Raw genomic sequence first — 68,941 nt, 5'->3', positions numbered from 1 at the left:
AGATCCTGGAAACATAACCCTTGTGTGCTACACCCCAGGGCCCACCCAGTGTGGTGCCAGGCCCCTAAAACGTCACGGGATAGTCACTGGCGTAGGCCCCACGTTACTGAAAATGTAGCAGCTCCACGGCAGCATGGCAATACGGGATCTGTGCCAAGAACCAGAGGTGCAACTGTCATTCTCCATCAGCACTTGGACATCTGGGCACAGCACGGATTCCGCATGCCCCTGTGCACCGGGGCGACAGGCAGGGAAGGGCCCTAGAAGAGAGCTGTCGACTCTGGAAACTCTTCGGAACTCGCCCACGTGTCAGGGCTGGTATTGAGGGACAGCTGTCCTACTGTGGATTTAGCAGAGATTCCCAAAGCTGCCCTAGCGGCGTTAGAGTCAGTCGTGGGGAACCTGTGACCCACAGGCCGCATGCAGCCTGTCAGGGTAATCTGCTGGAGGGCCATGAGACAATTTGTTTATGTTGACCGTCCACAGGCATGGTTTCCCGCAGCTCCCTGTGGTCGTTATTCACTGTTCCTGACCAATGGGATCTGAGTGAAGCAGCAACCAGCATGTCCCTGCAGCCTGTTCCATGTCCCACAGCTTCCATTGGCCGGGAGCGGTGAACTCCAGCCGCTAGGAGCTGTAGGAGGCTGTGCCGGCGGACAGCCAACATAAATGTTCTCCCAGCCCGCCAGTAGATTAGCCTTCTGGGCTGTGTGGAGGCTGCAGGTTGCCCACCCCAGAGTTAGACGCAGCAATCTAAATGCCCAAGGCAGCTCTGAAAAACTTAGGCCATGTCTTCACTAAACAGAAATGTCGCAATTGATCTTCTGGCATTCGATTTAGCAAGTCTAGTTAAGACTCTCTAAATCAAACTCAGAGGATGCTCCCCTACTCAGAGGTGAGGAGTAAGGGAAGCTGACGGGAGTGTTTGCTCCCATTGGCCTCCCACTGTGGACATGGCGGGGACACTCCAGACAAGGGATGTTGACTCCAGCTATGTAATTAACGTAGCTGGAGTTGTGTATCTTGATTCGACTTTCCCTTTTAGTGCAGACCTGGCCTCAGCCTTGGTGGCTAAAGTCCCCCTTTGTGGAGTCAATGAGACCACTCCCTTACTGGAAGGCAGACACGTGTCTAACTAGCTTTCTTTATAAATGCATCATTCCCTCAGAGCGTAAGTAGTGGGGTTTGGAGAGAGGTCAGGCAGACTGTGCCAGATCCCCTTCTTAGAAGGCCGAATAATGCCTTTTTATAGCCTACATCTTTGGCCAGTCAACAGGCCTGAAGATCAGAGCTGGGGAACATTTTTCATCCCTAATTTTTATTTTAGTGAAAAATGCACATTCAGTGACATCAAATACGTGCCAGGAATTTCTGTCGATTTCTCCCACCCGTTCCCGTCAAAACAAAACCACAACCAATCAATCGTCTGGAAATTCCCCAAATGGCAAGCCATTTTGATGTGTCGGTCTGAAATCTCCTTGAAAAGGTCAAACCTGAAGCAAAATGTTTTGTTTGATGAAAGGTTTCCCTGTGACAAAATCTGGGTTTGTTGTGGTTGTTTTGCCGTGTGGCTACATATGATTCCTTCCTCCCTGTGATGGGACATTCCATATGTGTTATAAAAATATGCTGATGAATATGAAAAGGACATAACTGAAATATGCTTAAATGCGCTCATGAAAGGTATCATTGGAAAACCTGTAATCTACTGAATATGATTATCCCATTTGTATGCATGTATCATTCCTGTATTTGGAGTTAGAAATATGGAGTGTAAACCTGTGTCATTAAAGCAGTCATGCTAAGTGAGGGCCATTAATGGTACTTCAGGGTGTTGATGGCCCATTGCCAAGAAAACAATGACTTGTAAATGGACTTGTTTTTCCTGTAAGCCTGGGATGAGAGGCTCTGGTTGATCCTACCATGTGGCCACTGGACAATGATGCTGGGACCCATCTTGGATGCTTTACTTAGGAATTACAATACATATGCAAATTCAATTCAATTAATTATGGACTTAATCAAGATATGGGGTGGTGGAACCTTTATCAATGAAGGTGCTAACTACTTTCTGAATCACTTTAAAGACTAACAAGATGGTTTATTAGGTGATGAGCTTTCGTGGGCCAGACCCACTTCCTTAGATCAAATAGTGGAAGAAAATAGTCACAACCAATAGTCACAACCATGTATATATGTGACTATTTTCTTTCACTATTTGATCTGAGGAAGCGGGTCTGGCCCACGAAAGCTCATCACCTAATAAACCATCTTGTTAGTCTTTAAAGTGCTACATAGTCTTGTATTTTGTTTCAGCTACACCAGACTAACACGGCTACATTTCTATTACATTCTGAATGGTATCCTTCCTGCCTTATCCAGCCATTGACTTTGATCTTTATCTACTCAGGTTTAGCACCCTTTCTCCTGATACTTTATGCATAGAGGTAGGAGGATGGGCGACAGAACATCTTTCTTTCCCCTGCCCCCTTCCTTTCTCCTATTTATTTCACGTTTCCTTATCCTCTAATCATAACTCTGGTCATCTGAAGAAGTGGGCTGTGCCCACAAAAGCTCATGATGCCATCTACATGTTTTGTTAGTCAATAAAGTGCTACCAGACCATTTGCTTGATGGTTTTTTTAGAATTCTAGGGCTGGAAGAGACCTCAGGAGTCATCGAGTCCAACTCCCTGCTCAAAGGACCAACCACAACTCAATCATCCTAGCCTGGTCTTGGTGAAGGTGGGTCGTAAAATCCTCCAGGGATAGAGATTGCACTGAAAATGAGGAAACGTTTAAACTGAACATAAAGGATTCCTGACTTTGGCAAAATCTATGTGAAAGTGGGAAGCCAAACAAAAATAGAGGCTACTAGAGGTAAGTGCTACATAGTCCTGTTTTTTTATTCAACTAGATGTAAGGACACCCTTGCTCACCACCCACGCAGTTAAGACTGAACAGGTGGAAGGATTGAGCCAGACTAGAAGGCTGGTCAGTCCATGAAAGAAGCTTACCAGAATAACAGAGGGTGAGCCATGTAACCAGTTTCTTGGTGTATTAAATGTAGCTTGAGTGTTTTGTTTTATTTTGTTTAGTAACCTGCACTGTTCTGGTTGCTATCTCGTATGACCACCTAAATCCTACTTTTTATCCTTTTGTTTATTAATAAATTTTTGTTACTGGAGCTATGGGGTGTGTGTGTTTTGAATCTGTTCATCTCTCTCTTTACCCTGAGAAAGAGGGTGAATATGAGCTAGCCCTGTATAAACTTTATACAGTATAAGAAGGATTTTTCTGGGTTCAGGTCCCATTGGTGCTGTGCATTTGGGGGCTAAGGCAGGTCCCTTTGGTTGAACCTTCCCAGAGCTGAGCTGATCTCAGTGTTAAATTATACTGCAGTGGGCTGCCGGTGACTCTCTGTGTGTCACTGCTGGAGGAAGCCAGAGGGCCTAGCCTGGCAGCACAGAATTGAGGGGGGGTCCAGGAGTGTTCACTGCAAGCTGAACACTTGGGCGGCCTCCCAGGAGAGATTCAAATGCCACCCAGCTGATTCGCAGAGCCCCCACAGCTGGCAGCATGTGTTTCTACTGCTAGTGTACATCCACACATGTCTTGGTGCATGTAACAACATTTATTCTGCACATGGATGGAAAAAATTAGAGGGAACACTGGTACCTGGGAGGGCAGAACAGTAGGTTCAGTGGTATATCAGGACATCAGGGGACAGTTTCAAGGGGGTCTCTGTGACTGAACCTGTCACCCTCCCTCCCTGCATTTTCTGGAATTGCCAGGGGACAAAACAAAACAAAAACCTGTTATTCACCCAGCATTGGTCAAGATCCCAACTTCCGTGCAGGATGGAGCTGCCTCAAGAGCTCTTCTCAGCCCATTGCTAATCACAGAGCACCCCGGCATTGTCTGAGATGAAGCTAAGATGCCACACGTGCCCTTTCGATCCTGCCTGTGGGTTATCCCGTGGGCATTCCACAGGGGACGCACACCCTGTGTGAACCCCACCAAGCACCGCAGTGCCATTAAACACGGGTTCTCCAGAGGGATTACAGGATGAACACCTGAGCAGCAGCTCTTCAACCCACTGCGCACACAGTGGAACGGCTGCGGTTGCTGGGGAGGGAACGCAGAAGAAGTGACTTTATGGAGCCACCTTCCAACCCCACAAATCTTCAAGGTGGCCTTGGCAATAAATGCCACGTTCCCCGCACCCCCGCAACCATCACCGCTGCTGGAAAATGTCTGCCCTGCGCCGCTATATGCAGCTCCACAGTAAGTCAAATGGCAATGATTAGGCAAATAAAATTTCCATCTGTTGAGGAATTTACGAGAGTTATTACTGGTAATAAAACGGGTGCGAGGCGAGTGATGTATCTGAGGGGTAAGTGCCTCCAATTATGAGTAAAAGTGACTTTTAAATAAGGTTACAGACTTCTTTATGAGCTCGGGCAAATCCACTTCCCTCCACCTCTGCACCAGGCCTTAGCTCGTGCCAGCGGGGAGCAGTCGTGGAAGGAAGCACTTTCGTTTCACGGCTTCCTCTCGTGGCTGTAAGCGCTCGGCACCGTGTGAAGTGCTGCTCCTTTCTGCAGTGCAGGCCAGGGGCTAGGGCCTACGACCGTCTCAGTATTACTTAGGCCTGCCTGGAGTGCAGGGACTGGACTAGGTGAACTACTGAGCTCTCTTCCTGTCCTCGGGCAAGTCGATACTACACAATTAAGTTGACCAAAGTTAGGTCAGTCTACAGCCACCACAGTAGTCACTGCTCTTTTTCACGTCTATACTTGGGTCCCTCTGTAGGGCTGTGTCTAGACTGGCCACTTTTTCCGGAAAATCAGCTGCTTTTCCGGAAAAACATGCCAGCTGTCTACACTGGCCGCGTGAATTTCCGCAAAAGCACTGACGATCTCATGTAAGATTGTCAGTGTTTTTGCGGAAATATTATGCTGCTCCCGTTCGGGCCAAAGTCTTTTCCCGAAAAACTTTTGCGCAAAAGGGCCAGCGTAGACAGCAGAGATTTGTTTTCCGCAAAAAAGCCCCGATCGCGAAAATGGCGGTCGGGGCTTTTTTGCGGAAAAGCGCATCTAGATTGGCCACGGACGCTTTTCTGCAAAAAGTGCTTTTGCGGAAAAGCGTCCGTGCCAATCTAGATGCTCTTTTCCGAAAATGCTTTTAATGGAAAACTTTTCCGTTAAAAGCATTTCTGGAAAATCGTGCCAGTCTAGACCCTGACCAGGAGCAGTTCTACTGTCTTAACTGTGTGGGGCCCTGACAGCTGGAGCCTGTCATGTGGGGAGGACCGTTTGAGCTGCCAGCCCTGGGTGATGCCAGGGGCTTGAGCTGTGAGACCCATGCAAGGCTCACAGGCAACAGGTGATGGAAGTAACGCAGTGTCCACACAGGCACTGCCTCGTCCTGCCAAGCGAAGCATGACGCCTCTCGCGGCGGCGGAGTTATTAGGTTGGTGAAATGGGCGACTGACATTGGCGAGAGCAATGCTGTAGTGTAGACACTTAGGCCACGTCTACACTACGCAGATCGACGCTGCAACGGTCAATCTTCCGAGATTCTATACTAGACCTGCTAAGTCGAACTCAGAGGGTGTCCCCACCGATACTCCTGCTCCTCACAAGGAGTAAGGGAAATTGACAGGAGCATTTGCTCCCAGCGACTTCCCTCTGTGGGGGTGTGTCTAGACTACAGAGTTTTGTTGACAAAAGTGGACTTTTGTCGACAAAACTATACCTGCGTCTACACTACCGCTGAGTTCTGTCGACATAACGTCGACAGAACTCAGCAGTTTTGTCGACGCTGGTAAACCTCATTTTACGAGGCATAACGCCTTCTGTCGACAGAGTTTCTGTCGACAGAAGGTGTTATTGCATGTAAACTGTCCTTTGCGTCTACACTACCGTGTCGACAAAGATGCTTGCTTTGTCGACAGAAGTTTTGTCGACAGTATCTGTCGACAAAACTTCTGCCGACAAAAGCCTGTAGTCTAGACGTACCCTGGATGACACAGAAACCTGATTTGAGATACGTTGACGCCATCTACGTAATTAACGTAGTGGAGTTGTGTATGTTAAGTCGACCTTTTGCTGTAGTGTAGATCAGGTCTTACAGAGATAATGTACCAAAAACTGCATTATATCATCCTAACTCTGGAGTGTAGGCCAGGCTTTATGCTGCTAGGATCCCATGACAGGGACTCCAGAGACCTGAGTTCTAAGCCACCCCCCAGCTCTGTGTAAATAGCTGATTGCTTCACATCCATTTGTGTCTACTTCCCCTCTCACCCTCTCTCTGTCTAACCCTTTAGGGTAGGAGCAGTCTTTCGCATTGCACATCCATGGTGCCTCATTAGCCATCGGATCCTCTGGATGGCCCTGTACCACAAATCGTGATCTTGATGATGATATTAAGAGGCTTTTAGAGACGCACGTTTAAGTTGTGCCACCAGGTCGACCTGCTGTAGAATCCTATGGGTTGACCTGGTGCCCTTGGCTAGACATCCAGTGGCTGGATGTTTCAGCTGCAACAACAGACAAATCCCTATAGAGAAATGGCTTGCACTGTCGTGTGGGAGAGCAGCATTGACACCTCGGAGGCCAGAGGAGGCGGGGGCTCTGTTTAGGTCGTGGAAGGACAGGAATAGCAGCGACACGCCTCCTCGGCGCCCAGGCGAAACAGCTGCCAGAGTTGCTATTAACATGATTAGCACTGGGCTTCAGGACGAATGCATCCTTGAGGGGCGCAGGGGCGGTTCACACTGCTCAGTGCTAGCAGGCTGCAGGCTCAGGTGGGCAGCACTGCACCAGGCATCGCACAAACCCAGTTTTCTTTGCAGCCTCGCTGGGGTAGAAGGTCAAGACTTAGATTCCCCCGGGCCCTGCCCCTGCTGTGGCTACACCAGTGAAACCCCACCAGTCAGGGCAAAGCTGCAGCAGAAGAGCAGCCTTTTCTATCCATTTTCCACCGGCACCAGCATAAACGACTGTCCAAGGGACAGCTTGGTTTCTACACCAGGGGCGGGCAATCATTTTGGGTGGGGGGACACTCCAAGAATTTGGAAAGTAGTCAAGGGCCACACTGAGGAGAGGGGCCTAGGATGGAGGCTGGGTGCAGAAGGGCGCACGGGGTAAGGGACTGGGGTGCAGGAGATGGTGCCAGGTCCGAGAGGGAGTTTGGGTGAAGGAGGGGGCTGTGACCTAGGTCTGGGGATTGGGGTGTAGGGTCAGGCAGGGAGTAGAGGTGCAGGAGAGGATTCTGGCCTGGGGAGAGATATGAAAGGGGGTACAGGGCGTGGGAGGGAATTGTGACCTAGGGCAGTGGGGGTGCAGAGGGTTTGGAAGGTGACATTGGGGTGCAGAAGGGGCTGGGGTGCCAGAGGCAGGCTTACCTAAGTATCTTACCTAAGTATCTCCCGGCCAGCAGCCCTATAGCACCCCCAAGGCAGGCCGGGCTCCCTGCCTGTTGCAGCCCCAGAGCACTGAAAAATGCAGCCTGCTGCGTCCACCTGGCTCTCTACTCTGGGAGAGGGGAGAGGCTTGCGTCTGTGTGTTCCTGTTGGATTCCCCCTTGTCACTGCTAATGGCTGGCAGAGATAAGGGCCTGGAGGAGAGCCATGCAGCTAAGCTCAAGCCAGCAAAGATGGAAGTAATGCTGATGCATTTTTAATAACTTGCAAAGTCAATATCCTTGTGCTAAGTTAAGGGCATTTGCAAGTCCCCTGTCAAAGCAGTTCATTATCTCAGGAGCCTGCTAGACTTCACGCTGCTCCTTCATTCCTGGTGCAGAGAAGGTAAATAAGCCTGACTGGTGCGGAGAAGGTAAATAAGGAAAAGTTATTTACTTGTTCCCATGATACAAGAACTGGAGGTCACCGAATGAAATGAATAGGCAGCAGGTTTAAAACAAATAAAAAAGAAGTTTTTCTTCTTGCAAGACAAAATTAACCTGTGGAACTCCTTGCCAGAGGATGTTGTGAAGATCAGGACTTTAACAGAGTTCAAAAAAGAGCCTAGATATATTCATGGAGGATTGGTCCATCCATGGCTATTAGCCAGGATCGGCAGGAATGGTGTCCTTAGCCTGTTTGTCTGTAAATGGGTGACAGGAGAGGGATCACATGAGGATTACCTGTTGTGTTCCCTCCCTCTGGGGCATCAGGTATTGGCCGCTGTCAGGACACAGGATACTGGGGTAGCTGGACCGTTGGTCTCACCCAGTCTGGCTGCTCTTACGTTTTTTATTTAAAATGCTTGGGCCCTTCACTACACGATGAGGGAGATCGTTTTCAGGGAGATCTTTCTCACTGCTATAGTAAGCTACGGTCGCAGGGGCTGGCTGTGAGGAAGACGGGATGGGGTTTCTGCTGGCCGGCAGTGTGCAGTGTAGCACCTTCCAATGAAACAGGATGGGACTTTCCTAGCCTGCACATGTATGTCGAGCTGTATTTTTAGGTGTGGACTTTTTGGCTCATTTAAGCAAGTTCTTCTTTCTTTTTTTTGGATCCATAAAAATATTTTCCTTCCTCCATCTTTCCTGGCTTTTATGTTTCGGGTACTCGCTCTGTCTTCCCGAGGCCCTGGCTCGTCCCCTCCTGCGTTCTAACATCCGTCTTCTCCCCGGCTGCTGAAAAGCCTCCCATGCACTCGGAGAAATGCGTGGGAAGGGGGAGCGAGTCCCTCCCTCTGCCTTTCTGGGGGCAGGTGGGGGAAACAGAACCGCTTCAGTTAGCGGCCTGCCAAGTGCAAATCAAGGTACAGGAAGGAGCTGTCTCCTGCTCTTTGGCCGACATTGCTCCTTTGGGGCTGGGGAGAGTCACAACGGGCAAGCCCCGCGTTGGGTCAACCACCGCAGGAACAACAACCGTCGGAGGTGGCTGTATCAGTTGGTAACTGATTTCCCGGCTAGGGTTTAATTACCCGCTGGAATGTCATCGGATCATAAGAACGGTCAGACTGGGTCAGACCACAGGTCCATCTAGCCCAGTATCCTGTCTGCCGACAGTGGCCAGTGCCGGATGACCCAGAGCAGTGGTCACCATCCACTCGACTGGGATCTACCGGTAGATCCTGGAGCCTCTGACAGGTGATCCTGACTGGCTTGGCCAGGAAGCTATCAAGTGCCGGCACTTCAGTTGCCCCTGCCCCCACTGCTTCTGCCCTTTGCTTGGAGCTGCCCCCCCGGGAGTCTCCCTGCTTGCTGTGCAGAGTGTGGGGGGGGGGGGAAAGGAGGGTGCTGATGTCAGGGTGTCCCTCCTCCCCCCACTTTAGTACCCTGTCTCCACACAGAGAGAAGGGGATGGAAGGAGTTTAGCAATGCAAATCTCTGCCACGCTCACACACTGTGGCTGTGTCTAGACTGGCAAGTTTTTCCGCAAAAGCAGCTGCTTTTGTGGAAAAACTTGCCAGCTGTCTACACTGGCCGCTTGAATTTCCGCAAGAACACTGACGATCTCATGTAAGAAATCAGTGCTTCTTGCGGAAATACTACGCTGCTCCCATTCAGGCAAAAGTCCTTTTGCGCAAAAGGGCCAGTGTAGACAGCTCAGATTTGTTTTGTGCAAAAAAGCCCCGATCGTGAAAATGGCGATTTTCTAGATTGGCACGGACGCTTTTCCACACAAAGTGCTTTTGCAGAAAAGCGTCCTGCCAATCTAGATGCTCTTTTCCGCAAATACTTTTAATGGAAAACTTTTCCGTTAAAAGCATTTGTGGAAAATCACACCAGTCTAGACGTAGCCTGTGTGTGTCTTTGTCATTCTCACACACACACACACACTGTCCTGCACTCCTCTCCTGCCCTAACACGTACGTGGGGGGTCGTTACTCCTTTTACTGCTTGCAAAGTGGGTTAGTTTGGGGGTTTGACTGGTCTGTGCATTTCATCGTGTTCATTTCTCTCTTACGCTTACATTCTCTTCTTCCACTATTTGATCTGAGGAAGTGGGTCTGGCCCACGAAAGCTCATCACCTAATAAACCATCTTGTTAGTCTTTAAAGTGCTACATTGTCCTGCATTTTGCTTACGCTTACATGTGATTTGTTGAGTAGTGAGTTCTAAAACGCCGAACCTGCCCTGGCTGGAGTCATTATCCCTGTGGGAATTGCTGCTCCAGGAAGTGGCGGGCATGTCCCTGCAGCCCCTGAGAGAGGCAGAGCAGGGGGGTCTCCACATACTGTCCTTGCCTGCAGACACTCTCCTGCAGCTCCTGTTGATCAATAACGGGGAACTGTGGCCAGTAGACGCTGTGGGCTCAGTGCCTGAAGACGTGGGCAGCACATGGTGCCCTGGAGCCATCGCTGTACACACCAGCTGCTTTCAGGCACGGTGCAGGGCAGGGCAGGAGTAAGCCTACCTGCCTTAACCCCACTGCTCCACCACCCGGAAGCTGCTTCAGTTAATCGGAGCCCAGCCAGAGCTTGCTCCCTGAACCTTTGTCCCAGCCCTGAACCTCCTCCTGCACCCAACCTCCTGCCCTAAACATGAGTCCTCCTGCCCCCGAACTTGCACCCTGAGCCCCTTCCTGGACCCCAATCCCCTGCCCTGGGCTAAGCCCAAAGCCCCTCCCTCACTCCAAACCCCTTGGCCCAAGACCAGAGCCTGCTCCCCAAACCCTACCGCAGCCTGGTGTAAGTGAGTGAGGATGGAAGAAGGGGGAGGGAGTGAGCAGGGGGAGGCCTTGGAGAAGGGGTGGAGCAGGGGCAGGGACTTAAAGAAGGGGGGGAAGGAAGCCGGCCGGGCACGGGTATCTGGGTTTGAGGTATTGCACTTAAATTGAAAAAGGGATCTAGTGGTTCAAAAGGTTGGAGACTCCTGCCCCAGAAGGAGGGAACCCAACAGGTAATTATCCCATGATCCCTCCCCTGTCTCCCATTTCCAGACAAAGAGAGGGTAGGGGCACCATTTCTACCCATCCTGGCCAATAGCCATTGATGGACCGAACCTCCATGAATCTATCTAGCTCTTTTTTGAACCCTGTAAAAGTTCTAGTCTTCACCACATCCTCTGGCAAGGAGTTCCACAGGTTGACTGTGCGCTGTGTGAAGAAAAGCTTCCTTTTGTTTGTTTTAAACCTGCTGCCTGTCTAGCATCCAAAGCAGCCTCCCTAGCCTTGGAAGATGAAAATGTGGGTTCAGGATCAGGCCTATATGCAGGAATTTCTGTGTGTGTGGGGGGGGTGAGTTGTGGGAGGGGCTAGTGGCTGCCCTGCCCCCACCCTTGTGGCCCAGCACTGCCCCTGGCCTCACTCCAGAGGGGAGGGGATATCAGCCCCAGCCTTCCCTCAGCCCACTGGAGAAAGAGAAGGGAAGCTGGGGCAATGCACCACCCCAGCCTCACGCTTACTTGGAGGACCTTGGGGGGGGGGGGGAGGCGTTTGCACCCCCCCTGCTTACAGGCCTCAGGATTATTATTTGAATTACGGTAACAGTGCGAGGCCCTGTTGTATGAGGGGCCACACACATGCGCAATGAAGCACAGCCCCTGCCCTGAGGAGCTCCCAAAAGGGCCTGAGGGCCACCGGAGCCAAGGAGCATCTCATCCATGGCTGTTCAGCCAGGCTGGGAGTGGAAGCCAAGTCTCCCGAGTACTATCCCTATCCACTAGGCCACACTGCTGCCTCACACATTCAGCAGAGTCTCTCTGCCCTAGAAGTAGATGCAACGGGGCTGGTGGTAGTCAAAGGGAAATGGGGTGCAGGGGCACTTTAAGAGAGAGGCGGGGCCCTCTTAGACTGCCCCTATAAAAGCAGGCCCCTGGGCTAGGACTGAGACTAGCCTTCCCTTCCTTGTGAGAGCACCTGGTCAGGTAAGGAGCAGGCTCTTTTTCAGGGAGCTGGCTGTGTGAGTCACTGCATGTTATTTATTAGCCTGTTGGATATGGTGGTGTCTGATCTACCTTCTGCACGGCAGATGTATGAGTTTCACCTTTCAGTGAGACTATGTGGGTGGGACTATTAATTAAGACTGATCTTGCCTTGTCTTGTGGGATAAGAATTGCCAGGAAACATTGTTCTCTTATTTTCTTTTGGCAATCTCTGCCTGAGGGGTGCCCAGTGTGTCTGGCTCGGAGGGCACGCTCCCCAGTGGTGTGGTGTGACTGTGTCCTTCTCCCTGATTGCTCCTGGCTTGTGTCTGTGATGTGCTCCTAGCTGCCTCCTGGGCTTTGGCTTGTGTGCGCTCCCTGTTGGCCCTACAGTGGCCTCTGCTAAGCAGATCCATGCCCCATTGAGGTACATGAACATAACAAAGTCCTCTGGTGAGATCTTCTACATGAGCTGCATGCTGAAGAAGGGCTGGGTGGGGTATATTCCCCTGCATCCAGCTGCTGCTGAAGGCTTTGGCAGGCAAAGAAAATCTTAAACCTGCTGGGGAAAGGCACGTCTCTCATTTTCCAGCTCCCTAATGATTCAAGGAGCTGGTGCCCTTCACCTGCTCGGATTGCTTGTTTAACTTGATTGAGCTGCAGAAGGGTGGGTTGCCCAAAACAAGGCAGAGGTTCATTTGAATCTCTTAATGATGGGCTGCAGGGTTAACCCCTTGCATGCTGTAGCTTTTTGGAGTAAGGCACTGCCCTGAAAGTGCAAGGAACTGAAAAGCAGCACCCTTTAAACTCCCCACCTCCCCCAACCTTGTTTCTAAATGATCTAATTCAGAGTGGTATCTGATTGCTCTAATGAGGGAGTTCTAAGCCTCCCCCCCCCCATAGAGAAGGCACCTGGCTAGCCCAGCTGTGGTCCATCTGACACTGATGTAACTCTAACTGCAGGATGAAATGGAGCCCTCTGGTTTTGCCCGTTAAGGTGATGGCTTTGCACATGATGGGCTAAAGGAGATTTGCCCTGCACTTCCTAGTCATGGTAGCTGGACTTGGGGACCACAAGTAGCTAGGAAACCTCTCCCCTTATTGGCTCTGTTAAAGCCACAATTTCTCCTCTCTGCATTGAAGTGTAGCACCAGTTTTCAGCTGGCCTGCTGTCAGACTTAGTCCCTTTTAAACCCTTAAGGAAAGTGCTGTACAATGAGATGACTGTGATGGGTACCTGTACTGGCCACATTCAGTCAACAGACTCTAACTAGAGCAGCTGCTCCATTTTCTCTGCAGCCTTTTTAAGGAAACATGGGCTGTGGTGATCCCCTGGAGGGGTGAGGGCCTGTATCTGGTGAAGGGCTTGTAAATGTGGAAGAGGCCACCCCGATAGGTTTTGGTTGGTTCTCTCATGTTCGTGGCCCGGTCTCCCAGCCAGGCTGAGCAGTAACCTCCAACCTAGTGTGTCAAGGGGGTGGAATCTCTTGGGCAGCCCCTGGTGGGTTTCATAAACTCAAAGCTAATGTGCCAATCCCTGATCTTGTGGCCAAGTGGCAGTGCGTCTCCTAGCAAAGCTGCCACCATAGTGTGGTGACTCTTGGCCTGCTTTGAGGGTGGGAAGGGAAAGGAACTGGGTGGAGTGATGGCGGGGGAGGGGGTAGCTGAGTTTTGGCAGGATGCGGCTACAGAGCCTGACCCGTGTATAGGAATAGACAGCTGGTCTCAACTGGTGACCAAGTCACTCCTGGCTTCTATGTCAAAACAAGTCAGTCCCTTCACCAAGACACTGACCTTCCTTGGGAGCTCCTGCATGCTGCAATCTGGCCTTGCAGGCTCCCTGTCGCAAGATCCTATGGCAGGGGGAGTGCTTGTACCCATAGCCCTTGGCGGTGGGCTCCATTTTTTTTCAGAGATATCCCAGATTGCTCCTGGTCTGGAAAAGCCTCCACAGCAACTGCTGGGAAGCTAGCGCCTGCTGGGGTTTTCAGAGGCTTAGTCTCTCCCCTTCAGGGAAAGCTGCCATGTCTGTGTCTAGAGCTGGCTGACAAGGGCCTGCAGAGAAGGAACTGTGAGCTGTTGCCTGTTTGGGAAAGGGCTTGCATAGACAGGAGCACAGCAGAGCACGGCTTGGAGGCAGAGGGCTCTGAACCAGGATTCTGCTTCTAGTGTGCACAAGCTGGCCCCAGCTTCAGAGGAGTTAGGCTGCTTGCTGCCTCTGCTCAAGGGAGACACAGCCCCGGCCCTGGCTCCGCTGCAGATGAAGCATCTGGACCTCTGGCATCCGAGGGGGAAGGTATGCTCAGGGCTGGGGTGAATGGTGGCAGTGTAAATACAGCAAGTGACACTTAACTGGCACACTCTTTACTCAGCTGTGCACTGGATTTCATGTCGAGTGATCGGTAACCTTGGTCTCTAACCCCCTTAAAACCCAAACGGGGTAAGTCTAATTGAAGTAAACTGTTCTGTTTGAGTTGGATCTCTGCTGCTGCTTTAGTATTGGAACCCTCCAGGGATAATGTATTCCCAGGCACACCATAGTGTCTACAGGGGCCAGCCAGGTGAGGCACCAGCTGTCTCTTGAATTCCTTTAGAGGTAAGGGAGTGCAGCAGCGAGGTGTCTAGAGGAGATGCACCTATCCAACATCACCACTGGGATACTCCAGCTCCTTCAATGCCATCAGGAGCAGGCACTACTTGCCTGTGTTCTTGAGTAAATGGGGAGGGGGAAGGAGGGATACTCAACGAGATTCTTTCCCTTTACACTGCAAATGTGGGGAGCTGCTAAACCAATAGCCAGGAATCTCCCTAGAGCAGGTAGAATTTGCCCAATACTGGGACAATAGGACTGTGTTCCCTCTAACTTTCCCATCTGTGTGCAGAATCCATTGTATGTGCATCAAAACATGTGTTGCTCTGCTACTCAGCATCTGAATGTCTCTTGGGTGGCTGTCCAAGCGCTCCAGTGACAGGGGACACCGGGGTCAGGGAATTGGATCTTAGGATACTACTCATCAGGCCTTCTCGACCAGGATGAATGGTGTCAGTTCCTAGGCAGGAGGCTGTTAATGATGCTGTTTCCATATTTGTGAAACCACCTCAGCTCAATGGGGCGATCGGAGCACTGGCTTGTCACACAGTAAGATGGTCTGGTCTCGGTCTCAAACGGTGGTAATGCCAGGCCAATGATGGGCAGTGTTTATACCTTGCATCCTAGCTGAGACAACCCTGTCATAGTCTGCCTTCCAGCGACCCAGTGCTGGAGCTGCCTGCTCCACTTTTGGAATGGTTGGCAAAGTAACTCTCTAATCCCAGAGGTTTCAAATGCATCCAGCTTGCTTCCGCTTCCACTGAACAAGCTGGATTTCAGCAGGGCGCTCCCAAGGATGACTTGCTCTAGAGCAGCTTAACAGAAGGGATCCTTAACCTTTCTGAGCACCCTGCTGGGGGGAGGGAAGCACCTGAATCTTCCAAGTGTGATTGACAATGAATTTGGCCCCCTCTAGGCCAACTTCCAGAAGCCTAGCAGAGATCAAGCCCTTAAGGTTTTCATAGAATCCCAGGCCTGGTGGAGACCTCAGGAGGTCAAATCCAGCTCCCTGCCCACAGCAGGGCCAGCCCCAACTAATCATTTCAGCCAGGGCTTCATCAAGCTGGGACTTAAACTCTAGGGATGGAGATTCCACCCCCTCCCTAGGGAACCCAGCCCAGCGCTTCCCCACCCTCCTAGGGAAAGTGTTTCCTGATAGCCAACCTGGACCACCCCCACTGCAACTTGAGACCATTGCGCCTTGTTCTGTCACCACTGAACAGCCTCTCTCCATCCTCTTTAGAACCTCCCTTCAAGGAGCAGATGGCTGCTGTCAAATCCCCCTCATGCTTCTCTTCTGAGCCTGCAGTATAGGCCTGGCATGTGGCCTGAAGATCCTGTTATGTCTGCTATAGCCGCTGTTGCAGTGTCCTGAGGCTAGAGTCTGGCTTAGGAAGGCTCTGGCATGGCCTGCCCTTTGAATGAGGGGTCTAGAAGGCTCCATCTCAGCAGTGCAGGCTGGAATGGCAGGAATTCATCTGAACTTGGCAGTATGTAAAACTGGGGCACCCCAGGACAGGCCTGCATCTCTTAGGCTTTGAGGTTCTCTTGGTGGGCTGCAGACCTGGGCTGGCAAGGTGCATGACAGGAAGTGATCTGAGTGGGATGAGACTAGATCCCTGCTCCTATGATCCCTGCTCCTACTGATGCTGGAAATCCACACCTGAAAGGGTGGCAAGGAGACCACGTGTGGAAGGGGGGCTCCCTGGGAACTTGCGGTCTATGGGGAAGTGATTTCATGAGGTGCCCACTGCTCAGCTCTTCTCCTCCCAGGAGGGGCGTGGGAAGGGAGAGCAGCCCTGTGGCTCTCTGGTGCTGCAGTGGGACGCTGGCTGTCTTTGGGGCAGTCATGCTGGCAGGTGAGGCCAGGTTCTCCAAAGCAAGGCTATTGCGGTGGGTGTATGATGACAGACTAGCTAGGGCTCTTGGGTTATGTCTACACTGGACACTTCTTGTGCCAGAAATATGCAAATGAGGCTAAGCATGGAATATTGCTGAGCCTCATTTGCATACCTAATGAGCTGCCATTTTTGCAGAACAGGCTCTTGCGCCAGAAGGAGCGCCTAAATTGCCCCTTCTTGCACAAGATGACCCCTCTCGTGCAATGCTGTTAATCCTGAAAATAATCGGCATAGTGCAAGAGGGGTTTTCTTGCACAAGGGGCAGTGTAGAAAGCTCCTTCTGGCACAAGAGCCTCTTCTGCAAAAATGGCAGCTCATTAGGTATGCAAATGAGGCTCAGCAATATTCCATGCTTAGCCTCATTTGCATATTTCTGGCACAGAAGTGGCCAGTGTAGACCTAGCCTTGCAGTGCACTGATGCTATTGCAGGCTGTCTCTATCGGTGGCAGCTAGACTTGGCTGAGCAGCAGGGTGTAGCTGGGGCTTAGTTTTTCCTCCTGAAACTGATTTGTCAACCTCAGTGCTGAGCTTCTAGCTCCTTGCAAAGAGCAGCACCTGGTTCTGTTGGCCCTAACCTGGCCCTGTGAAGAGCTTGGCCTGCGTCATGTTCAGCCTTTCAAGATGTTGCTAATGCGTGTTCCATGCTCCCTCAGAGTTAGTGTCTTCCCCACACCTAAACCTTCAGCCCCTTTTGAGATGCCAGTCAAGTTTTAAGATTGTTTTGGGGATACTTGGAGTCAAAGCAGCAGAAATAAAGCTTTTCATCTAAGCTGACACCTTACGCAGATACCGGCGTTCATCCCAAGGCCTCTAAGGGAACTAGCTGTACTCGAATCTTAAAAGGTTTTGCCTGCCTTTGTGGGCATAATTAAAACAACACAAATGCTTAACTTCAACTTTCAATGGCCACTTTAAAAACACTTGATAAAATGAAAGCAGATCTCCAAACAGGTTTCAGACAAATCAGTGTGACTACAATTTCTAGGCTTCTCTGTCAAAACCAGGCCAAAGCCTTCCTCTAACTCTGAAGTGGGTCTTGCTCATGATGCTATGGGTATATGTGTTACTCTACGGTGCCCACACTTGAGTGGTCACTAATTGTTTCTAATTCTTAAACAACTGTGCTGCTGAATCTGTTCTGGTTATTTTGCCCAAAAAACTGTGTTGGAGTCAGTCCCATCGTGACACTGGAGTAATAGGGCAAGGTTCATGGCATTTTCCAGTCCCAAGATATCCATCTACCCCAGGAAGGTACTAGTTGGCCTATACATGCCATGCTGAATGAGCTAGTGGCTGGAGATGCTGGTTTTTGGCCTTGGAAGGTCTGGGTTCATCTTCCATAGAACCGTGCTGCAAGCCCCCACACTCAGTGCCTCTGCCCTGGTCTGTAAAATGAGCTGCTTCCTTGTCTTGTCCCACTGGTGTCTGTAGCTCCCAATAGCACAATGGGAAACATCCTCCAATGCTGGCAGTGTTCTTGCAGCTCAAGCAAGTGCAACCTCTGTTACAAACCACTTCCTTCCATGCTATGGTGGTACTGCCAACAGGTCATGCCTGAACACTGACTTAATACAGCTTTGACACTTCACTAGGGAGAAAAGTGGTGCTGCTCTTTGTCCTCTTTGTACTTTTGTCTCTGCTGCCTTATTGTGTACACCTGGTTCCACGTGAGGGGTTGGACAGTTTTTAACACAGAGGTTTTATGGTAATTAAACACAGCTGCCTGTTGAATGGTATCTGAAACACTTCCTGGATTCAAGTAACTAGCACAAATGTGCTAAAGCACCAGACGTGTTATTTCCCTGTACTTTCCCGCTGTCTTGGCTTCTGCTCTGCAGTCAACGTAGCATGTTTTAATGGTGCTGCTTCCACTGCCTGTACTGCTGGCTCATGTAGGAAGAAGGATCTGAAAAACATAAGCCCATGTAGCATCAGAGCTGCAAGAGACCTCAGAAGGTCATCAAGTCCAGCCCCCTGCCCAAGGCAGGACCAATCCCAACTAAATCAACCCAGCCAGGGCTTGGTCAAGCTGAGACTTAAACACCTCTAGGGATGGAGATTCCACCACCTCACTAGATAACCCATTCCAGTGCTTCACCAACCACCTAGGGAAATAGTTTTTCCTAATATTCAACCTAGATTCCTCCCTCCCCCCAACTTGAGACCATTGCTGCTTGTTCTGCCATCCATCACCACTGAACAGCCTTTCTGCATCCTCTTTGGAACCCCCCTTCAGGAAGTTGAAGGCTGCTCTCAAATCCCCCCTCACTCTTCGCTTCTGCAGACTAAACAAACCCAAATCCCTCACTCTCTCCTCATAGGTCATGTGCTCCAGCCCCCTCATCATTTTGGCTGCCCTCTGCTGGACCCTCTCCAATGCGTCCACATCCTTTCTATAGTGGGGAGGGCAGAACTGTATCATGTATCACAGGCCTGAGACCAAAGAGCAATAAGACTTTGCTCCAAGCAAAACTAAGCTGTGAGCAGGAAGCAGGCTTGGCTAATAAGATGTAGTAGAAACAGGGTTACGGGTATAAAACACTAAAAGATGCCAGGTACAGGCCAACTTTTCGGGGGTGGGGGGAGGGTTGTAACAGAACACCTCATTAAACACCTTGTACCAATCTCCCTCCACAACAGGCAAACTGACCCAGGTTCAGGGTGGGGATCTAAACTGGCAGCATGACAGGTCAGAACCCCCTTCCCATAAGGGGTGGTAAATAAGCAACCAGAGATGGCAACGGACAATCAGGAGTGAGGTGTAATTTGACTGTACCTGTAAAGTGCACCCCAAAGAGCTGTCTTTGGCTGGCCTAGGAGGCAGCATTGAATTCCATGGCACTGACAGTCTATTGTAATAGGCTAGCACACGTATGCCCAACGGTAAACCCTTTTGGTTCTAGCTTCCCTGGACCAGCCTCACCTACAATTAACCTGGCCTGCTGCTTTCAGTCCTCTTATTTTGCAGCCTTGCAGGCTGAGTCTGCTGTGTTGACTAATTGCATTTGCTTCCCTTGCTGACTGTGCCCATGTGCATGAATGTATGCAGCCAAACATCCGTCCTAGATGAAGCAGGAGACCTGTCAGGATGCTACACCATTGATGCCTGGCTCCTAAAGTCAATTTACTCTGGCCAGCAGTGGGCCAAATGCACGTGTCAGTGGGCACAGTGGTGGGGTGACCTCAGGCAGTCACCCTGGGCTCTCCAGTGTAAACATGCCCCTGTCCGGGAGGGGAGGGTAGGAGGCAGGGCTCTGCTGCAGTTGGCAGCACGCTCTGACTCAGCAGGTGGGTACATGTGCTCCCCACTCTCCCTCCCTGGGTTAAGACTAGTAGGCTACGTCTACACTGGCCCCTCTTCCGAAAGGGGCATGCTAATTTTCAACTTCAGAATAGGGAAATCCGCATGGGGATTTAAATATCCCCCGTGGGATTTAAATAAAGATGTCCACCGCTTTTTTTCTGTCTTGGGGAAAAGCTGGAAAAAAGCATCTAGACTGGCCCGATCCTCTGGAATAAAGCCCTATTCCAGAGGATCTTATTCCTACTTCAAGACGCTTTTTTCCAGCTTTTCCCCAGATGGAAAAAAGCGGCGGACATCTTTATTTAAATCCCGTGGGGGATATTTAAATCCCCCGCGGATTTCCCTATTCTGATGTTGAAAATTAGCATGCCCCTTTCGGAAAAGGGGCCAGTGTAGACATAGCCGTAGTGTGGTAGCAAGAGACTGATGCAGTGAGGCATAACAACGAGCATAAAGAGACTGTCTGACTCACAGTTTCTTAAAATATCCACCCACCCAGCTTCCTGTCTTCCCTTGGCTGTCAGCCCCTCTCCCTCCTGCAAATGCTGCATCTCTTCAAGCAATTTTTCACACTTGTCTTTGGTACGCCAATGGCTCTGAACGTCTCCATTATCACCCCGTGACATTTCCAGTACCTGCCCTGAGCAAGTTCCCCTCTTCCAGAGCAATGGAGGGGTTCGTGTGTGTGTGTGGAGGGACTGGATTTTGATCACCCTCTTGAAAGCGTTCAAGACTTGCTTGCTTGCTTCCTGAAACCTGTTGTGGCCTCCTGGGACTTTAAATCCTTTAAACATGGAGCTGAAATTGCTGAAAATGGCCTAGCCCATGGATTTCTGACAGACACAAAGCAGCTTTGCACATCAGTCCCTGAACAGGAAACCTCTTGGCTGTGGCCCAGTCGAATGTCCCCTGTAACATCTGCCTACAAAGGATGGCAGAAGGCACCAATCCAGCTTTTCCTATTGTAGGAAGACCTGCAAGGGCCTTCTTGCTTAAGGTCTACTCCAGAGTTGGCTTGGAGGCTTTTGGACATGCAGGGCTTGTTAAGGGGCATTGCGTAAGGCAATGCAAACCTTAATCAAAGGACTGATTGCACTAAATCTCTAACACACTCCTCCCATAGCTGATCAGAAATGCCTTGCATTCCTGCTCATATCTGTTCTGTTCATAATCACTCTTGATTGCTTTGATGCAACATGACTAGACTCTATTAGAAGTTTGTCCCATCACATGCAGAGAACAGGGAAAGCCTGTTCATTCGTTCCTCCCTCCCGTCAAGGTGTGGCACCTTACAGCAGAGTGCCAACCTTCAGCACAAGATCACTTTCTGAATCTAAGTGAAAGCAAAGATCTGTCTCACCCAAATATCCTTGCCCTGCTCACTCCAGCCTCATTCCCTCCCTCACTTTCACTAGGGTGGGGTAGATCGCTGGTATGAGAACCCTTAGGGGTACTTGAAAGGAGTGTGTATGGATGGGGTAGATCAACACAACTGATTTAGAGAATTGAACTTAATTTTGTACTTTTATACCCCAAAATTTAATTGCCTGGCAGCTACTATTAAGTTTAAACAAAAATGTTGAAGGTAGGAAAATTGTCTGAACTGCAGGTACTGGGGATGTTTATTTTATTTGAAAAAGGGGTACTCTAAAGTTGACACTGGGGTAGAAGGTTGGGGTGCAGGCTCTGGTCTTGGGTTAAGGGATTTAATGTGAGGGGCTCAGTTGATCTTTGGGCAGACAGTTGGGGTGCAGGCTCTGGGAAGATGTTGGGTGCATGGGAGCGCAGGGCTAGGGCAGGCGCTTGGGGTGCAGGTGGAAGTGCATGACTTGGGCAGGGTTTCAGGACGTGGGCTCCAGCTGGGCCCTGTTTCTCAGGTGGCTCCTGGGTGTGGTGCAATGGGGCTAAGCCCTGCACCACTGCCAAAAGCAGCCAGCAAACTTTCTCTATCCTAGTCCTGTTGCCCCCTCTCTGCTCTGTGGAGATAGGACACACGGTAGGAGAAGGGGGCACCTTGACATCAGTGCCGTGCATAGCAAGCTGGAGTCTCCTGGGGAACCGCTCCAAGGCTAAGGGCCGGAGCTGCACAGTAGTGGGGGGAGGGAGGGGTAGCTGAAGTGCCGGCAGGGGTAGCCCATGATCCTAGGCGAGCTAGGCAGCTGCCTAGGGCACTGTTGGCCTGGGTGCCTGATGACAGCACAGCACTGCCCTGTCTAGGGCGCTAGCTGCTGCAGCCGGCCTCAGGCCACTCCTGAGTGCTGGCACTCGATAGCCATGTGTCCAAACAGGTCAATCACCTGTCAGGCTCCAGACCTACCAGTGGATCCTGATCTACTGGTTGGTGACCACTGTCTTGGAGCCTTAAGAAGCCAGAGGCACATGGGAGAAGGGGGCAGAGTTCACTTTCAAACATGAACTTGTAAGATTGATCCTAGTGTTAAATCTTTGTCTATTGTCTACCGGGCCCGTGGCTCAAAAGGCAAACATGCAGCGCCAAAGTGTGGGGAGTAGCATTTCACTAACATTAACCAATAAGCGCCAGCCTGTCGGGGTTTAACCAAATTGGGGTGGATTTTGCAGGACCCAGGGCTGCGCCGCAGGGCCCAGGAAGGCACAATTTTGCACATGTGCCTAGGCAGCAACTGACCAGACGTAGCATGTGCAGGGCCTATTGAAGCCGGGGGCAGCAGCCCCGCTTGCCCTGCCCTATAGCTGCTGCTGAACCAAATAACCAGTTCAAGGCTATGTCTACACAACAGTGTTTCCAAAAAAAGTCACTTATGTCCACACTGCAATTGCATTCTTTTGAGAAATTGAACAGAGTGGATTTTCCAACATTGGTAAACCTCTTTCTACAAGGAAGACTTTTCCAAAAGAGCTCTTCCAGAAAAGGGGGTGTGGATGGGGAAGAGGGAGTTCTTTCGAAAGAGGAAAAAGCCACTCCACCCACAGTAATCACAGCTTGCATGCAAGAGAGCATCCATTCAGTGCGGAAGCTATCTTTTGGGAAAACAGATGACTTTTTCCATGTGCTTTGGCAGTGTGGATGCTCTTTCAGCAGCTCTTTTCCACCAGAAGATTTCTTCCAAAGCCTGTGGTTTAGACATAGCCTAACATTTCCTCATGCTGGGCTTGCCCAAGCCTAAGCTGGGATGGCTTAGTTGGGGTTGGTCTTGCTTTGGTCAGGGGGGGTGGATTTGACCTCCTGAGGGCTCTTCCAGCTGTATGCTTCTATGCTGATTCTAGCAAAGACTTTGGTTCTTTATGCAAGTCTAATTCCCTTGGGGGGGGGGGGGGGAGAGAAGGGTGTGTCTAGCAACAGCAAGAATGAAGTCATGAGTTAACAGTTTGACTAGAACAAAATGCTTAGGGCTAAGCACATCTTAGGTGGCCTCAACTTTGGACAGGCATCCAACTCAAGACAAGGGCTCTGCCGCAAGACTAGTCTCCAACCCCCCTGCTCCCAACTACAAAAGTTGCTCATACTCAGGCTCCATGGTTGACTCAAACTGGTAAGACTAAGCTAACCTGACTCAACTACAGCTGAAATCCTGGCAAAACAGGGGACCCAACTAGTCACCCGTAGGGGTGTAGCAACATGCCCATGTAACTACTCCAAATGCTGAAGCCTCAAACTAGAATTTAACCCCTGCATTCTGTACAACATGAGGCACACAGGTGACCCTTCTGAGTGGTGCAGTAGGCTTGCTCCTGCATACGCTCCCCTCTAGGGACCAACCTGCCTGTAGTCTGGGGCTAGGACTACTGGTCTTTACAGGCCTCAATTGGTGGAGATTCCTGGATCATTTTTTCTAGTAGAAGCTGTTTGCTGTCCAGTGTGGCGAGCTGTTGGATATATTGTCTCCAGCCTTGGGTAAAATAACAAATTCTTAAACTCCAGGGTAGGGCTCTCCCTCTCCTTCGATCGACTCCATGCTGAAAAAGGCACGGAGAGCATTTTAAATGTGATTCTAACTGACAGTTAAAGATCTGGTTTTTATTACACTCCATAAATTTTGAGGTGCCTGACTGCAGAGAATAACTGCGCCACAGCTGCCATTATTTCATTTGTTCTTAATTTGATTAAGTGAGGTGATCAATCTAGAGTTCAGGATGGAATTAATTCATGCTGCCGAGACGCAGGGTGAGCCAGAGCAGCTGTCTTTCCCCAGCAACCAGGACTCTGAGGATGGTGTTCAACCAGGCCTGGGGATCTGAGCCTCTCCTCCTATAGCCTCACTGCTAGAGGCAGGAGTGTTATGTAGGTGGGAAGACTGCACCTTGGGCTAGATGGACTTTTGGGCTGACACCATAGGGTGGTACTTAGGTGAAATTTGAGCTTTCAGGACTACTTATACTATCAACAGCACATAACAAAATGGCTGATTCTCAACCAGATATGAGTAACTAGGTCAGACTGCTTTTTTTAGATGGGCAACTGCAAGTAGCTTGTTCCGTGACTGGCGAGCCTGGATGTGTTCCACTTCACAAAGACAGCAGAACAGGCTCCTGGCCTTACTAATGCCAAGGAAGGTGGGAGAATGATTAGCAAGACCTCTTGAGCTCCAGCCCAATTCACATTGGTCCTAGTGAAACGCACATCCTAGGACATTCAGGATTAGAACTCTAACTAAAATTTAGTAGCTGGGCTGATGGGCAGCTTGGCTTGGAGCATCTATTGTTGGTGATCAAGTCTTACCTTGAGATCAGACTCAATTGCTTCCCCATTTAGACAAGGTAGATTTAGTTGGGATTGGTCCTGCCTAGAGCAGGGGGCTGGACTTGATGGCCTTCTGAGGCCTCTTCCAGCTCTGTGGTTCTAGGCTGCCAAGCGGTCAAGCAGCCATGCCAATGCTAGCTCATGTGGAGACCCAGCTGTAGGACAATTGGGAAGCTGAAGTGATGGACTAGACTAGGGTTGGCTGGGCAGAGGGCAGCGATCTAGGGGAAGCATGGAGCACTAACAGTAGTCAGCTGTCGACAGCATTCTGTGGTCGGAACACTCAGCCTCAAACAATTAAGGCAGCACATGCTGTCATCCCACTAGCCACAACTACTCTGCCTACGCACTGCAGGCTTGTGCGCTCACCCTAAAACCACATCGTGTCCTGTCTAAATGGACACCTTGCTTAATGTGTTACTAATACTCCCCGCATTAAATTGTGCTCGGGTGTTTAATGTCTCACCCCTGGTGCTGTTCGGCTACTTGTTTCCTTGTCCGTGCTGACAAAACAAGACCAGGCTGCAGCCAGTCAATTTCATGCTCTGGTTCCTGTGCACTAGCACTAGGCTATTGTGCCTGGACTAGAAATGACTAGATGAGACTGATAGCCACAATGTGTCTGTAAAGCAAAGCAATTTCTCTGCCTGGGATCTAGGAAGGGCTAAATAGGATTGTCCTGTATTTGAGCATGCAGGTGCAAGCCCCCTTTCACTTGAACTCGGACTCAGTAAAGTAAGTAGCACAGTGAGACTAAACCTCTGGAGTAGTCCTGATGTGTTACCACCTCGCTGTAGGACAATTGCCAGTCTAACACTGGGGTAGCTGCCTGGCCTGTTAAGTAGTCTGCCCTGGGGAGAAAAGCAGCAGATCCCCTTGATGGGGCAATTGCTGGAAAGACACTTGAGCACAGCAAGTCTAGGACTGTGGCAACAAGGACCTATAGCAACATGGCATGTTTGAACCTCCCTATGCCCCAAGCCACATGTGGGGTAGAGGTACCTGTGCTTGGAGGGCCACACAGAAGGGCAAGGAGGGGGGCATACAGGCAGCTACTTAGCAACTTCAGCAGGAGCACAAGGGGGAGGTGCCCTCTCCCGAGTGCTGCTTTGTGTCCCCTATGGCTGGGTAAGCTGGCTCTCCACTACTAGCTCCATCTGGCAGTCAGTATTGAGGAAACACAAGAATGGCCCTACTGTCAGGCCAAAGGTCCATCTAGCCCGGTTTCCTGTTGGCCAATACCAGGTGCACCAGAGGAAGTGAACACAGCAGGTAATCATAACATGATCCCTCTCCTGTCATCCATTTCCAGACAGATAGGAATGGTCTCCCTAGACTATCCTGGCTAATAGATTCATGGAGGCTAGGTCCATCAATAGCTATCTAGTTATTTTTTTGAACTCTGTTAAAGTTCTAGCCTTCAACATCCCCTGGCAAGGAGTTCCAGAGGTTGACTGCACTGAGTGAAGAAATTTCCTTCTGTTTTTAAACCTGCTGCCTATTTCCTTTGACATCTAGTTCTTATATTGTGGAAACAAGTAAATTTTTCCTTATTCACTTTTTTCCACATGTCAGTTTATAGACCTCTATCATATCCCCCTTAGAAAAGACTAAGATGAAAAGTCCAAGTCTCTCCTTTCTCTTCATATGGGACCTGTTCCAGACCTGATCACTCGTGTTGCCCTTTCCAGAACCTTATCTCAACAAATACTTCCATTGGAAGAGGCAATCACATCTATATAGTACACAAGATGTGGGCGTCCCATGGTTTTAGAGGCAATAAGCTATTTTCAGTCTCCTTCTCTTTCCCTTTTTTGATTCCCAAATTCTATTTGCGTTACTGCCACTGCACACTGAACAATTTTTTCAGAGAATTGTCCACAATGACTCCAAGATCTATTGTGGCTGTAGTCAAATTAGTTGCTCATCCCCTCCCACCCTCTCCAATTTGGGGGAGGTCTAGGTTGGATATTAGGGAAAAACTATTTCATTAGGAGGGTGGTGAAGCACTAGGATGGGTTACCCAACAACTGGGGCGGGTGGTGGGAATCTCCATCCCTAGAGGCTTGACAAAGCCCTGGCTGGGTTGATTTAGTTGGGATTGGTGCTGCTTTGGGCAAGCTCTGGACTTGATGACCTCCTGAGGTCTCTTCCATGTCTATGATATTGTATGTATAGCTTGGGGGGGGGGGGGGGGGGAGATAATAAATGGAAGTAATGCACATGCAATTAAATTCCATTTGCAATTTTGTTGCCCAATTGCTTAGTGTGATCTTTTTTGAATGCCCTCTCATGGTGCCTGTCTAAGCAAATGGACACTAGTGCAGTCTAGCCACTGAAGCAGTTAGGACACTGAACACAAAGCGAGGGGGCACTATCTGGGCTTTGACTCTGCAGCCGAGCTGGTCTACAGGCCTGGGGGGAGGATCTCAGACAGAATTTTTCTGTTCAGCCAAGTGTGGCTCCACGTCCCACTCGGGTACCACACCCTAGTCAGCCTTCCTGCATAACTCCGGCTGCCCTGCGTCCATGTGAATCTGGCCTGCTTGCACATCTAGTCACATGTGCAATACTTTACATGACGCAAATCTTCCATTGATGTAACAAGTTACCTTTGCTGTTAACACTCTGCTGTATTGCACCTTAATAATCAGTGAAAACAGGCTCCACAAGAGTGTAAATACCACTAAATAGGACACAGGGCAAGATGTCTGGCTTGAGGTGCAAAATTCGCTGCTTCCTGCATGCTCTCAAGCTTCAACTGGCCTGGAAGAGCTTGTTTTGCTGCACAGGCGTATTAAGCAGCTGTTTTCATCCGGTTTCATTGTTTCTGAAAGTGGGCCTCTTGTGCACACCTGTGTTGCTCCTGGGAGGTACCAAGGGGTCTAATGTGCAGCCATTGCAAGCCACATGCAACCAAAACAAGACCCTCTCCTGCAAAGGTGTCTCCTCCAGGAGACAACCACACGAACAATCTCCCTCACCATTCTGAATGCACAGCTGTAGGTGCTCAGATACTCTAGTGATGAGCAGTATAAGTTACTAACTTAGAACCGGCTGAATGGGGTATTAGGGGAATGTTGCAGAGAATACTCAGCAACACCTGAACGGCAGGGGGAGAAACCTTCCCCAACAGATGCTGCTGAAATATTTAAGCAATGCAATCAATACCACCCCATCCCAAACCTTGCCCCGGGTGCACCTCTCATTAAAATAGCTCTCTGCTGCTGGGATGGAGTCATGACCCTAGAAGAGTTGGGAGCCAACCGCAGAAGCGGCTCCCCCACTGTTGCAGCTGGAAGGTGGTGAGGCAAGAGGAAGCAGCCAGTAGGCTGGAAAGCACATGGTAGAGACCTGTAAATAGAATTTTTTTATCAGGAATACTTAATTTCCATGCAAGAGCTGGATCCTTGCAGGGAGTCCAGCCTTCATACATTAGGCATGAACTAGAGGTTTTTTCCCCATTAGTTGTGGTTTGAAATCATGCCAGGCAGTAGCAGATGAAGCTGGGTCCCTGTTAGCAGGCTTCTAGAATCAAGCAATAAACACAAATTTCCCACCAGTTCTGTCTTCCAAAGCGCTGAAGACCTCCCCCCACCCTGAGCCAAACAGGCTCATGTCAAACTTAACCCACGTGTAAAATCCACCAGAGCGCTCTGCTGTGGGAGCCAGAGATCTGTGGCTTCTGTAGCTAATGAGGCTTGGTTAAGTGGCTCCCACTTCCCCGAGAGAGTTAAAAGATTGCCAAGAATTTATTAGTCTAATTACATTTTCCTAATGCAGTTGACCTCGGCTGCACTTATCAACGCTGCAATCTCCCAGCCATTATTGGAGTTTTAATAAGAGCCAATTTGGTTATTGTCACTCCGAGTTGGACATGGGGCGTGCCATTCCCAGACATTCCAGGGGGGAGGGAGAGCAGCTTTTAGAGTATTACATTAATAATGGGGATTAGGCTTGTGTCTGTCACTCCCACTGGGATGGCAAGTGGTGCAGCTTTTGCTGCCTGGCAGCCTCTTGACTTGTGGGAAGAGCTGGCCTGTGGCTCCTGGCAGAGCAGTGGGAGGACAAAGGAGATTTGGGGAGGCATATCCCAGGGAGCTGCAAACTCCATTCCATGTGCTCAGTAGCTTTGCAACGTGAGGCAGCCAGTAACGCTGCCCCTCCACGGTTGACCTCAAGCAGCTGGATTGGGTAATATTCCCAGCAGCCACTCACATGGCAAGAAGGTGACGGACTTGGGCCAGTGTGCTACCCCAGGCTATGACTCTACCTTTCCACAAGACCCCTGCGGAGCATGCCTGGCCCTTGCTCCTCCCACAGCATGCAGGAAGCCTGGGGGAGCCAGCCAATCGTGATGGGGGATGAGGCGCTGACCAGTGCAGAAAATCCACCATTTTTTCTCCCAGAGTTGATAGCAGGTATGAGCTCACATGCCTGCTGAGGCAAAAAGCTTAGAGTCCCAGGAAAGGGCTGGCCAGCTAGGACTCAGATTTTGTCTGTGCCCTGAACTCCAAGGCTACAGCTACACTGGCGGCTTCTTGCTCAAGAATGGTTTTGCAGAAGAGTTCTTGTGCAAAAACACATGCCAGTGTAGACATGCTCTTGTGGAAGACTTTTTTGCACAAGAGCATGTGCTTTTGTTCAAGAGCATCTATGGCAGTGTGGATGCTCTCTTGTGCAAGAAAGCTCTGATTATTTTAGCCATAGGTGTGTGTTGTGCAAGAAATTCATGTTGCCTGTCTACACTATAAGAGCTCTTGCACAAGAGGGCTTATTCCTCGTGGGGAGAGGAATAACTCTTCAAGAAGAAGCCCTGCTTTCTGGTGCTATACTGTAAATTTACTTGCACAAGAATGCATGTGCTGTGTAGACACCAGCAAGTTTTTGCACAAGAACAGTTCTTGTGCAAGAAGCAGCCAGTGTGGATGTAGCCCAAGGGACTAGATGCTTGGGTGGCAAACAGCAGTAACAGGACAGAGGCACAGAGCTGGTCTGAGCCTGCCTCATCTCATGTCTTGCTCATAACTCTTCACGGGTCTTCAAAGAAAGTGAGTGAAGAGTGTTATGAGCAAGACAGGAGACATCATTCTTCTGCTCTACTGTGCTGATCAAGCCTCAATTGGAGAACTGTCTCGTTCTGGGCACCATATTTTAAGAAAGTTTTGGAGAAGGCAACGAAGAGCAACAAGAATGATTAAGCTCTAGAGAACACGAGGGAAGAATTGGGCTTCCTTAGTCTGGAAAGGAGAATACTCAGGCTAGGGCTACAGTACCATGGCTTTTTTTTTGAAAAACCTATGCAAATTGCAAAGCATAACTTGCATAGCTTTTTCCAATTGCTTTTCCGGAAGAGGCTTTTCCACCATTTGGCCCTGTCTAGATGGGGCCAAATGTCAGAGCCAGAACCCTTACACCTCATAGAACAGGGTATACGGGGCTCCCTGAAAGTGTTTGGCCTTCTGCAAAAAGGAGCAAACATTTTCCCTGGTATCCTGGAAAACCCACGCAGTGTAGACATACCCTGAGAGGGCACGTGACAGCAGTTTAAGTATCTAAAAGGGGGTCACAACAAGGAGGGAGGAAAAATTGTTCTCCTCGGCCTCTGAGGATAGGACAAGAAGCAACGGGCTTAAATGCAGCAAGAGAGGTTTAGGCTGGACATTAGGGAAAAACTTCCTGTCAGGGTGGTTAAACACTGGAATAAATTGTAAGTGGGGGGGGGGAGGTGGAGAGTGAGGCTGTGGCATCGCCATCACTGGAAATATTTAAGAGCAGGTTAGATGATGCTTGGTCCTGCCATGAGGGCAGGGGACTGGACTCGCTTAACTTTCAAGATTCCCTCCTGGTTCTTGTAGTCTGATTCTTTTCTGCAGACTAAGCCCAAATCCCTCATGTGCTCCAGCCCCCTAATCATTTTGGTTGTTCTCTGCTGATTTCTCTCCCCACAAACATGCCACAGGACTCTTTGTTGCTTCAAACTCCTTTGCCAAAACTCATTCTTTATGGCTTTGGCCACACACCCTTCCTGTCACACACACTTTCCATAACTTTGTCCAAACCAATTCCTATTGGCTCTAAACTGGTTGGAAACATTCTACCAGCCCTATTGGGAAGAGTTCCCTGTAGTTCTGTAATAACCCAGCCTATGACAGGGCTTCATCAGGTACTGCTGGACCACTAGTCACTACTGCTCCTAGGCCACAGGAAGCTGGTAGATTTTTTTTTTTGAAGTCTACTATGGAGTGAGCAGAACCAAGTAACTCTAAGCAGCAGCAGTGCCACGTCTGGTCCAAAGAGCCTACGGTAAAGGCAGGAAGGCTCGAGATGGGGCACAGCTTCAGCTCCAACAGCAAAGTGCCTCCTAAGTCCCTTCTTGCACAGGGAAGATGGCTGCTTTGAACTGTCAACACCACTTCCCAAAGCCCTGAGGGCTTGATTCCAATTACTGACCTGACCTAACCCTGCTTAGCAGCTTTGAATCCCAAGGGGCTGTAGAACAGCTGCTGTCTGGTTACAGAATGATTGAAAATGCCCTCCCCTTACACTGCAAACTTCCTGCTCAGATGCTGCCAGGAGATGCATCTTGTCTTGGGCATGTTGGGTCTGTAGAACTTTACATGCCGCCTTCCAAAATCCATGCGGACCAATGCAGGGCTTTGACTTCCAGTCTGGCTCAGTTTGCACAGACATGAGGATGGAGCCTCCGACATGCTGAAATCGCTAACACAAGAAGAAAGGACCTTCGGGGCGGCACCTTGGCCTAACTGGTGCAGCAACAGGCCTCAAAGCAATGATCTGCCAGAACAGATTCTGGCTAAATGGTGTCTAGCATCTGAACTATTTATGCTCAAAACTTGTCCTGAGGTGCTGCCATGCCTCTCCCAAATGCAGCTGTGCTGCTGTCTAACAATGGGAGACTCTTGTCTGAAGAGAACGAGGCTGCCTTGAACCACTGGTCAGAAATTCTATCTTGTGGCTGGGTCCTGAGGTCTGAAATCACAGCTCGACCTCGGCAGAACCCCTGGAGGGAGTCAACATAACATAAGAATGGTCTGACCCAGCATTGCTGAAGGTCCATCTAGCCCAGTATCCTGTCTGCCAACTGGGGCATCGGGTATTGGCTGCTGAGGGAGGGAACATAATAGGTAACTACTACACTCGCTTGTCACCCATTTCCAGACAGAGGGTAGGGACACCATTCCTACCCATCCTGGCTTATAAATTCATGGAGGGTAGGTCCCTCAATGGCTATTTAGAAGACTCAAAAAAAAAAAAAAAGAGCTAAAGTTCTAGTCTTCACCACATCCTCTGGCAAGGAGTTCCACAGGTTGACTGAAGAAACTTCCTTTGTTTTTAAACCTGCTGCCTATTTCATTTGGTGATCCTAGTTCTTACGCAAGGGCACAGTGGGATACACCCAACATACAGGGAGTATTTTCTTTCTTCTGAGGCACTTAGCAATCTAAATAGGAGCACCATGGAGGCTAGTTCAGTCCGTCAGAGGAATAATCTTCTTTCAGCTGAGTCTTGCAATGACCCAGTGGCACTCTGTAAATCAAAGGAGAGATGTTGGAGGAAGTCTCAACAAATGTGCTGGCTTATAGCAAACGTTGGCTGACGCTCTAGATTCAGCCCGTGATGCTGTTGGGGGGCATGCTAGGGGAGTGGAAGGCAGAGCTTCCAGCTGCATTCCTCAACAGCTGTCTCTTCTGACAGCTGCCCCTTAACACAGATGGATGCTGTCTTGCAGCAAGTTGCTAGATGCTGGGGTGCTCATTCTCCCTCCCACCATGGAGGATAGAGGGCTAGTCTGATCAGCATGCAGGTGGCATGGGCCTCTTTCTCCTCCCTCAAATGAATTGGTAAACACTTCCTCCTTGTTGGCCTCAGATTAAGGCTGCTGCCTTGCAGAGCAAGCCTGGTATGGCATAATGCTGCTTTTGAAAGTGGCCTCTTAGCCACCCGATAAGCCCTGCTGGGTCTGGAAAGATCAGCTTTGGGGCAGACTCTGAAATGCTACTTTTGCTCCTGAGTGAATTTGCTTTTTCCCTGCATCTAAGCAAGTTGGCCTCTGTCCTTGAATTGGGATGTTTCTGCCTGGACAATAGACAGAAGCCACTTCACAAAAGGATGTGGTGGAGTGCACTGCAAGCATGAGAGAATTCCTATTACTCAGTGGCTTGACTCAGAGCCCCGGGACTCTGAGCAAAAGGCTTAGCATGGGGAGGAGAGGGAAATAGGTGTGCACCCTCAATGAGGTATTTTTATTTAATAGACCCAGATGCAGATCTTCAGTTATTCCAGCTTAATACTACACACCTGACCACTTGGGTCACCTGTATCCAAAACTGACTAGGGCTAGAAGGAAAGAATGAATGCAAATATACTCAAGCACTGGCAAGCAAATGCAAATACTCTCCAAACCTCACCCTAGAGCAGGCCAAAAATGCAAGGTCAGTCTTTCGAGCTTAGCGTCTGTCTCCAAACCCATTCCTCAAGGATTGGGGGAGGGGGGGGCAGTCAGTGTAGGTTTGCATGGTCAAAGCAAAAGCAACTCGGTGGCTTTGAGATTCAGAAGTCTGGTTTTTTGTTTTATTACTTTAAACAAGCTTCTGATCTCCAGCATAGGAACCTTTAAGCATGAAGCAAGTGCATCATTGCACCAAGGAGTCCTAAAAGAGCTGGCCAAGGGGATATGTAGTAGTGAAGACTAGAAGTTAACTACTACAGTAAGAGCATACAATCTGGGTTGGCCCTGAGGTTAGTGTGGGTGGAGTGTTAACAGTATTGGAATAAAATACAGGACTATGTAGCACTTTAAAGACTAACAAGATAGTTTATTAGATGATGAGCTTTCATGGGCCAGACCCACTTCCTCAGATCAAATAATGGAAGAAAATAGTCACAAATTGTATCCTTGGGTATATATGCTTTTAAAAAAATATGAAAAGGACAAATCAAATTTCAGAACAGAAGGGGGATGCGGGGGGGGGGGGTAAAAGTCTGTGAGCTAATGATATTAGAGGTAATAATTGAGGAAGCTATCTTTGTAATGGGTAAGATAACTAGAGTGTTTGAGACCCACCCATAAAGTGTCGAATTTTAGCATGAATGACAGTTCAGAGGATTCCCTTTCAAGTGCAGATTTAAAAGGCTTCTGAAGCAGGATGCAGGTAATTAAGTCGTTGAGACAGTGTCCTTTCTGGTTGAAATGGCAAACTGTTTTTTCTTTGTGATCCTGTCTATCTGTTTTGTGGGCATTGATCCTTTGGCGAAGTGTCTGAGACGTTTGTCCAATGTACATAGCAGACGGACACTTTCGGTACATGATAGCATAGATTATATTTCTTGATGCACAGGAATGTGTTCTTGATCTTATAACTCACTTGGTTAGGTTCAATAATGGTATCAGCAGAGTGAATATGTGGACAAAGCTGGCAACGGGGTTTGTTGCAAGGGAAGGTACCAGGGTTGGTATTAGTGTGGTATGTCCTGTGGTAGTTAAGAATCATCTTGAGGTTAGGTGGTTGTCTATAGGAGACTATGGGTCTGTCTCCCAGAGCCTCTTGGAGTTTAGTATCCTGAGGAAGTGGGTCTGGCCCACGAAAGCTCATCTAATAAACCATCTTGTTAGTCTTTAAAGTGCTACATAGTCCTGTAGTCTTCAGCTACACCAGACTAACACGGCTACATTTCTAACAGTATTGGACTAACTTCTGGTCATGAGGAAAAGCTTACAAAGCTCCTCAGGCCTGGGAAACTACCTCCAAGTGTCAAGGCTCCAACAGATGGCTTACCAAGGCTTGTGGAATTACCTCTCCAAGGCCTGCAATGTTGCATAGCTTCTCTTGGGCAGCGGTGCTCAACCTGTCTGGCCTACTGTACCCAACTTGTCTGGTGTATTCCAGTTTCACCTCTAACTTGCATTTAGTCTGATTTTTTTTGTAAGCATCCTAGCGCACACTTGCCAACTGGCTGTCTCCCTTAACCTGATTCTAGAATCATTTGGCATGTAGGTATTGTACTTGCATTTCGGTATATGGTACAGAGCCCTCTAAAGTCATAGTTTCATACAGACAAATTTCTGGCTGCTCTAGTGTTGAGGTAGCCCAGGGCTGGGCAAAATATGGATCACAGGCCAGATCCAACTTGCCACATCCAGCAGCGTGGCTTGCAGATGTAGCAGGAGCCTCAGCAAGGCACCCTGCCCCCACATGCTACTCAGGGCCCTGCAGCCTGCTTTTGTCTGGCTGAACAGCTGCAAGCCTGTGGGGGAAGGGGAGAAGGTTTGTGCACTGCCCCCCACCCCCCACACAACCTTGCAGCTCCCATTGGCCTGATACCAGCCTATGGGAGCTGCCTGTTTGAAGAACAGTCCTCATGCAAAGTACCCCTCCTTCCCTCCTCCCTGGCTCATGGCTGTTTAGGCACATGGCCACTCTAAGCAGCCTCCAGGGGCATGGAAGGCAGGGAACCAGCTGGGCTGCTGGCTGGAGTCACTGAAGCAAACATCTCCAGGCTAGAACCTGCCCCTAGCATCCCAGTAGCTCCCTTCTCTTGCCCCAGGTCACAATCCCCTCCTACACCCCAATCCCTTACCCTGAGCTCCTTCTGCCAGCCAACATCCATCCCGGATGCTCTACCTCCATGAATCTCATGGAAGAGTACAGCCTTTGACCACTGAACAAATTCTGGAGTGGCCCATTGAAATGGTCCACCCTGATGTAGCCTGTAGTACAGAGGTTTGGGGGGGAGGAGGGGTGTGGCCACATGGGACTTAGGGTTAGTCACTAGGGGTGGGAGGCACCAGCTAGGTGGTTCACCTGAATAGCCACAGGTATGATGGCTTGTGGTGGCCAGTCTGCCATTGCGGCCTGCACCACTTCCCATAGCTCCCACTGGCCGGGAATAGCAAACCAAGTGGCCATACTGACGGATCTTCTGGTAAATTGGTGGGGGGAGCAGGCCAGTAGCTAACACTGAGAAGCAGGGACACAGACTCCCCTACCCCTGCTGTAGTAGAACTAGGCAAGTATTTAGATTGCCTGCCCCTGGGTGCATCAAGCTGAGACTCTTTTCCAGCAGCTGCACAACTTTTTTCAGAACGCCGGCTCTAGGCCAGTCTCTTCCTTCCCACCATCCCGGCTCTTGCAGGCTGCTGCCCAAGCCTTCTCTTAGCAACCAGCTCTGGGGTTGCTGCCTCCCATGCTAAAGACTCCTACAGCCCTCCTGCCTTTACAGGGGACTTTATAGCCCTCCAGAATCAGCCACTTAACCATTGTGTTGGACTGCTTACACGGGGGGAGGCTGGAGCAACCCCCTCAGGCCGTCATGGCTGGGGGTTGCTCAGGCGGGAGCCACTGGGGCACTGCTCCATCCCCTGCTGGGTAACTATACCTGGTAAGGGAGACTGCACTAGTAACCATTCACAGCCCGCCCTCTCCAGGTCCCTGTTGGGCACCTTCGCTAGCCCAAAGACTTTCCACAAAGACCAGTGGCCTAGCTGCCCTCTTCCTGCCATCAAGTCCCCTAGGGATGGGGGCTGTGTAAAGAGGTGGCAGCACTAAGCAGGAATAGCAGCCTCTGGAGAAGATTCCTCTGCAGTTCTAGCCAAGGGGTGAGGAGATGTGCCAGCTATTCCCGTCTGTCTTTAATCTGCTGACTAGTTTCCAGGGGCTTAACATCCTGACGCGTCCTGGCTGGCTCGGTTTCAGGTTGCTTGACAGGCTATAATCTGCCCTTCTTGAAACAATTGACAATCTCCATTGAAACGGCACAGAACAGACATCTGCAATTTTCAGCATGTTGTCACAAGGAGACGAGCGTTTTGACAGCCCCGTGGCCTCCGTAGGGAAGGGACTCGAGCAAGCCAAGTAGCTTTGGCAGTGTGCTGTTGCCATCAAGAGGGGCTAGGTATGTGGCTTGGTGCTAGCTGGCTCTAGCATGGTGGGGAGGACCAGGTCACTGCCGAATCTGAAACTGCTGCAAAAAAGGGTGGTGCTCTGTAGGAGAGGGTCGCGGGTTCAATCCCACCTCCCCCAGGGTCCGGGACAGGACGGGATGGGTAGAGTTGGGATGGGCGGTCCTGGGGCAGGCGGGATAAAGCACCTCCCTGCGGTAAGGTGGTGGGGCAGGTTTCCAAGTGGCCTAGGGGATAGGGCACCTGCCTGTTTCTAGTCTGGCCTGGAGTGTGGCTGCTTGTGGAACTTGCATTCCCTTGGCACCAGTGAGTAACCCCACGGCTGGACACAGGAGCAGAGCTTCAGTCCGAGCTGCAGGAGGCGTGTAGAACAAAGCCCTTGACCATTTGTGGAAGTGCTGCTGAGCTGCTGTCTTGGCATCTGGCTCGAATGGTCAAGACCTGCAAATGCCAAGTCCTGCACCAGTAGTGCAGGGATCTCCGTGCTTGCCTCCACACTCGCAGCCCTACAGCTGCTGCACCACTGTACACACTCAGGACAATGTGACAATTCTATGATGTATTAAGCTCCGTCCCCAAGAGGCAGTAGCTAGGCTGGCAAGAGTCTTCTGCTGACCCTAACAGTTGAGTTTTAATATAAACTAGCCAAGTGGTGGGTTGAAACTGAAGCTGATGCAGCTACAGAGGATTGTTTTGAGTACCAGGTATTAGAAAAAAACATGGACCCTGGGGCTGGCCTGTCAGGAGGGTGTGGATTTCTCAGACTGACCCGCTACATTGCTCAGTGTAAACCTGCCCAGAGTCTCTGCTGAAAACAAACATTCCCCCTCCTTACACTTGCACAATATTGCTGGTGGCCGACTAAGGACGAGGCACCTCACTAGGAATCAGAATTCCCAGCCGGAGTGGAAGGGGGAAGTTAATCTAGACACCAGGTGAGAAATTGCTGGGCTTCCCCCAGACAAGCTGAGAGTGGCAAGTAGAACACGAGCTTCACAGGGGGAGCCGAGTTCCTCTAACAGGAAACACTTTAAAAACAAGAGACTAGCAGCACCTTAAAGACTAACAAGTAGATGGGATCATGCGCTTCTGTGGGCACAGCCCACTTCAGATGACACAACACTCAGCATAACAATCCCCTTAAGGCAAGCGCTGTTGAGAGAAACTTGGGGAACAAGGAGGGAAGGGAAGTGTAGAAAAGGTCCCTGGCTTGCCCATTCCTCAATACTGCACGCCTTTCTGGTTGTGCCACTTAAAAATATTGGAGCTGGGAAAGGCAGGAGGATGGCTCAGAAGGGTTACAGACCCTTAGTCCCCCTTCAACTCCCCCGGGCACCTTTTCTATGACCAAAAGCACTTCTAGTCACAACCTCAACACTACTCTAGTCTTGGTGCAAGGCCGACCTTGTGAGGGGTGGCTTAAATGTGGGTGTAAAAGTGGGAGTAACTTTCTTCATATGCAAGTCTGGGGAGGGGAGAAGCCTGTATTAAGAAATGGGACCAAGCTGCTGTCTCCGACCAGGCATCCTCAAAGTGGACTGCCAGTCAGTAGCTATTCTTTGCCCTCTGAGGTGGGCAGGAACAGATGGCTCCACGCTCTCGGCAAGCGGAACTGATCTCCGTAAGATGCCACATCTGCCCATGCTCCTGGCATGCCCTCTGACGAGAGGGTGACCCCAGCCCTCTTGGAAACCTTTCTTCTAGAGTATAAAAGTGAGGGGCAAAACCACCCCAGATCCTCTTGGCTAGAAGGAAGCAGCCCTTTGACTTGGAGATTCTGGCTCGATTCCTTCAGCTCCAAACATGGTGGGAGGAGGGTGGAATTTCTGCTATGGTGAGTTCCAGCTACTAAGAAGCACTGCGATTTTTTTTTTTTTTCTAATCTAGTACAGGCAGTCCCCGGGTTACATACAGATTCAACTTGGGGACTGTAGGTTTGTTCTTATCTTGTATGTAAGTCAGAACTGGTGTCCAGATTCAGCCGCTGCTGAAACTGATCAGCGGCTGATTCCAGGAAACCCGGGGCAGAGCAACTCTGCCTCGGGCTTCCTGTAGTCAGCACTGGTCAGTTTCAGCAGTGGCTGACTTGGGGATGCCTGGGGCAGAGCAGCTGGGGTGCTGCTGGGTTGGTCCAGTAGCACCCAGAGTGGTGCTGGGGGACCAACCGGCAGCACCCCAGCTGCTCTACCACAGGCGTCCGGAGAAAAGCCTGGTCTGCTGGGGGGGGGGGGAGGGAGGGAAGTGTACTAGCTGCACCCCCCCCCCCCAGCAGACCAGGGAGACGCAGGCAGGGGATGGAGACGCACCACGGTCCCGCCGCCCAGGTCCTCCGCGGCTTTGCTCCCTGTCTCCCTGGTCTGCTGGAGACCAGCAGACTGGGGAGACGGGGAGCAAAGCCTCTGAGGACATGGGCAGTGGGACAGCTGCAGCGCATCTGGGCTGTCTACTGCCCGCGTGCTCCGCAGTTTTGCTCCACATCTCCCCAGACCAGGGAGACGGGGAGCATGTGGGCAGTGGACAGCCTAGACACGCCGCGGCTGCCCGCGTGTTCCCCGGCTTTGCTCCCCGTCTCCCTGGTCTGGGGAGATGTGGAGCAAAACTGCGGAGCACGCGGGCAGTAGACAGCCCAGATGCGCTGCAGCTGTCCCGCTGCCCATGTCCTCAGAGGCTTTGCTCCAGCTTTGCTTCCCATCTTCCTAGTTTGCTGATCTCCAGCAGACCAGGGAGACGGGCAGCAAACCCCGTTCGTAACTGCGGATCTGACATTGTGGATCCGACATAAGTTGGATCTGAGTTTCTCGGACTGCCTGTACTCAATCTTCTGTAGCTGCATCAACTTCAGTTTCAACCCACCACTTGGCTAGTTTAAATTGGGGTTTCCTAACAGTTGAGTTTTAATATAAATGGAATATGGACCCTTGATTGGGGGCAACTGACCTTCTGCATTGCTCAGCCCTCTCCTGGGCAGCTGTACAGTCACCTGGCAAGTATAGCCAAGCTGGTGGAGGCTAGATTGACAGTCAGCTGCTGTAACAGGCCTGTGGCAACACCCATTCTAAGTATGACCTGCTGGCAGGCTTGGGTTGGAAGCTTCAACAAACTGAAGCCTCTAGGGCAGTAGGACAGTGCAGTGGTCTGATTGCACTCCAGAATCAGGGGTACAGGACCGAGGTCCTATGCTCATGAATGGGGGGTGTGTGTGTGGGGGGGGGCGGGAAATGAATTGGAGTGCTTGCCCATATTCCAGTTGAACCTCTACAATCTGGGACTCTCTGGTCCAGCAACAGCTGGCCAGGTTCACAATCCTAGCCCAGGCTGGGCTGGCAGCAAGGGGCACAGTCCCAGTTGGGGCTGGCACAGTGCAGGGGTTTGGTCACGGCTGGGGAGTTAGCTGGGCATGCTGCCCAGCTGGGTGCCATGGGGAGGGAGTTGGAGGCACAGCCACTGCCATGGCTGGAGGCAGCCAGGTCTGCCCCTGTCTGGGGTTGGTGTGGTGGGGGTTGCAGCCCTAGCCTGGTATGGTGGGGAGCTGGAGGTGATGGTAGGAAGTACAGCCCCACCCGGCGGCAGAACCTGCAGCCAGGGAGGGAGCCTTGATCTCTCCTGGCCCAGCAAACGCCATTGTTCAGGACCACTGAGGGTGCCAGACAAGGGAGGTCCAACCTGTACAAGAACCAGGGTGGGCAGAGCCTAAACTGCAAAGATGTACCTCTTCGCACAATGTACAGGCAACCTGTGGAACTTCTTGCCAGGGGATATTGCAAACAATTCTAATAGGATTGAACAGAATTGACCCATCCTCCAGTTACTTGGTCATTCAGTGGCTAGAAGTCAAAACTGTCCCAGATGCAACCCTATGCTCTGGATATCCCTACCCTGTTACCCAGCCCTAGTTTCTAATAATCAGTGGATCACTTGATTGCCCTGTTCTGCTCCTCCCTTTGCAGCACCTTGCCCCAGCTGCTGGTGAAGACCAGGATCTGGGTTAAATGGATCATTGGTCTGATGCAGTATGGCTGTTATGTGCTGACACGTCTCTTCTTCCCTCCCTCCCTCCTCACTGCCAGGGTGAGCAGTCTCTCCTTTGGAGGTCCTAGAAGGCCCTAACAATTCTGGAGGAGGATCTCCTACAGGAAGGTGAGCTAAGAGTGAACAGTCTCCTTAGAGGTGGAGCAGAACAGGTGGTGAGATTAGTGACAGGAAGATTTTTCTGGGCTATTTTTGAAGTTCCTGAGGAAAGAGGTGGTGAAATCAGGCTTATTATATTGGTCCCTGTGGGTTAACTTCCTGGATCTTTTCCACTGTTATCCTCTGATCTTCCATCAACTGTCTCTCCAATTCTGGTGGCTATCCAAGCTTTGCCTTTCACAAAGGATTATCCTTCTGTAGCTGGATTTTGACAGCCGTCTCGAACTAAACCCATTCCCATGTCTCTATTTTCTAGATAATGAGATTAATTACACTGACTTGTCTCAGTGATACGTTTGAGGGACTGGTTACATTTTCTCTTTAGAGAATCAGGGAAGAGAAGTGTGCTGGCTTTGTTTTCTTGCTCCATCTTTTTCCAGTGTCTTGTATTACCAATTAGTATCTCAAAGTGTAACTGGACTGAACAGTCCTGCCAGGGACAGAAGATCACTTTGCATGTAAACTGCAGTGAGACTCAGTTCAACTTGGTCAGATTAGAGTTTTGAGCAAATAAACTTCAGCCATGATCGGACTTCAGCAAATGGTTTGAAATAACTGAGTAAGTCTACACTACAGAGTTTTGTTAGGAAAATGGCCATTTTCCTGACAAATTTAGCAACATCCACACTGCAATTGATTTTCTTGCAGAAGAATGCAAACGGTTTTTTTTCCAGCATTGCTAACTTTCATTCTACAAGGAGGAAGCCTTTTTTCAAAAGCTTTCACAAAAAGGCATGTGTGGACAGATTTCTTTCAGAAGAAGGGGAAAGCACAGGGGCCCTAGTGGCTGTTTCATCCATAGCAATCACAGCTTACATTCAAGAGCGTCCATTCAGTCTGGACGCTCTTTCAAAAAAGCAGATGTCTTTTTTTAATGCACTTTTGCAGTGTGGATGCTCTTTTGGAAGAAATGTTCCAAAAAACTTCTTCCAAAAGAAGCCTGTAGTCTAGACCAGTGTTTCTCAACCAGTGGTACAAGTACCCTTAGGGGTATTCAGGAAAAGCCTGGGGATATGTCAATACAACTGAAATTTGGAGAACTAAGTGTGTAGTGCTTTATTTTTGTATTTTTTGCACCCAAAAATTTCATCACCTGCCTGGCTTCAATTAAGGTTTTTTTAAACAAATGTATTGGAATGGTAGGAAAAAATTCATAAAACTGTAGGTACTGGGGGTACTTACCTCTTTAAAAAAATTACTTTATAGAAGACTGAGACACTAGTCTAGATGTAGCCTGAGATGCAGAGGAGTGTGTGTGGGAGGGGGGGTGTAAATCCATTGGCAGCAAACTGACAGGCCAAGGGAAGTCCCAGGCAAAGGGGGTACTAGCTGAGAACAATCCTGCTTCCAGGGCATGCAAGCTAAAAGGCGCATCCTCTCTAGGAATGGGGCTTAACCAATACTCCAGCCTGGGGCCTGACACACAGATGCCTGTACTGGTAGGTCTCTAGAAATTTAGCTGTGCTCGGAATAACACTTCAGTCACTTGCTGAAGTACAGACCTGCCGGTGACTCAGCAGGCTCCTTATTGAAGCATAAGGGTTTGCGGGGCTGCCTCTAGGCTGGTGTGGTGGGGCTGTCACATGGCTGGCTCATCTTGGGCCATGTAAATGGTGCTTCCAGCAGCTCCAGCCCCAGGGAGCTTGGATTCCCAAGTGAGCCGTGTTCCCGCAGCAGCGTGACTTCTTGCTGTGATGTAGCCAGTGCCTATGTCTGGAAAGTAGCTTACTGCTGTAGCAGGAAGCCACCTCACGCTCCCCACTTGGGCTGTGCAGGCGGTGTGGGCTTTGAAGGGATGTTAGCAAACTGTCCTAGACCTGCATGCCTCACCACTGGCAAACAGCACGCACAGGCTGTGTTCAGAGCTGGGGTGGGTCCTGTGAGTGGCAGAGCTCCAGCTGCCTCCACAGGGCCCGTTACAAACACACAGCATCTTCAGCTCAATGAAGTGCATGGGTAGGGTTGCCAGGTCTTGTTTCTACCTGGACTGTCGGTTATTCGGGTCTCCCATCCAGTTAAACCCTATATGAAATATCCCATATTTCCTGTTTCCTTGGACAGAAGCCTGGCGGGGACAATTTTCCCCTGCCACTCCTCGGGGGGGGGGGGACAAGGGCGTGAAGCATGGGGCTATTTAAAGGTGCAGTGCCTTTTTTGCTTAACTTTGGTCTCCCCTTTGTTCTCAACTTTTCCCCAATTTTTTTGGGGGGGGCTAAACCATTTGGCAACCCTATGCATGGGGTAGGGAGGGTGACCTCATGGCTTGGAGGCAAGCCCCACTCACCAGAGCCCTTGCTTCCCTGCCCTCACCCTGGCCTATTGGCCCCTGCCCCAGGGTGGTGCCCAACCCCAGAGCTGGCCAGCAGGCATGGCACAGGGCCAGGGCGAGGCAGTTGGAGGAGGCAGTGCCTTTCTCAGCTTAAGAGACCCACCCCTGATGTGTTGCTGGACTGAAATGGTAACACAATTCAGCCTCTGTGGTAGCCTGGGCTCCCTGTGACGGAACTGTCCGTTAGGTAGTGGCTCCAGGCAAAGTCCCCCCCCATTCCAATGCAGTTCCCAGAAGGATCCTATTTGCTGCAGAGGAAACGGGTGTTTGCCGTAGCCTGGTAGGGACATCTCCCCATGAGTCTAGTGATCTCCTTCAGCAGGCAGTGGTGTCTCCTGAGACAGGGTTACAGCGGTTGGGTGACACCAGCCTTCACGTGCATTGTGCTCCCCTGTGCTCATGTCTTTTGGGTCTCTGGACTAGCGTGTGGAGTAAAACTAAGAACCCGACTGAGGTTCTACACTCCATTAATAGCGATATCTCTAATAAACTGACTGCCGTGTTCCAATTAAGACTGAAGACTAAATTTCATCTGAGCACAGACATCAAAGCTATATACATAAAGACAGGGAGTGGGTTAGCCAGTCCATCTGTAATTACAGGGCCAGTGTGAATAGATGAACATCAAACCATTAGAGTCTAATTTGACTATCTAACGAGGAGCTGTGATGTTTTATGCATGGTGCCTAATTTTACCCTGGCAATCTCCTGCTATATTTAACATCATTAATCACTGATTCCCACAGGGCTGGATCCCTGATTAGTGTCAGATGCATCACGGGAGAAAGGGATTTTAAAAAGCTCTCGCCTGGCATTGGCACTGAAGCTGGTTCGGTGGCGTTGCTTTGAGCTGGCAGTGCTTGTGAACCAAGCGGATGAACACAGCACCTTCCATTCCATTCCTGTCCCCTCATGCTCTGCAAGCCTCTAGCCCAGTGGTTCCCAAACTTTGGCATCATGCCCCCTTGATTTGAGGAAACCCCCATGCCTCCAAAAAGCAGCAAACCTGGGGGGGGGTTGCCCTTTAAAGAGCAGAGCAGGCAGTGCCCTTTTAAGGCAGCCATTTTGAAAGTGTGCCTGGGATGCTCCATTCATTTTTTTTTTTACCAGATGGCCCAGGCTCTTTCTTGGGGGAGGGGGGCTGGGTTGCCTCATGACCCCTGGAATTTCTTCACATTCCCCAGGGGGGCATCCCCCCCAGTTCGGGAACCTATGCTCTAGCCAGAGTGTCTGCTGGAGTCTTGCTTGCTTTGCCTGAACTTCATAGCACGGGCAGGCGAGAGGCATTCTGTGGGCTGGGTGTGGCTCACTAAGCCTTTTCATGCAGCCCAAGACCACAAGGCAAGCTCCCTGCCTGTTGCAGCTGGAGCCTACTTGGAGAGTAACCAGCCATTTAAGAGCACATGCCCCAGGCAGGGTGGGGGACTTGGCAGCATGCATATAGGAGCTTTCATGATTGCACAATGTCCCCCCAGCCTAAGTTCCCCCACCACATGGGTGTGCAGAGGACCACATGGTGGGAACCTCTAGCCATTTTGAGCAGCCTGGGGCTGCAGCAGGCAGGGAGCCTGAGTCCTCCTTAGGCTGCTGGCCAGGCACCCCCTAAGATGTGCACGTCCCAGCCAGAGCCTGCCTGTGCATCCCATGGCCTCCTGCTCCAACGCTCTGCACCTCCCTCCTGCAGGTCCAATCTCCCTCCCAGACTCTGTGTCCCCTCCTACATCCCACTCCCAGGTCAGAATCCTCTCCTGCACCCATACCCCTTCCCCCAATACCTTGCCCAGGGTCAAGGGGTTGACCCTAACACCCTCTTAGACTCCACCCTCTCCTGCTCCCTATACTTCCCCAGTTCCTTTCTCTACCCTGTCCCCATTCCAGACCCTGCACCCCCTCCATAGAGAAGTGTGGCCCTTGACCACTTTCCAAAATCTGGAGGGGGGCATCAAATTATTGCCCACCCAAGTCATGGCACCATCTAACACTTTCTTAGGAGTGAAGTGCCAGCTGCCTCTACCATGCATTGCCATCTACTGGTCAGTCTTGGCCTCATGGTGGGGGGAGGGAGAAATTCAAAATAATACAAGTTTCTTTGGTCAGTGACCATGAAGCAAGAAATTGTCAGCCCCAGAAGTAGCGAGCTAACATTGTCCAAGTCAAAATGGACATCGAACAGCATGTAGGGAGAGCTGTCCTAGCATCTCTGCTTTAAAATAAAGCTCTTGTCTAGCTTTGCAACCAGAAATGAGTCTGTACAGGCCCTTTCCTGAATTCAATGTACCTGGATCCAGCTGAACTGCAACACATGCTGATGTGGCTGCCAAGACTCCATGATCCCAAGCTATTGCACTGCTGTGATGAAAATGTGGCCCCAGTGAGATCTTCTAGCAGACACCTTATTGACAACTTGATGAGGCTCCTCAGGAAATCACATTTCCAAAATTCAGCCAGCCAGGTCGAACACTTGACCTGAAAGCAAATCTAGCCATGACTAGAATACTCCTCTTCAGATCATCGAATGTTTTCTGTTGCTATCGCAACCAGGCATTGAGGTTTTTAGGTTGCTTTTAACTTCGATATGGCCAATTGGGAGTGTTTGCAAAACAGCAGAAAGCTCTATGGGCAGGCATCTCATACCTGCTATTCCCTGGATTCCAAACAATCTCCATAGACTGACTCACAGCTGTCCTCAGTCTCATCCTGCCAAAGCTGTAGCTGTATCAAATTTTTCAGCTCCTTGGCAGTTACCCAAAAAATCACTTCCTTGTTTTGAAGCAATGTTGTGTCTTGATTTCAAGCAAGCATTTCTTAAAGTTAAAATTCAAGTCCCCTGTAACATCCACACAGCTCGAATGCTCAAATTCTTTTAAATCTGGCAAAACTATTCATTTTGGCTGTTGCCAAATTGCTTAGTCAAAATGTGCATATTTTCGTGAGCTGAGGCTTTCTGCCTGTAGGGCTCCCTAGCGAATGGGTAAGTAATCCAACCTGCAAGCCCTAATCTCCTTGCAAGTACTGGCCCTTGGCATATCGACAGGTACCAGAGACCGTTCTAAATACTTAATCTTTCCCCGTCATGTAGCCCATCTTCCAAAGCCAATCTCCTCTTGCCGTGAATTGCTGTTGAATTTGTGACTGCTTATCGTCACAGCCTTGTTCAAATATCTCTGAGCTGACTTTCCCTGCCCTGCTTTGCTAATTAAACACCATTTCAGGCACCTCTTCATCTCTTGCACATGCCCGAGACAAGGTGAGTGAATTAATCTTATTGGACCAACTTCCATCAGTGAGACGTGCATTTAAACTTGCTGAGAGGCTTTCCTGGCCTTGATGGCTCTAAGCATCAATGGCTCTAAGCATCAAAGCTAATACAGGTTGAATGATCTTGCACAGGATAACCGGTTCCAAGGTGAAGGGGACCATCAATGCCTCTGCAGTCACAGGCCAAGGGCTGCAGGAGGAATGGTACACTTCCCTAAGTGGGAGGGGTCAGCAAAACACTCCAAGTGGTGCAGAGCTAGCTGCCTGGCCCCGCCCCTTCCAGGAGGACAGCTGCTCCTCCCTCTTGCCCAGAGGCCCATGCAGGCTGATGCCCTTAGGGCCAGGGAAGGGGGGGCTTGAGGGGTAGGGGGCTCCAGGTTTGTGGGGGCCAGAATTGGGGTACAGGCTTGCTTCAGGCAGCTCCTGGCCAGTGCAGCAGGGCTAAGACAGGCTCCTTTACCTGTCTGGGCTCCATGCCTGGCAGCTTTCGGGGTGTGGCAGGCACCTAGGGGAATCGGGAGGCTCCACGTGCTGCCCTTAAATTCCCATTGGTTGGTTCCTGGCCAATGGGAGTCAAGGACTGATGCTCAGGGCAGGGTAGCACAAAGCAGGGGGGTACCATGTAGAGCAGGACCTTCTGGCTGCTTCCTGGGCATAGGATGGGTGTGGACTACCCGCTTTACCCCCTGCAGCACCACCCCTAGGCTTCCAACAGCCCAATCAGCAAGTGACTAACTGCTAGGGTCCCTCTTCAATGAGGCATTCGGTCAGACACCTGGTCACCCTAATCTAGCTGCAGGGTTGGCATTGGTTATGGCACATGCTTGGCTGTGTACAAATTTCCCTGGGGGTGCAATTGATGGCAAGGCCTCTTCCAAACAAGAGCCTGGCCCCAGGGGCTGCCGACTAGCGGATGTTGGAATGGGGGCCAAAGAGCTGCCCTCAGACACCCTAGTTGGCTCTTGCCTGGACTTTGCTCTCCTCCGTAGCCTTGTCTGTTCCTGGCGTGGTCTGGCCGGCTGGCAGTCTTCCCTCCGTCAGAATCTTATTAGCTGTGTTTACATGGCAGGGATGTCAAGCGATTAATTTTTAATGGCTTGGTTTATTGCGTGTATGAATGGTTTAGTGAGTAATTTCCACATTTAAGTGATTAATTCCCCAGAGAGTGGAGGGACTGGTTAGCTTAACATTAATCAGGGCTTCAGCATGCCAAGGGGCCATCAATCAATCCTTGCTGCCAGAGAGTAATGTTAAAATACCTCCAAGGTACAGCGAGGTTAGGCAGCGCTTTAATTACTCTTCCCTCACTTCCAGCACTCGTCGGTCCCCACTATTGGCTTTGTTGCTTCTTCCCATGTGTGCCTTCCGGCCCCCCCTTTCCAACACGCAATCAGATGTTCATTAGGAAGCTGGCAATGGCATGTCAGATCCTACATAAGGTTCATGCTCCAAGGTCCATCCACCTGACAGAGCCGTGGCATTAAAATACCCCACTTCCCATAGCGGGTGCATACATTTACGGTCTTTGGTTCTAGCAAGGGCCAGGCTGAGGCGGCTGGAAGCTTCCTCCCCTCCTGCCTTGCTGCAGGGGCAGCTGCTCCTCCGGGCAAGAGCATAGTCTGTAGGGTCATGAGTTACTCCTCTTGCCCTGAGCTCAAAGGCTACAGCATTGCAAGTAACCAGTCTCTAGCAGTTGGTGCAAACTGAATAAGGCAGTTGAGTTTAGAAAGGGATTTAGTGGACCGCAAACTAAACGAGTCAGTGAGACACTGTTGCAAACATCATTGTGATGCATTAATAAATGTGAGCACGACACAAGGTCATTCTGCCGCTCTACTCTGCACTGATTAGGCCTCAATTGGAGCACGGTGTCCAGTTCTGGACACCATTTCAAGAAAGATGGAGAAGGTCCAGGGAAGAGCAACAAAAATGATGAAAGGTCTAGAGAACGTGACCTATGAAGGAAGACTGAAAGAACTGGGCTACCTTAGTTTGGAAAGGAGGACTGAAAGGGACATAATAGCAGTTTTCAAGTATCTGAAAGGGTGTCACAAGGAAGAGGGAGGAAAAATTGTTCTTTGGCCTCTGAGGATAGGCCAAGAAGCAATGGGCTTAAACAGCAGCAAAGGAGACTGAGGTTGGCCACTAGGAAACTTCCTGCCTGTCAGGGTGGCTAACACTGGAGTAAATTGCTTAAGGAGGTTGTGGACTATCACGGATGGTTTAGATGGTGCTTGGTTCTGCTGTGAGGGCAGAGGACTAGACTCTAACTCCATTCAGGTAATCTTAGAACACCAGAACTGGAAGGGACCTCGAAGTTAATCTTGGGGGTTCTGAGACCATGTTGACACTACAGTGAAGATGGCTGATGTTCCAGGGTTTGGTTGAGTGGGTCTGTACTAGATCCACTAAAACTCAGAGGGTGCCCCTGTCAGTACTAGTATTCCTGCTCCTCACAAGGAGTAAGGGAAACAGATGGAGGCAAAATCCAACATGGGCTTAGCTAGAGGAGCCCTTGAGAGGTTGGGGTATAACTAAAGCCCTTCACCAGGACAAGCTGAGGCTTCAGTCAACATGCCAGAAACATGAGTGCTAAGCTAGTTGGAAAACCTAGCTCTTACCACTGTCTGCCTTTAGTCACTGAGAAGGCCAGAATTAAGCCATAGGTGGGTCCCACCATGTAGCTCCTACAGATGCAGGACACTCAAGGATGTGGCATTTTGAATGACCTGAATGAAAACCACATCCCCCTAAATTCTGTCTCGAATGAACTTGCCTTGCCTGGGGTAGCTGGGGAAAAGAAGCAGCCTCCACTCGGACTTGGCCTGTAGCATTAAAAACCTGTCCTTGAAGTGGCACTTGAGTTTAGTCTCTTAGCTGGCCATAGAGCCTGGAAATAGCATAGACATTTATATCTGCCAGTATTTGAGGGCTGCTCAAGTCCTTCCAAAAGCATCTGTCGAGCTTCCCCTTAAGGGTCCCTTTGTCTTCAGAAATACTTGGGTAATTATTCTCGGGTCTGACACAGATATAAACAATCCACATACTAGCTGCCACAGTGCTGAGCGGCTCCCTAGCAGGGGCAGTTGACTGACTTAACAGCCTGGTCTCCCTTTCTCCTCGTTCAGACAAACCAAAATGGCCGAAGAAGAAACTGTCGCGCTCATCCTTGACAATGGTTCTGGGATGTGCAAAGCTGGCTTTGCTGGCGACGATGCCCCTCGTGCCGTGTTCCCCTCCATTGTTGGGCGCCCGAGGCACCAAGGGGTCATGGTTGGGATGGGGCAGAAGGACAACTATGTCGGGGATGAGGCCCAGAGCAAGAGAGGCATCCTGACCCTGAAGTACCCTATTGAACACGGCATCGTCACCAACTGGGATGACATGGAGAAAGTGTGGCACCACACCTTCTACAACGAGCTCCGTGTTGCCCCGGAAGAGCACCCTGTCCTGCTGACAGAAGCGCCCCTGAACCCCAAGGCCAACAGAGAGAAGATGACCCAGGTACAGTTGCAACTGTCTATCCTGTATGTCTTACTGTTCTACTCCTTGGCTCCAAAAAAGTGGCAGACCTGCCACTTCAGGGTCTGGCTGTCTCCACTTCTTTGTCTTGATACTGAGTGTCCAGGGACCTAGTTCACCAGCACTTGCAGGGCTCTAACCAATTTTTCTAGAGGAAAAGTCTCACTATAAATTTAACCGGTAGATGGCCTGGGGCGGGAAGAAGAGCTAAAACTTATTGAAACCTCTCGGGCCAAAGTCTATTGCAAAAGCCATTTAAGAAATACCTGGATGCCCATCACCACAGTGCCTGTGTGGTGTCCGCTGTACTGCACACCTCTTGCTGTTGACAGCAGAAGTCTCTTTAGGTCAAAGGGGAGACCAGTATTTTGACTGAGCTCAGAACAGTCTAATCTGTGTGACGGGAGGGATCACGTGTTGACCTCTTCTGTGCCTCCCTTTGGGGCATCTGGCATTGGCCACTGTTGGCAGACAGGATACTGGGCTAGATGGAAGGTTGGTCTGACCCAGTCTGGCTGTTATATTCTGTAATCCTTGACGTTATCTAGCGTTAGCCCTGGCTAGCTCCAGATACAAGGGGGAGCCTTGGGTCACAGTGTGGATGGTGGTTCCTTCAGTGCAGTAAGTCTCATTTTCTCCTAGATCATGTTTGAGACCTTCAACTGCCCCGCCATGTATGTGGCCATCCAGGCTGTACTGGCTCTGTATGCCTCTGGACGTACCACCGGCATTGTGATGGACTCTGGGGACGGGGTGACCCACGCCGTGCCCATTTACGAAGGCTACGCGCTGCCTCACGCCATCCTGCGCTTGGACTTGGCCGGCCGGGACCTGACCGACTACCTCATGAAGATCCTGACGGAGCGGGGCTACAGCTTCACCACCACGGCCGAGAGGGAGATCGTGCGTGACGTCAAGGAGAAGCTGTGCTACGTCGCCCTGGACTTCGAGCAAGAGATGGCCACTGCTGCACTGTCTGCCTCTCTGGAGAAGAGCTACGAGCTTCCCGACGGGCAGGTGATCACCATTGGGAATGAGCGGTTCAGGTGTCCGGAGGCGCTCTTCCAGCCCGCCTTCCTGGGCATGGAGACCTGCGGCATTCACGAGAGCACCTTCAACGCAGTCATGAAGTGCGACATTGACATCCGCAAGGACCTCTACGCCAACACGGTGCTCTCCGGCGGCAGCACCATGTACGCCGGCATCGCAGACCGCCTGCAGAAGGAAATCGCTGCGCTGGCCCCCAGCACCATGAAGATCAAGATCATCGCCCCGGTGGAGCGCAAATTCTCCGTCTGGATCGGTGGCTCCATCCTGGCTTCCCTCTCTACCTTCCAGCAGGTGTGGATCAGTAAGCAGGAATACGACGAGGCCGGGCCAGCCATAGTTCACAGGAAATGCTTCTGAATCCTGTTGCAAAACGTGCTGGGACAGTGTATTCCTTGCTGGGAGTGCTCCTTCCAAAACTTCCTAAGATGGCTTTAGACACATGCATTAGCTTGTATAAACCTAATTCAGTGATCACCTGTATAGGGACTTAGTGTGCACTTCTTACTGGTGATTCATCATGAGGGTGAAGTAAAATGTGAGGCTATGGATCTGTCACTAAGAGCACTCCATACTGTCCTTCTCGGGGCTAGAGATGAGATTAGATGTCTGGCTTTGACTCCATCTTGCAGCAGAGGGACTAATTATTCTATAACTCCTCTGTGGGGGCTGGCTGGGGAAACGTGAATTGCCACTGGTCTCGCTTCTGTACCAGTAGGGATTAAAGGGCCCGTTTGCTCTTTTTTCCCCCACCCAACTGTACCAACCAATAGTCTGAGTAGCCTCTAGCCCCATGTCTCCTTGTGCAAGCTGCTGTAACCATTTGCTGTACTGATCGTTGGGAAGGCGTAAGTGTGTATTGGCTTGCAAAGCGGAGAATTGTAACATGCAGAGACAGTCCCCTGTGACAAGGGACATGTGCCGATTAAATACTTGAAGTGCTTTGCAGGACTGGTTTTCTTTTGGTAACCGATGGATCAGCAAACATTGGAATTCTCACAAAGATCGCACCTTTGGTCCAAGGGCCTCCGGTTAGCCGTGCAATTGACATGCTCACTCTGCAGTGCCTGGGCAGGACTAAATGACTGACATTGCCTTGTTGCTGTGGCAGATCAGGGCATGCAGTCAGACTAGGGAGGGCTGTTTTGTCCTGACAACACCGCTTGCTTTTTAAGGAAACTCCAGTTTCCTATGGTGTTGTCTTGAAGTGTCAGTATCAGGGGCAGCCGCATTAGTCTGGATCCGCAAAAGCGACGGAGTCCTATAGCACCTTAGAGACTGACAGATGTATTGGAGCATAAACTTTCATGGGCATCTGACAAAGTGGGTCTCTGCCCACGAAAGCTCGTGCTCCAATACATCTGTTAGCCTATAAGGTGCTACAGGATTCCTTGTCGCTCTCGTAATGGGGAGGCTAAACAGCATCTGGATGTGCTAGAGGAGCATTTGGACAAGCCCCTGCATGCGCTGTAGGCATGGGGAAACCCAGCATTGGAGGCTCTTACACTGTGCCGGGGCAAGCGTGGTGCAACTGCACCCCTGTCGCACTCGGAGGAATCTCCTAAAGCTGACGTGGAAGAGCTCTCCCATCGACTCCACTGCCTCTTGTGGAGATGGAGCTCCTCTATTAAACTCCCCCCCCCCCCTTTTCCCAGACAGAACTAAGGTTGGCATAGCTGTCCCTCAGCTGTGGCTTCCATGTCCTTCTTCCCTCCTTCCCCCCCCCCCGTAATGTAATCAGACCAAAGAGTCCCCACCACGGGGCTGAGGCACTGAAATCTGGATTAAAACTAACTTGAGCTACTCTCTCAACCCTGCCTGAAGGCTGGGCTTCTCCTGGGAAGAGACAATCCTAGGAGCTTCAGAGCACCCAGCAGGGCTGTAGTTCCACAGTCCTTTTTAGGACTCCTTGGGATTTCCATGGATGTCTGACTCTACTGAATCACAGGGGCGAGGGGGGAAGAGATCACAAGAGGGATCTGGTGCAATACTCATGGGGGAGGCAGGGTTCACTAGCCCTGTGATGGGGGGGCTAGACCAGAGCACCTGGCTCTAACTCAGCACTATCTGCTCATGCCTGGGAGTTCTAGGTGCTGGGGGGGTGGGGGCGGCTCTTGCATTACAGCCCTGCCCCCAAGCCATGTTCAGGTGCATAAACAACCTCAGGCTGCTGGGATTGGAGACTCCACCATGCAGGGCTTCCCGTGCTCAGCTAATGCCTTAGCTGCATGAGGGTTTCTCTCGTGGGGGAGGGATGTTCCTGAGCCTCTTTAGTTGACTCGAAGGCTGGGTGTTCTGCCTTTCTGGGTGAGCGTGAACAAAATCAGGCAAATCATTAAGAGCATTCTGGGCATTTAAACAGCCTCACCATGGTACATGTGTATTATCTCCTGCGCTTGACAAGCTGTGACATCTTCCTTAAGTGGGGGAAAAAATGTAGAGCGCTGCACTTGGCTTTCCACCGTGGTCTTGCAGCCCAGACCGCTGCAGCGTGCACACAGATGGTCAAACACCTTCTGGCAGAGCTGGCTGGAGCTTGGTGGGCACCAGGAAACATCTGCCTGGTCTTTCTAGCCAAGGAGCCAATTAAGATGCCATCGCCTACAAACAAGGGTCTTACCAGCCTGTACTGACCTGCCTGTACTGAACTGCTAGCCCTACCTATAAATGCACAGGTGAGCAAATGCAAAACCCCGTTTAAAATGTCAAGCCTCTAGTGCAGGGCTACTCAATACGTGAACCACATGCAGCCTATGGTGCAGTTTGGGTTTACGCAGGGCTCAACAGGCAGCCCATGGGTGGGATCCTCTGCATGTGGTCCCCACTGGGAACACTCCACAACAGCCAAGTATCTTCTGCGTGGTGTGAGTGTTGAAAGATGCAAGCAGATGGGCTGGCTGGAACAGGTGCGTACAGGGTGTCCGTGTTTCTAACCCCCTAGGGAGGAGGTGCAGGGAGCACAGGGGCATTGTGGGAAGTGCTTGATATTCATGCCTGGTCAATGGGGAAAAGCTAGTTGCATCTCTATGCAATCACACTTACGTTGTGGCCCGCGGCATGTGCTGTGAGTATCATTGTGGCTCCTGGGGCTTCCAGAGTGGAGTAGCCCTACTCCTGTGTTGCCAGCCACTGCATCATGCCCAGGCTGCTGGAGCAGGACTCTGGCCACAGCCCAGTGCACCTAGCCAGGCTGCAGCAGCCCCTTGCCTGCAGGTTGTGTGGGCGTAGGGGGCTGCTTTGCCTGGGCTGGGTGCTAGTGGATGGCTGAGCATGCCAGTAAGGCCAGGGAGTCCTAGAACTCTGCCCTTCTCAATGGAAGCAAACTGGGAAATGGGATGTGTCCATATCTCTTTATTCTAGCTCATGTAAGGGGGTGGTGGGAGAAGGGGGTTAAGTGGTTCTAGCTTACTTAGGGCAGCCATCTTTCCTCTACCAACCAAGTGGTTTTGGCTGGACTGCAGCTCAGAGGCTAGTCCGGGTGCTCAGCAGGGTGTGCAACCAGACAAAGGATCAGCAAAACCAGGCTGGCGCCCTTGAAAGTGGAGGGGCTTCTAGGATCTGAGGCATGGGAGGTCAAAGCAGTCATGGGTCCTGGGACAGCTGCTGGAGGACCATCAGGGTGCCTGCCAGTGTAGATGCTGCTACTTGGTTATAAGCAGAACACACTGGTTCTATATGGGGGGGGGGGTATTGTTAGGCACATTCTAGGTGTGGGCCCAGGTAGCACAAGGTCAAACATCCAGACTTGGTAGTGCAGGCAAGCCCCGGGGGGGTGGGGGCAGCGGGGTGCTGGGAGCAGTACAAGTTGAACCTCACTAGTCTGGCAACATCTGACTTAGCAGGACCACTGATGTTGGGGCTGCCTGGTCTAGCAACAGCTGGTAGTCCAGTGGCAGAGGTTGCTGGCAGCAGGGGCCAGGAGGGGACCAGAACCCAGTGACCGAGGGGCCAGAATTGACATCCCCTGAGCCAGCAAACTCTGTTGGCTGGGACCAATCAGGTCCTGAGGCTGCCAGACTAGGCAGGGCCAACCTCTACAAGAAACCAGGAGGGAACTCACCTGTCAAAGTGGCTTGTTAGATGCCATGTTTCCAACAGGCCCTTGTATTTCTGTCTGAAAGCAAGAGCAGGGGCGGGGTTGGGGGGGGGGGTGAACGAGCAGGGGAGGTTGTAGGGCTGCACGACCCTCCAGTTGTTTGCCCCACCTCTTGGAGATGGCCCTGCCCCACTGCAGTGATCAGGTTCTAGCCACACACTCAAACCTGCCCTAACTAGCCTCCCCACCGCCTCCGCCCCTTCCTATTCCTCGATTAGTTCCACCGGGCTGTGAGGTGGAAATGGAATTAACCGGCATTTGTAGCAAATCCCTCTGTTAAAACTGCAGCCACAGTTCCTGCCCTTGGAAGTAAAACAAACTCCGCTCTTTACAGCGCTCGTCTGAAGATGAGCTACTTAACTGGCAGCCAGCCCCGTGTAAGCTGTTAATGATGGCTCCGGAACACACACGGAGCTGTGAGCCAGCAGCTGTCTCCTCTGGTCCGATCAAAGCGAGCCGTGTAACTCAAATCCGTGGCGGTATTTTTAGCAAAAGCCTCCGACTTGCGCTAAGCGTCAACGGAGCCCTTGGAGCAGCAGAGCTGTGCCGCGCTCTCCTCTCGTGCTCAGCAAGGCTGCCTTGAAAGGGATATACTGGAATCCAGTCTCTGGTGTGCAACAGAGGCAAGGAGCCCATCCCAGAAGGGCGGTCAGCTAGAGTGAGGCCTTTGACCCATGTCTCCCAAGCAGGGGTTCCCCTGGAAAGGGTGGTGGTCTACTGGCCACACATGTCGCCTTGAAAATAGTTGATTTCAGATGGTTCTTCAGCGGCGTTTGCCTTGGTCAGGGCTGCAGCCTGGCTGGGGTGCTGAGGTCTGAGTATCTTCTGAATAGTGAGGGGTCTTGCTCCCCCAAGAGCTAAGCAAATGCTATTCTAGCTTGACCAGGTGGAGAACTCTGGCAAAGATCTGCTTGGTCGGGCAGATAAAGAAAAGTTATTTATTAGTTCCCATAATAGAACTAGAGGACACCAAATGAAATTAATGGGTGGCAGGTTTAAAAACTAATAAAAGAAAGTTCTTCTTCACACAGCTCATAGTCAACCTGTGGAACTCCTTGCCAGAGGAGGCTGTGGGGGCTAGGACTATAACAGAGTTTAAAAGAGGAGCTCGATAATTTCATAGAGGTTAGGTCCATAAAAGGCTATTAGCCAGAGGATAGAAATGGTGTCCCTGGCCTCTGTTTGTCAGAGGCTGGAAGGATGGTAGGAGACAAATCGCTTGATCATTGTCTTCGGTCCACCCTCTCTGGGACACCTGGTGCTGGCCACTGTTGGCAGACAGGACACTGGGCTAGATGGACCTTTGGTCTGACACAGTACGGCCGTTCTTATGTTCTTGGTGATTGCATGGTAGGGCCAAGATCAGCACTGCAGGGCCCTGAGTTTGATCTCTTGCTTGCTGGGTGTCTTTCTATTGACACCACTGAGCTGGAAGAGAGTCTCTGTTCTGCACTATGCCAACCTAAGGTAGTGATAGAAAGGAGCAAGCAACTGTGTAATGTTCCTCCTTGGGTCGCTTGCATTGGCTTTTCCTACGTAGACGTGTTGGTCAGCAGATTTCATTGACTTCTCCCGGGTGATTGTGTTTTGAAGCACAGCATTCCCATCCCTGGCTTTTTAAAAAAAAAAAATGTGAGGACAAAATACTGTTACAAACCGCAGGCCATGTGAGGTGAACAGGAGTGTAGTGAGCAAGACACGAGGCAGCATTCTTCTGCTGTACGCTGCACTGATTAGGCCTCAGTTGGAGGATTGTGTCCAGTTCTGGACACCCCATTTCAAGAAAGATGTAGAGAAATTGGAGAAAGTCCAGAGAAGAGTAGCAAAAGTGATTAAAGGTCTAGAAAACATGAGCTATGAGGGGGGGACTGAAAGAATTGGACTTGTTTAGTTTGGAAAGAAGACTGAGAGGGGACAGGATAGCTGTTTTCAAGTATCTGAAAGGGTGTCACAGGGAGAGAAATTGTTCTCCTGAGCCTCTGAGGGTAGGACAAGAAGCAATGGGCTTAAATTGCAGCAAGGGAGGTTTAGGTTGGACAGTAGGAAAAACTTCCTAACTGCCAGGGTGGTTAAAAATTGGAATAAATTGCTTACGGAGGTTGTGGAATCTTCATCTCTGGAGATATTTAAGGGCAGGTTTGATAGGCATCTCTCAGGGATGATCTTAGATGGTCCTTGATCCTGCCGTGCAGGCAGGGGACTGGACGTTCTGACCTCTCGAGGTCCCTTCTAGTTCCAGTGTTCCATGATTTCCATGTGACACTAGAGACCAGAATGCTGGTCTTCCCGCCACAAAAGCACAAGTCCCCTTCCTTGAGCTAAAGGAGACTCTCTGTAGAATAGGGCCCGCGACACACGGTCGGGCAGTTCTAGCTCTGCCATGTGCAGAACGTGTCGATTTGACAGTCACATGCTGAAGTTGGTAACTGCTTCAAAAGATACAATTACTGCAGCCCTCGCCTCTGGCTTTGCTCGCTGCTTTTGGTGAGGCGAGAGGTCAAGCCGAAAAGCCGGAGGGGCTGATGCGAGTGTCGCCCTGTTCCGCCAGCCTGTTGCTGAGCACGTTCGCCAAAGAGGCAGCCCGAAGTGAGTGTTCCGCTGCGTGTTTCTGGTAGCTCAGGCATGCTCAAAAGAATTTAACTAATCGTGGCGGATGGATTTGGAGGAGAGTCTCCTGCACACAAGCCAGCTGCTTGCAGGGTGGTCTGCGGTTGAGCCCGGTGGGGACACAGACAGCAGCTAATAGCTATGGATTTTCTAGTCTGGCAATAGCTTTGCATCCTGTGCTCCCCCGCCCCTGCCCCAAAAAGCCACAGGTCGGACTGACAAACGGGGGGAGGTTATCTTTGCTTTCGAGCGTGAGCACGGAGAGAGTCGAGTGACGGCCTCAGGTCATCCGGAGCCTGTGGTAACAGAGGCAGGATCTGAAGTCTGATTTCCTGAGTCTTAGCCCGCAAGATCATCCTTCCCCTTTTCTCTGTTTCCTCATGCAGAGGATGTTGGCCGACTGGGCAATTTCAATGGTCACGCACAGTGTTAAGTAGCTGTCTTGGGTTTCCAGCTCGGAGCGAAACCCAATGAATTATTCAGGCTGTCTTCCTGAAAAGGTTGGGAACTAAAATGCCTAGCAGATTGACAAATTCAGTGTTGCTCGTGTTCTGTGTCCGGAGACAGCAGTGCCCTCTTGTTGCTTGGAGCATGGAGGATGAACCCATGGGGGCTTCTGTGAGGGGTGGTGTCCTCTACACAGCCGAAGAGTAATGGAGCCTGTAGCTTCAGTCGGAAAAGGCTCATCCCTGGAGTTGGCTACTGAGAGTTCTGGGAACAATCTGGATTTGGTAGTTGCTGCTCTTTAATAGCCACGGACCATGCGTGCCTCTTTCTTTCCATCTCTCGCTTAGTAGGTCAGGTCCTGATGATGTTCCCAGAGCTTAGAAAGGCAATTCCCCTCTCCAGGTGGCATCTCAAAAGGTGCTGGTAGCTTGACAGCTTCTTCCTCCTGACTGCTTCTCTCGCAATATGTTGCTTAGGATCAAGTAGTCCTGAGCTGGAGATGAACACTGGAGAGACTGTCTTGCTGTTTGCAAGTTTCTTGGCCGAGAAGGGGGATGTGGCCCATCCAATTAGAGGTGGGAGTTTGCAAGTCAATCTTGCTACAGCTGGGACAATGGTCTTTTGGCTTTGGAGAACTGAATTTTTGTGTTAAGTTTTACAGCATTTTATTATTTTTGTACTTTACACCCAAAAATGTCCTGCCCCGCTCTGATTAAGTTTTCCCCCCTTTTGATTTTTGAGAAACCCTCACCCCCCCCAAAAGCAGCAAAACTTGGGGTGGGACTGACGGAGTGTGTGTGTGGCTGGCTCCCCTTGCACCCCCCCTGGAATTTCTTCACGCCCCCCGGGGGGCATGCTCCCCAGTTTGGGAACCCATGGTGTAGACTATGCCGAAGTTCCAAAAGAGGATATGCAAATTCTGTGGGAATTTGCATATCTTCTTCCAATCTCACTTTCAAAAGCGGAGTTTTCAAAAGCGAAAGTAGTTGAGACGGGGTTTTTCGGCAACCCCCCTTTTTCAAACAGCCGCTGTTCCTCAAACTGAGGTTTACATGGCTTTTCGAAAAGGGGGGGGGGTTGCCGGAAAAACCACCCCGACGACTTTCACTTTCGAAAACTCCGCTTTCAGAAGAGAGCGGAAGAAGATAAGCAAATGCTCGCAGAATTTGCATATCCTCTTTCGGAACTTCGGCATAGTCTAAACGAGCCCTTGGTGAAGACCTCAGCTCTTAGTCCTGCATCTAGCACCGTGGGGCCCTGATCTAGGTGTTGGTAGCCCCGAGGAGCTACTGGAAAACAGGGATAAGTCTCCCTGTGCTAGCTAGGAATGTTAAATTTAGAATAATCAATTTGCATCGACTATTCGATTAGTCGATAAGGGCGCCTCCGCCTTTGAAGTGTAGCAACAACCGCAGTGTAGCAGTCCTCCGCTGGCCCCATGCTCCCCCGGCATTTCAAAGCGGCAGCGCCGCATGGAGCCCTGGGTCAGCAGGGAGTCCCCACCTGACCCAGAGCGCTATGTGGCACAGCCATTTTGAAGCACCCCTTCCTTTTCCTCCCCCCACCCCTTGCTGCCGAGATGCAGCAACGGGAGCGAGGGAGGGTGCGGGGGTATTTAGTCGATTAGTGTGCTTGACTCTCCAATCAGCATTTGCTTATCGGATTGTTGACTAATTGTTCACATCCCCTGCGCTAGCACAATCTCAGCTTTGGCCTTGTGCCTCTTTTCTGTCCGGTGCGGCTGGTTTGCCTCAATTGCACAGCAAAACTGACGGGCTGGCTGAGAGGTGGGTATGCATGGGCTGTTTGATTAGTTAGCTGGGACCTTCAGAAAGAGCAGCACAGAGCTTAAAAAGAAAGAGAGGGAGATGTTTTACAGGGATGAAGAGACTATGAAATGGAAAAATGCAAACTTGCATCCATAAAGTTACTCCCGTAAGGTGGGAGTGGCTTAGTCAAACTGCTGGGAAGGGCGATACGGCTTTCTTCCAGCATTTGCTCTCGGCGCACACTGTGTTTGAAAAGGCTGCTCATTAAATTTTATTCTGTTCTTATTTAAATGGTGTGCAGTGAAGTTTTAATCTTGCCAGGTGTAAAAGTGTGACTAACTCATTAGGGGCTGGCTGCTCGGGTAAGCAGCGGGCCAGAGGTGAGCAGCATGGGGCGCGAGAGTCTCTCTTTGCACAGCTTTGCCAATAAATGCATTTCGGTCCCGGCTTCCCGACCTTTTCTCATCCTAGGCACTTGCCAAGATAACTCAAAGCTGCCCTGCTGGGTCATCCAGTCCTGGCATCTGAAAACTCTGCCGATGTTCCACGACCCTGGCCTACATCACATCCTTCCACTGCCGTCCTGAGCACCCACAGAACTCTGCCAGTGCTCCTCACCCTGGACTTGCAGGGCCCCGTTTGGGCTCCATGCATTGCCCTCCCCCTACACACTCTGCCAATGCACCTCACCCTGGACTTGCAGGGCCCCCCTGTGACGGACCGGGCCGTGTCTGGGCACAGCTGAGGGCATCCGCTCAGGGCGAATTGCTCGAATCCGGGGCTCCTTACAGCTCCCTGACTGGTGACCTCTCCAAACAGGCCACAAACCAGTCCCACAGAGCGCTTCAGCAACCTGCCTGAAGCCTCCCGAGCAAAACCCCTCTGACACCCCAGCAATATCTGTGCCCCAGATGGCCCCGGGCCTATACACAGGTGGGGGGTCCTAGCACCCAATCCCACCTACCCCGAACAAGTTCTGTCTGGTTCCAAGAAACCAGCCACAGATCCCTGGTCAATTTACCCTCTGGACCTTACCCACAAATCACGCTGGGCCAATCCCTTAGAATCTATATCTAAAGGTTTATTATTACAAGAAAGAAAAGCCTGAGAGTAAGGTTATTAAAGTACAGTACGTTACATGCACCGAATCTCCCAGTTCTCGATGCAGGTTCTAGCAGAGATGTTGCAGCTGCTGGTTTAAAAGTTCTTATTGCACATCCTACGATCAGGATGGGTTCACAGGTCTTCCGGGCTCTTCAATCCCTGCAGTGCTGCCTCTGGGATGAAGTGCTGAGCTGAGAACAAAATGGCATCAACCACATGGCCTCTTTATACCCCGTTCCTGGCCTCTTCTGGTATGCAGCAGGTCACCTGGTCCTCAGCCTCTCTCTGCTGGCCTCTCTTAGGTCTCCGCCCTCCTGCTTTAGGTGTGTCTTTGGGCCATCAAGTGCCATTGTTCCACCAGGCTTCACTACTCAGCCTGTCCATAGCCATGCTTAACCACATTCAAAGAAATATTCAGCTTCCACACAGATTACAGATCTACCCATGCAGACATTATATACTCACATAAATAGTGTACACAGGATCAGAAAACAACAAGCTCCCATTCAATACCCCACATGGCTCCCTTTCATACCAATTTCTGGGGCCAACACCCCCACCTAGGGGTGCAGCAGCGATCTGGCTGCTTCCCTCCAATTCGGTAATGTGACACCCCCCCCTTACACACTCTGCCAATGCACCTCACCCCTACCCTGCAACCTACTCAGTTGGAAACCCCTCCTCCAGGGACCAAAGTTGGTTCATGGATCCACCATGCTGCTTACCCTCACGTTCCTCCACCTCCTCCACCACCCTGGTCTGTGAGATTGTGAGCATTGGGTGGGAGAATGGTATGCAAAGTGATAGAAGGGGAAGGTAGGGGTGTGGACTGCACCGGGTTGTGGCTTGTAGTGAACCCAGAGTTTAGCTTCTTGTTGTATCGGGGTTAGATGACGGGTATTAACACTTGTATTACTTTATATTTACAGCTCCCTGTGCCTTAATAAAGAGACCAGCAAAGCTTTCTCCTCCTACTGGGCTACCACACTTTGCCTTCAGCATGGCTTGCTCAGGCCAGGTCTACGCTAGACTCTGCAACTCAGATTAAGATACGCAACTCCAGCTAGATAGAATACGTAGCTGGAGTCGGCTTATCTTAAGCCAAGCTTGGCAGCATCCCCACAGTGGGAGACGGATGGGAGCAAGAGTTCCTAACTCTGGCGGGGGTGCCCTCTGAGTTTGGTTTAGCAAGTCTTAACTAGACTCACTAAATCGAACTCTGGAAGATTGATTGTGGCCGTGATGATCTTCTGTTTAGTGTAGACAGGGCCTCACCCTTCAAAAGACATTGCACGTGTCCCTTGCAGTCACTGCGTCTCTGTTGTTTGGCTGTGGTGCGGCAGAAAGCAGGTCGTTTAAAGAAGGGTTCCCGTAATGCTTACACAGCTGGTGGCTTTCTCGCCTAGAGCAGTGTTTCTCAACCACTGGTATGAGTACTATTAAGGGTACTCGAGAGAAGTCTGGGGGGTACATCAACGCAACCGAAATTTGGAGAACTGAATTTTTGTGTTAAGTTTTACAGCATTTTATTATTTTTGTACCTTACACCCAAACATTTCCTGCCCAGCTCTGATTAAGTTGTTTAAACAAATGTGTTGCAATGGTAGAAAAATGTTTTGTGTCTCTGAAAACTGTAGGGGGAGTACTTATATATATTTTAAAATGGAGTATTTATACTTTTTTTTTTTAAGGGGTACTTTATTTTTTTTTAAAAAGGCTGATAAACACTGGCCTGGACGATACCAGAAACACCGTGCCTTATGTTAGTGAGTCCAAGAGCAGGTTTCCCAAGCTCCCCACATGGAGAACCACAAACTGAGGGACAATGGGGCAGTCCCTACTCACATGCATGTGGATCATAACCTGCCTTGGAGGTAGGGAGGGGCGTGTGTCCACGTGTGCGCACACATGCACCCAACAGACCCTGATCAGCAAAGAGCAGCATGCACCGAGAGCACAAACCTGAGCAGAACCCATGGGCTGGGCCAATTGATTTCAGATAGAGCTAGCGGAGAGGAACGTGGAGCCCCTCTCTGTCCTGCGGCTGGCGGGAAGGGACGGACACGGAGGTTTGCCCCTCTGGCCTCAGGGGCTAGAAAGAGGGGCACCAGAGAGTCCAATGGTCATTCTGTGCGGGGGGACTGGCGCTATGGGTGCCACATATTTCTCCTGCTCCTTCCCCGCCTCCCCACCACCTTGCCATCTACAGAGCCTAGCAATTTTGCTGCTCACAGCTCTGCCCGGTGCATAGCTCCTCTCCAGCAGGAGATGACTCTGCTGGGCATTGGCAGGCAGGTTCCAGCCACCTTGCTCCACTGGGCAGGGCACAGGGGCCCTAATCTTGCCTCAAGCACCCCTTTGGCGCTACTGTCCGTCATGCTGGAGCACAAACAGGAGGGGTGGGGACTCCCAGCTGATCTCGGGCTCCCCACGGCACTTCCCCAGATCCTGGGATCAGCTGCTGTTCCTGGATTCCCCAGCTGACCCTAAGTGCCTAGCGGTATGCCGCATAGCATGGAGCCCAGGGTCATCGGGGGACTGAGAGTCCCCTGCTGACCCTGGGCTCCATGGCTTTGAAATACACAAGAGCCCCTCCTAGGGACTCTTGTGCATTTCAAAGCAGGCACGTAGCCTGCAGCTTGGAGTCAGTGGGACTTCCTGCTGGTCCAGGGCTGTAGGCGGAGTCCCTCATTCCTCCTTTGAAATGTACAAAACCCCAGCAGGGCCTCTTGGCGTTTCAAGGGAGGACTGCAGAAGTGCCTATGGACTAGTCCATGGGAATTCCATCAATTAGTTGACTAGTGAATGAGCCACATTTTAACATCCTTACCATGCACCAGAACTATTGCTGGGGGAGGGAGGGAGGGGTGTGTCAGAGGCATTAACTACCCTGCTTCTGGCTTGCAGGCAAAGAGCTACGTTTGTTCCAAGTGAGAAGGGAATTCATCCTCTCTCCTCCCACCCCCCAACAGCATAATGGTTGATGCGTCTAGCATGGCACCTCCTGGCCTGACGGAGGGCTGGCTCTAGCGGTCGTACTGTTCAGAGACACCCAAGGCGGGCTGAGTCCAAAGTGCAGCAAGGGGGCAGGTTTCCAAAGTGCCCGATGTTAAATCTCCCATCGACCTCCCTGGTTGCAGAATTAGGCCAAGGCCGAGCGACTTTGAATGATCCTTAAGTCTTAGGACTGTCGGTTCCTCGGCGGGCAGACTGTATCTTTTTGTTCTTTGTACAGCTCCGTGCGCAGTGGGGTCCAGGCGCACGGCTCAGGTTGCCACAATTAAATAATAATTAATAATAATCCTCCTCTCCTGGCTGAAGCACAGCCGGCTTCCCCCGGCATTGGGAACGTTTGCGCTGTAGGACTCCGCTCTTCGTGTGTACGAGGCAGAGAACAGCGATGGCCCAATTACCGTCTCCCAGGCGATGTTCCGACACCGCAGCATGGCCCGGTGCTCCTGAGCCAGGGTCTCGCAGTGAGAATGAGCGACAGCATGCGCGCAGCTGGCTCGCGCATCGCTGTGTCTGCCGGCTCCGGTGAATAGACAGCTTTGCCGACCTCTGTCGCTGAGGCCCTTGCGTCTCTGTCTGCCCCCTGCGATCTCAATCAGTCAGCTGCCATTGAAAGACATGCCCGAACACCACCCCGTACCCTGGGGCTGATGTGTTCTCGGCACAGCGCCTGGCTGCCAGGAGACGGTTCGTCCTGCGAAATTCACATGTGTGGATTGTGCGTTAATTTCGCACCCTCTCCTGCCCGGCAGTTCTCAGTCAGTGCTGGCGGCTGTTGTAGGATTTCAACTCTACAGGCTCTGGAAATGGAGCTCTGCCCAGCTAGGGCAGGATGGTACGAGGGGGGAACTGAGCATTTTGCCACTTACAAAACAGATCACTGGATGGGGAGGTATTTCCAAGTGGCCTGTGTCAGGCTGCTCCACCACGAACAGAAGGTAAAGCAGAGCTCTCTGGCCGGAGTAAAGAACTTGCTTCTGGCGGTGAAAGGAAGCTGGGGCGCCGTGGTGCGCAGCTCCGGCAAGAGAGGGCTGAGCTGCGGCAAAAGCCAGCAGGGAGCTAGTTAAAGAGCTGGCAAGGACCCGAGTAGCGATAGGACAGGACTGGTAAGAAATGTTCAGTTATTTTCACCGCCACTCGCTCCAAGTAGCCCGCCTTTATATGCAACGCCATAGGCCTCTCGGTCTCCCCAGCCACCAGGTGGAAGGCTGGCTAAGAACTGGACTGTTGGAAAAAGCCGTGTTCTATAAAATTTGTTCAAAAACATTTTTTAAAGCGAAAAATGGCTGGGAGCTGGCCAAGGAGGGCTGTGCTTGCAGGCTCAGGGCACCAGGGGCCACACTCAGAGGGGGACTGATCTTAGCCAGCCAGCGTTTCCAGGAGCAGCATAGAGCCGGGCAGAGGCAACTTGCCTGAGCCCCGGTGTGCTGCCAGACTGGGAGCCGCCTGTAGCACATGCTTCCCAGCTGCACCCCAACCCACCCCATGCCGGCCCCCAAGCTCCCTCCTTTTTTGGCAAAAAGCCTGATTAAGGAAAAAGAAATGACTGTTCATTCACAGAAGAATTAAAAGCCCATTTTGTGTCTAACAATTTCAATAATTTTGAAAAAAAGTCATCGTATGCCCCACCCGCGCTGGGTGTGTGCACGCTCTCTTGGGAACATTGGCTTTCCTCGATTTACCCGGACAGGTGTAACGTGCTGCGGTCACAGTGCCCCTGGGTCCTTTGGATCAGTGGAGGATGCTCTGGAAATGTAGCTGTACCCTCTCCCCACCCAAGATGCTGGAGATGACACAGTTTGAAAGCCGGGCTTCAGGATTGGGGTTAGTACACATGCCTGGGTGGGAGGTTTCATGGTCTCTGCTAAATAGCCAGCCTTGGTTCATGATCACGTCTGGATCCCTGCTTGCAAAGCTCCCCAGGAAATGTTCGGGTCTGGGCTTGATGAGGTGGCTGTAGATGAGATTGCTGGGGAATGGCCTGGTGTTTTGTTAGGTCTGTACAGCACCTAGCACAGTGAGGTGCTGGTCAATGATTGGGTCGCTTAGGCGCTGTGATAATCCAGATAATCACAATAATAGAGGAGCGTGTCTATGTCCAACCTCTGACCCGGCCTTGCCCTGGGGCACTTCGGTCTAGTGCAACCAACCAGTCGATCGCGATCGACTGGTAGATCATGGAGCCTCTGCCGGTCCATCCTGAGCTTCAGGTAGGCCATCTTTGCCTGCCTGGCCCTCAGGCTGCTCCTGGAAGCACCCGGTTGCTGAGTGCAGGCCCCTGGGACTGCCCCCTGGGAAGGAGGTAGGGGGAGGCAGCTCTGCGCTGCCTCTGACCCCAGCACTGTCAAAGCAGCTCCCATTGGCAAGGAACTAGCCAATGGGAGCTGCACTTGCACTGCTACCCTGAGCCTGCAGCATGTGGAGACCCCCTCCAGGGGCTGCACACAGGGGTCCCCGAACCCGACCAGCCAGTGTTTCCAGGCGCAGCATGGGGCTACCGTGCTGCCAGACTGGGAGCTACCTGTAGCAAGTACTTCCCAGCTGCAGCCTGCCTCCCAACCCCCTATGCCTGCCCCCAAACCTCCTCCCCGAGCCCACCGTCCACACCCTGCGCTGCACCCAACACTCTGCTCCAGCCTGGAGCCCCCTCCCAGAGCACTGGGGTGCCGGGAAGGGTGTGAGGTGTGTGCTCTGGGAGCGAATTTGGGTGCAGGAGCAGACTCCAGGCTGGTGCAAACTCCAGAGCTTGCACTCCCCACAACGCTGCCCCCTCCTGCATTCAAATTCCCTCTCGGAGCCTGCAACCCTCCCACACCAAGCCCCGTGCCAGCCAGAGGAAAGTGGGGGAGGGTGGGGGAGAGCGAGCCAGGGAGGTGAAGTAGGCAGGGCTTTGGGGGAAGGGGCCGTGCCTCTGGGAAAGACCATTGCCCTTTATTTCCAAAAAGTGATCTTGGGCATTGCCCAGGCAGGCAGGAGACCTGCCTTTATTCCTTAGTGTGACCTTGGACAGCTCCCTCCACCTCCCTTTGCGCCGGATTCTCCGCCTACCTCAGTGTGGACTGTAAATGCTCACGCAGGGGCTCTCGCCTCTGAGAGTCGGTAGAGTTCCTCGTGCAGCGGGGCCCAGTTGTGACCGAGGCCTCTAGGGGCTAATATTCATACGCATGGCATGGCATATCATTCCTTCCTGCAAATTGCATCCTTAAGTACTTAAGCTGGTGATGCGAGTGGCAGAGGACACCCGGCACATGGAAATGAACGTTTTCAAGCTCGGGAAGTTCAATGAGGCTTCAGATAATGCCATCGCTCTGATCCGCTCCCCAAGCACTGCTGGGCCTCGCGCGCCTTTTGGTTTCTCCCCGGGGGCCGGGGGAAGGGAGAGCCGCCATCGCGGTGTTTTGGCCTCGTGAGGAAGCTGAGGGGGGCAGCAGGAGGGGAGAACTCACAGGTGGCGGAGGCCCAGTTGTGGCAGAGGCCGTGTGGTGCTAACGTACGCAGTCACGGCTTGTCCCTAGGTAGCTGTCGCTTTGCCAACATGGCTGACGGTCCTGGAGGAGCCAGCGGCCTCACCAGAGAGTGGGTCTTTGCAAGGGCTCCAGCAGTGTGGATTAGCATGGCCCTTCTGGCTGAGTCTGGGTGCGTCACTAGAGCCAGGGCTGCGGAGACTCCGGGGCACAGCGGTCAGTCCGCTGGCAAAGTTTCTCCTTGAGGACCTCCCTGCGGGGGGGTGATGGCCGCTCCATTGGCCAGCACACCAGGGACTGGACCCCGGCCGGCTGGCATCGAATGTACGACCTGCTACAGCAGGGGTGGGGAACCTCCTTTGGGTCGGGGGCTACTGACCCACAGAACAATCAGTCGGTGGAAAGTGAAACAACCCTCCCTCATTGACATGGCCCCCAGCTGAGGAGAAAGTCACTCTCCACGTTCCCCTCCCAAACCAGAGATGAGGGGGCCTCAGCCTGGTAGTTTTTGTGTGCTCCAGCCCCACGGGGCGGTAGGTGGGGCTGGAGCACCAGCACAGGTTCCCCAATGCTGGGGGAGCCCCGAATCTCAGGGGCTGGATCCAGGCACAACAGAGGCCCGAGCTTCCCCAGCCCCGGGCTACAGAATTCTGGCTCCGAGCTGGGAGCTGTGCCAACTCATATGCCCTCTAACCAGCCCCGAGGGCAACCTGCAACCCACACTCCCCAGGGGTGACAACGTGGCTTGTTGCAAGGGCATCTCACGTTATCAGCAAGAGTCCTGTCCGCACGGGCTTTGCTGAGCCAAGGTGGCAGAGCAGCTACGCTGGCAACTGCCTTGCTCTCTGCTCATCTCCACGGCTGTTTTGGCTGGTGCAGCTCCCGTGGCGGACAGGGGCAGGTCTTTCTTGTTCTAAGGCTGAGACCGGTGGGACTCGCATCTGCAGGAGTCTGGCTCGTGTGGCGTGAGACGCACCTATTTGGACCAAGTGACACTGGGGTGTGATAGGCTTTTGTAACTCTTCAGCAAACCCGACATTGCTATCTGATCTGTGCTGATACCAGCTCACAGGGAGAGCAGAGGAGTGTTCTGCCTCAATGGGTGTATGCTGCATCTCTCATTTAGTAAAGAGCTCTAGAAATGCAAGTGATAATATCAAGGGGAAGGGGTAGAGGCAGAATAGGTGGGCAGGAGTGGGGGGCAGAGGGTTGGAGGGAGGGAGGTACTAGGGTGGCAAAGGCAGGCTCTGGCCAGGAGACTTACCTGGGTGACTCCCGGCCAGCAGCCCTGCAGATTTCTCAGGCAGGCTCCCTACCTGTCCTCCCCCTCACAGGCTGCAGGGGCCATGTGCATCTGTGAATAGCTATGAGCCTGAGGAGAAGGGGGGAGGGATACTTTGTGTGCTGCCTGGGGCTTCAAATAGCCGACCCAGCCCACAGAAAAGGCGGGGGAGCAGCAGCTTTTGGAATTGCGATACGTCAAAGGGCGGCATTTAGTGCCCTTCTCGCTTTCCCAACTCCCTTTCAACGCTGCCTCCCCCAGGCTGCAAGCACGCGGCCCGTGTAGCCCCAGCCACCGTGGCATTTCTCGGCGACGACCACCCGTGCGAACGGCGTCACGCATTTGACAGCAAGATAAAAACCTGAATCTGCCCAGCCCCGTGAGTCCGATTACCCGCCGCTTTTGTACTCGGAATGGAAAAACGCCGCTTGCAAATGTCTTCAGAGAGGTATGAAGGAGGAGGAAGGAAGGAGAGGGGGAGAAAGGGGGGAATATACATGCCCATCCACCAAGGCACAGATGGTACAATTAGAGGGAGAGGACAGATTTTTC

The 68,941-nt window shown here is 51.3% G+C and overlaps 1 protein-coding gene across 1 annotated transcript; it reads left to right on the top strand.

Annotated features, from left to right (window-relative positions):
* The first annotated feature begins 11,806 nt into the window (after positions 1-11,806).
* On the top strand, positions 11,807-51,550 carry ACTL8 (actin like 8). Its single transcript, XM_014569564.4, has 3 exons — positions 11,807-11,828; positions 49,168-49,543; positions 50,204-51,550. Exons 2-3 carry the CDS (start codon positions 49,178-49,180, stop codon positions 50,966-50,968), a joined length of 1,131 nt encoding a protein of 376 aa, XP_014425050.2. The 5' UTR covers positions 11,807-11,828; positions 49,168-49,177; the 3' UTR covers positions 50,969-51,550.
* Positions 51,551-68,941: the final 17,391 nt, after the last annotated feature.

This window comes from Pelodiscus sinensis, chromosome 24 (assembly GCF_052426305.1).
Source record: "Pelodiscus sinensis isolate ZL-2025 chromosome 24, ASM5242630v1, whole genome shotgun sequence".
Taxonomy (NCBI): Eukaryota; Metazoa; Chordata; order Testudines; family Trionychidae; genus Pelodiscus; species Pelodiscus sinensis.
This window is presented reverse-complemented; position numbering and strand designations above follow the sequence as displayed.

Excerpts from the sequence above, each read along its gene's own strand:
- ACTL8 (XM_014569564.4), top strand. The coding sequence starts at position 49,178 with ATGGCCGAAGAAGAAACTGTCGCGCTCATCCTTGACAATGGTTCTGGG. Across the intron at positions 49,544-50,203 it reads ACAGAGAGAAGATGACCCAG|ATCATGTTTGAGACCTTCAA; the intron begins GTACAGTTGCAA and ends ATTTTCTCCTAG.